The sequence below is a fragment of the Garra rufa genome, chromosome 16 (genome assembly GCF_049309525.1).
Source record: "Garra rufa chromosome 16, GarRuf1.0, whole genome shotgun sequence".
Lineage (NCBI taxonomy): Eukaryota > Metazoa > Chordata > Actinopteri > Cypriniformes > Cyprinidae > Garra > Garra rufa.
In genome coordinates, this window is record NC_133376.1 from 19,771,445 (window position 1) to 19,827,605 (window position 56,161).

The window sequence follows — 56,161 nt, forward strand, 5'->3', positions numbered from 1 at the left end:
TAACACAAACACAAACACAATTGTTTATTTATTTATTTAGACAAATGCCACCCGTACCCCCCAGCGCAAATGTGAAGACTCATGTATGATATTTGGTGACGGAAATCACACACTGAGTAGTCAGCGAGAGTGGCCAGTGCCTCTGAGAACAGGTGCCATCTGTGCTGGTCCCCCGGGTATCAGCATATCAAAATATCAAAGAGTTCACTCTCACCAACCATCCCTCTTTCGCTCTCTCTCCTCCTACTCTCTGACACACGCTGCCTGACTCACTGTTGGAAACTCACGCTGCATGGCATTTTTTTTAAGAAAGCACTAACACCTCAATTAATATTTATGAGCCACAAGAGCTTCTAAATATAGATTGACAGTCCTGAATATACTGAATCTGAAAAGCTGAAATAGTGGTACAGAGCTATTAAAAGGCCTTGCCATGTACAACAGTCCAGCTGCAATATGCAATTCTGTGCAATGTTTCAGTGAAATAGTTAAATGGATTTTTCTGCTTGCAGCTCAATTGACTGTATATTAGTCTTCGCTAATTCACAGACATTCTTCAAATTATGAGCATAGCTGTTAGATTGATTAGGCCTAATTTCTAGGTTTTATGTTCTGGCTCAAAACGATATTTCATACTCAGAATGGCAACATCTTGGCAAGTAGGCTGTTTCTGCTTCACTAGCATAATGTTGTCACGTCTACACTCTTGACAAATACACAACAGGTTGTTTGTCAAAAGACAAGGGTAAATCTTAAAGTTCACTGTTTTGCCTTATACGCTTTACTGCAAAAGTGGAAAAATTATATCAAGTGATTATATATAAAGAGAGCCTGTGGTGTACATATATTGTATTGTGACAGAATCTGGGTGGCTGCATGAAATAATTACTAAGTTTATAACAGCAAGGAATAAAACTAAAATAGCATTAGTAATAACAATCTAAAAGCCATTTATACATTTCAGGACATTTTATGATATATCACTTTAGAATATACACTACCAGTCAAAAGTTGTTTTTTAAAATGTCTTTTAAGGAAGTCTGTATTGCTCACCATATTTATTTAATCTAAAGTACAGCAAAAACTGTTACAATTTGAAATACCCCCCCTGTCACGGAGCAGGCAGGAACACACGAACAACGACGAAATAAAAGTAAACGTATTTAATAAATCCTAATGGAATACAGGCAGACACAGGAACACCAGGAGGTAACATTATAGACCGACAAGAACCAAAGCAAAGACACAAACTTATAAACACACAATGATTGGGATACACAGGTGTGGGAAATGAGGCAGGAACCAAAATACACAGAGCAGTCCAAGCTTTTGAATTGTGTATAATGTTACAGAAGCGTTTAATATCAGATGATCTTTGGATCTTTCTATTCATCAAAGAATCCTGAAAAAAAGTACTCAACTGTTTTAAATATTAATAATAATAATATGTTTCTTGAACATCAAATCAGCATATTAGAATGATTTCTGAAGGATCATGTGACACTGAAGCCTGGTGTAATGATGCTAAACATTAAGCTTTGATCACAGGAATAAATTACATTTTTTAAAATATATTAAAAAAAAGAAAACATTTTTTTAAATAGTAAAATATTCCACAATATTACTGCTTTTGCTGTACTTTAAATCAAATAAATGCAGGCTTGGTGAGCAGAAGAGGCTTCTTTAAAAAACATTAAAAATCTTACTGTTCAAAAACTTTTGACTGTAGTGTATATTTTTGGTATAATTGTTCTTTTTGAACTACAGGCCTATAGCTGTATATATATATATATATATATATATATATATATATATATATATATATATATATTGTAGGAAGGGGTCATAATATTTGAAACCTTGACGTCAAAAGTCTGAAAAGTCCTTATTTAAAATATCACATTAAACAGAGATAACTGAGAGTACTGTACATTATGAGACCGTAACATTAAAATTATCCACCTGAGAGTGCATCATTGTCCATATGTCTCAGTTCCTACCTTCAGCTGCCGTCACCTCCGCTGGACCCTTCACATGCACCAAACACCAGGTTCGTTCACCTGGACCGCGTCCTTCTCGCAAGTAATCAAACAACAGTAACAGTCAGATTTAAAGTCATGTTTTTCAGCTGAATCTTATCTGTCATCTCATTAGCCAAACACATACCGGGCATGATGCGTCCTCCTCCTGTATTTTTGTCTATTACTGATCCTCCTCGCTGATCATTATGATTGAGGTGAAGCAGGACTCGGCTGTTTAAGTCCTGCTGATGGCGCACATGAGACCAGAAGCTGAAATGTCTTATTTTAATTTTAAAGTAGGCTGTCGTCTTAACCCTCAAAGACCGATACAGCCGCCGGCGGCTAAAAATAACTATTGTTTTAAATGTTTAATAACTTTTGAACCGCTAATCCAATTTGAATGCTTTAAAAAGTCTCGTAATGTACAGAGTCTACTCTTTTCAGTGATATCGCATTTGTCTCATTTGGATATTCAGTGGCTCCGTAGTGAGCGTGATTACGTCATCGCATTTCCTCAGCACTGATTCGTCAGATGAAATCAATACGTTTCGGTCCTGAGCCAAACAGGAACGATTGTTGATGCTTAGTCCCACCCCTGTGCCCAGATTGGTTCAAACTGTCATCTATTCAACCAATAAACATAGGTTTTGGTCTTTTGAACCACCGATTAGTATGTTTCTTTGGAAAACTGAACATACGCAAAGTGAAAGCAAAATGCGTCTTGCTTGCATGAAATCAAACGCAAAATAACACATTTGCATGACAGCATTCTTTGAAAATGTACAGAAATACTCACGACAGAGCCCTTTGACATAACACAAACCAAAACCACGGATGAAACAGCAGTACCTATCAGATAAAGCACTGGAATTAAGATTTTGTCATCACTAGGCGATCCCCTGGTAAAATACATTCAAACACAGACTTCAGCCATCTGATCCATCTATTTAGTTGTTATATTATATTAACTAATTCTTATATAATTATTAAAGATTATTTGCACTATCTTTTCGGTTGCACTCTATATATTTCGCCCTCAATTTGTGTGAAGTTTGTAAATAATTTGTACTGATTGTTTATTTTTTTTGTTGCACAAGACAAATTGTGCAATTTTTCTGTTGCTACTTTCTACACTGTTTGTGTTAGATTACAAATATATTTATCTATTATTTTTGCTGTGTTTTGCTATTATATAACACTGTTTCTGCTATGACTTTACTCCTGAAACGTTTTTGAACAGATCTATATTGTCAATAAACTAAATATGTCTGTTTTTCACTGAAAAGCGCCTATAATAATATTGTAATAATTGGCTATAACTTGCTTGGGGAATGTTATATATAGAAAAAAAATTATTTGGAAGTGTAAAACACCTAAATACAAATTTTTAAAGAAAAAAATCCATACTTCAGAAGTTTTTGTTTGAGTACACAGTAAAAAAAACACCCAATTGTTGCTAGCGTTTTTCCTAAAACTCTGGAAATTGACTAATATTTAGAGAAAACAAAGGAAAATTTTAATTTTAAACTAGCTAGACATAAATTTCAAGTTCTTATGTTTATAATGATATATGACATTTGATGCTGACTGCTAAAATAGGTCTGAAAAAACAAAGAAATATACAGGTGCCTCAGGTGCCCCAAAAATGTTCTAGGTCTTTAAGGGTTAATAAATGCGATATTGTTTGTGAGAACATCCCAAGTAGCAAAGTATCGCTTTGAGTCGTTTTGAGACATGAAGAACATTTTTAAAATACATTTATACACAAGATGTAGGCTACTTTCCTTATTATAATGTCAAGAACTTGCAATCATGAAACCACTGTATAAATGTTTTTAACATGGCAACTTTTCCATTAAGGGCCAATATTTGCCCACTGGAATTTATTATTTTTTATAATCACCTTATTATTATTATATTGTCTGTAATGTCAAATACATTTACCCAATTACTTTAATCAATATTTTAAACTATTGTCAGTAACAATAGACTGTTTAAAATTGTATTTAAATTATTTATGTAAAAAAAAAACAGGAGTTTATAGGGCTGCAGTGTTATGACAAAAATCAGCATTGTAGATTACTGCTCTTTAGCCTATATAGTAATAATGATTAATAACATCGACATAAAAAACAATATAAAACTTTTTTGTTACAAACATGTCGGTATATGACGAGTTACGCAAAAACTCCCGTTAAAATCACTGAAGCTACGAAATTAATCTTTTATTTACATCGTACCTGCACTGTGTTGTTTATAATGAGGGAATTCGCGAGTACTTGCACTCATCAACAACTCCGGCGTCTTCAGCGCTGACTAATCTAAGCGCCTCTGATTGGCCAATGCATTTAACAGAAACACGATTGATTGGTTATAAGGCTCAACGCTGCAAAACAGTGCGTAAAAGCAATCTGATGCAGTGTGAGCGAATCTAAATGTAATTCAGGGAATTTACCTTTTTCATTCATTTTCACATTTCATTTTAATCGGGACAAACACATTGTTTAATTGTGCAGGAGCATTATTATTATTATTTTTTTTACAATTTTGTCTTGAATTTATATGGTATTTTTGTTCATTTTGATGGCATTTTTGCCACAAGCCCTTGTTATTTCCAACCCTGAGTGTGCATTGTGTGTACAATATTTACTATGCATATGTCATTTTCTTAACACACTGACAACAAATCCAGTAAACTTGTTTATTTTTTTATGTTACATAGATTTTATTGTCATGTAAAAACATGACAATTTTGTCAGCTCTTTTATTTGCAAATATATACATAAAAAACCTTAAAATAACTTTAGATTTCGGTAAAATATGAGACAAAATAGTGAATATAATATTTAGTAAAAATACTTTATAGTTGTGTCCTCAGTTATGTTTCAACCCAGTTACCATTCCCACCTTAAAATTAAATAAAACCATAAAAACAAACAAACAAACAAACAAACAAAAAAAAATCATAAGAGCAGTGTTGGGAGTAATGCATTACAAGTAACAGGAGTTACATAATTAGATTACTTTTTTCAAGTAACTAATAAAGTAACGTATTTGGCTAGTTTTTAATTTACAAGAAAACATCTGAGTCACTTTTTCAAATAAGTAACACCAGTTACTTTTTTCCCCTATTTATTTACTGACAAGCCAACTGTTCAGAGAAATCGGAAGTACAGAGGCATTGAGTGCGCGGTGTAAACATGATGTTACTGTAGTTCTAGACTAAATATAAACATGCAGGTAATTCATCTCACTCGCAAAAAAAAAACAAAAAAAAAAACAGATTCAGTATTTATCAAAATGAGTTAAAAAAAGAAAATCAGAAAATGATGCAAACCTGCAATAGTTAAATATGTTAAATAACACAAACATCATTTATGTATTTAATCCCATTTTATATACCAATATCTTTGCTGCTGACCTTTGATGATCCAATTCAACCATACTAATAAGCAAAAATGAATTTAGGTAATCTAACATTTGTGCTTCATTTTTTTTTTATTGCTGAAGAATGTTGAACTTTGGTACAAGGGCTTTTACATTTGCTAAAAATAGAACTTCTTATCTTAAAAACAAACAAGCAAGCCCTGCCCAGATTTAAAAAGTAAGTAACGCATTACTTTTCATAAAAACTAAGTAACGTAATTCGTTACTTTTTTGGCAGTAACGCAATACTGTAATGTATTACTTTTAAAAGTAACTTTCCCCAACACTGCATAAGAGCGTCTCCTCTTTGTATCATTTTGGTCAGTAGAGGGCGATCTTAAACAGACAACCCTGATACCATGAATTTGTACCCTGGCTATTTGTAAACATATACGCATTACATTTCTTTCTTTTATATAAAAAAACACTTTACAGTTCCATAAAATATAGCAACTAAAAATAACCTGCCGAACTGTCATCTTTGGCACAGCTTTATGCCCAACATAACTAGCCTACTATTAGCCTATACATATCTTTAAAAAAAAAAAATTGGTCATAATGCAAGTTATTAATACTTAACGTCATTAAATTTTTAAAATCTTAAATAAAAAACACCCAACAGAAAAATATAATATTCACGACTAGGATCCGGATTTGTTAGTAAAACAGGTGTGTTATGCCGCGTTCCAGGCAACCCGTAACCCGTGTTTTTCCGACCAGTGAAAGTGTACTAGAACAGCAGTCAAATCCGTGACTTCCCACTCGTGAACTCGTACTAGATCGATGTACTCCCAGTTACGAGTTCTGACGTAACATAGCCCGCGAAACAACAAAGTCAGCTCTAATGCGTGCGGTGTTTATGCAAGTGGCACACGGTGGGAAAATAGAGCTTAGGACAATATAACGGTGCAATCAAATTAATAATAATATAAAAATAATAGTAATTCATAAATGTGCCCAGGCAGTTTGGCGTGACTTGCCTGGAACGCTACAAAGTCGTGAGTCGTGGTTTGAAGTGGTGATTTACCAGTTAAAAAACCTGCCTGGAACGCAGCATTAGTCCCACTCAGCTATCCCACGATGCACGTGCAACCCACGGCGATGCTCTCCACCACTGTTCTGTAACGGGGAACGCATTTCTTCTGCTTCGTCGGTTTCTTGGTTGGTCGGTGGCACAGGAGTCTGCGGACGGGGATCTTGGCGTAGATGAGGGCGCTGGTCATGGTTCGATCCTCCTGCATGGTGAAAGGATTGATGCAGCCCACACACGAACACACGGCCTCCGGGATATCCACGGGTTTACGGGTCTCATCGTGGTTTATTCTGGCCAAAGACATAAATGACATCTGGTGTCATCGAATGTAGTTTTAAGGTAAAAGATAGATCCGTGTACACATCGCTGTTCAAAAGTTTGGGTTCGGTAAGGTTCTTTTTCTTATATGTTCACCAAGGTTCCATTTATTTAAAGTAAAAACTGTGAAATACTGTTGCAGTTTAATTTTTTTTTCTTGTGATAGGAAATCTAAGGGCAGTTTTTGAAAGAATTTGATACTTTTATATAACAAGGAGGCATAAAATGATAATTTATTATGTTGCAAACGATAAATTAATGCTGTTCTTTTAACTGTCTGTTCATTAAGGAATTCTGAAACACTCTTGACACAAATGTTAAATCATATAATAACAATCATAATCTTTGCATTTCAGAGATGATAACCTAACAGTGACCTTCATTTCATATTACACCCACCTGTAGGACCAGGGAGAGAGGCTGCGACTGTTGGACATCCAAAGTTTGCGATCCACCACACATGTGTTTATGGATAAGTTGGGATTGTTTCGGACCTGAGACACCATGTCCTCGATACTCTTGTCAAAGTCAATTTCAACAGCACCGGGCATCACTCCTGATTCTGGACCTGTCATCATCGGATCCGGGGAGATTTTGACAGACGAGGCATTCCGGCGAGCATGAGACTCCAGTTTCCGTCTCCGAGGCTTTCCTTCTCTACGGGACAACTTTGTGTCAGTAGACATGAACAGGTTCCCCACCATCAGGACCATGAACACCTGCAATATAAAGTACCAAAGATTTAACTCTCGTAATGCTTTACCAAGTAAACAAATATTTCACATTTCTGAGACTCACCTTATTCCATAAATTTTTCCACATGTTTTCAGTCAGAGTGCAATAAGTTGTCACATTTGTCTCCTCGCTGTGTTATGTATTGAATGGAAGGAGCTCAGGATTACTCATACTGTAAGTGTCACGCCTCACACTGACACAGTAGCCTACAGGGACACACCTGAACCAAACAGTTCAAGGTGGGGCCACTTTAAGATATATAGCTATATACAAAAATAATCCTATTCTGTGTTATCCTCTTAAACACATTAGATAGACCGACAGAGAGACAGATAGAAAAAGAGAGTTAAATAGATAGCTTGACAGATAAACAAATAGACAGTTAAATAGATATATAGAGAGAGTTAAATAGATATATAGATAAATTGATACAGACACAGACAGACAGACAGACAGACAGACAGATAGATAGATAGATAGATAGATAGATAGACATTTAAATAGACAGACAGATAGATAGATAGACATTTAAATAGACAGATGGATAGACATAGATAGATAGATAGATAGACAGACAGACATTTAAATAGACAGATAGATAGACAGACATTTAAATAGATAGATGGATATATAGATAGATAGACATTTAAATAGACATACATTTAAATAGATAGATAGATAGATAGATAGATACTTAGATAGATAGATAGATAGATAGATAGATAGATAGATAGATAGATAGACGTTTAAATAGACAGATAGATAGACAGACAGATAGATACTTAAATAGACAGATCGATAGATAGATACATAGACGTTTAAATAGACAGATAGACAGACATACAGATAGATAGATAGATAGATAGATAGATAGATAGATAGATAGATAGACATTTAAATAGACAAATAGATAGACAGACAGACAGATAGATAGATAGATAGATAGATAGATACTTAAATAGACAGACAGACAGACAGATAGATAGATAGACATTTAAATAGACAAATAGATAGACAGACAGACAGACAGACAGATAGATAGATAGATAGATAGATAGATACTTAAATAGACAGACAGACAGATAGATAGATAGACATTTAAATAGACAGATAGATAGACAGACAGACAGATAGATAGATAGATAGATATATATATAGATAGATAGATAGATAGATAGATAGATAGATAGATAGATAGATACTTAAATAGACAGACAGATAGATAGATAGATAGATAGATAGATAGATAGATAGATAGATAGACAGACAGATATATAGATAGATAGATAGATAGATAGACAGATAGATAGATAGATAGATAGACAGACATTTAAATAGACATATAGATAGACAGACAGATAAATAGACAAATAGATACTTAAATAGACAGATCGATAGATAGATACATAGACGTTTAAATAGACAGATAGACAGACAGATAGATAGATAGATAGACATTTAAATAGACAGATAGATAGACAGACAGACAGATAGATAGATAGATAGATAGATAGATAGATAGATAGATAGATAGATAGATAGATAGATACATAGATAGATACATAGATAGATAGATACTTCAATAGACAGACAGATAGATAGACAGACAGACATTTAAATAGATAGATAGATAGATAGATAGATAGATAGATAGATAGATACATAGATAGATACATAGATAGATAGATACTTCAATAGACAGACAGATAGATAGACAGACAGACATTTAAATAGATAGATAGATAGATAGATAGATACTTAAATAGATAGATAGACATTTAAATAGATAGATAGATAGACACTTAAATAGACATACAGATAGATAGATAGACAGACATTTAAATAGATAGATAGATAGATAGATAGATACTTAAATAGACAGATAGATAGAGACTTAAATAGACAGATAGATAGATAGATAGATAGATAGATAGATAGATAGATAGATAGATAGACAGACAGACATTTAAATAGATAGATAGATAGATAGATAGATAGATAGATAGATAGATAGATAGATAGATAGATAGATAGATAGATAGATAGATAGATAGATATATAGGCCGATACCGATACAAATATTTGTTGGTTTTAAAATCCGATATATCTGCCGATATTTTTCATTTATTTATTTTGTAAAATTTAAATTTAAATTTTTAATTAAATATTTTAATTAAAAAATAATGTGAGTGTATTGTTAAATAGTAGAATAAAGTTCAACTAAACTCACTGTTTTGTCTCCGTTACCTTTTTTGTAGATCGTATGTTTTAGCATGCGCCTTATAATACAGTAATAGACCGCGTAATTGAGACTGCCCCTTATAATCCGGTGCGCCTTATGGTGCATAAAATACGGTATGTCTCGTGACCAACTCACCATGAACACACTCGCAGATAACTGGTTCTCTCTGCCCGACTCTAGCTGGATCAGCAGGTTGCAGGATGTGTGGTGCGTTATACACGAGTGTTGCCAACAGGGACGGTGTAGAGTGCCCTCTGGTGGACAAACTATACAACGCCAACGCTCATGACATGGTTGAAGGGTGTTTCGTCCATTTTTATTTTATTTTTGAAATATTCATTTATCGGCCGTTATAAATGCCAATACCAATAGTTTGGAAAATGCCTAATATCGGCCGATAATATCGGCCTGCCGATAAATCGGTCGGGCTCTAATAGATAGATAGATACTTAAATAGACAGATAGATAGACACTTAAATAGACAGACAGATAGATAGATAGACAGACAGACATTTAAATAGATAGATAGATAGATAGATACTTAAATAGACAGATAGACACTTAAATAGACAGATAGATAGATAGACAGACATTTAGATAGATAGATAGATAGATAGACACTTAAATAGACAGACAGACAGACAGATAGATAGATAGATATATAGATAGATAGATAGATAGATAGATAGATACTTAAATAGACAGATAGATAGATAGACAGACATTTAAATAGATAGATAGATAGATAGATACTTAAATAGACAGATAGATAGATAGACAGACATTTAAATAGATAGATAGATAGATAGACACTTAAATAGACAGATAGATAGATAGACAGACATTTAAATAGATAGATAGATAGATAGATAGATAGATAGATAGATAGATAGATACTTAAATAGACAGATAGACACTTAAATATACAGTTAGATATATAGATAGACACTTAGACAGATAGACAGACATAGATAGATATATGAAGATAGATAGATAGACACTTAAATATACAGTTAGATAGATAGATAGATAGATAGATAGATAGATAGATAGATAGATAGATAGATAAATAGATAGATAGATAGATAGATAGATAGATAGATAGATAGATAGATAGATAGATAGATAGATAGATAGATAGATAGATTGGTTGAATTTATACATTTATACTAAATTTATATTCATAGATTTTAGATTAAAAGATTTTTAAATCACAAGAAAAAAATATTCAGTCCAATATGTCCAATATTTTGACTAGATAGATAGATAATGGTCGTAAGTTAATCATTAGTTTAAAGAGAGTGTAACATTACAAATTTTCAGGTGCATGAGAGGTTTTCAATAGAATTTTGACCAATTTCACAGAACACTAACCTTTGTACCTTTGTTGTTTTTCATTTGTGTCTATTCAATCGCATACACTCAAAAGACCCTTTTTATTCTCAAGTCCCAAAGCCCAGAGAGAACAAATGACTAGACAGAGCTTTATGCGCCTTAGACCCATTCTGTGAACCAAACTACAGGCTAAAGAACACTGTCTACAGCTACAGATTTGGTCAATCCATGTTTTCCCTGATCTGGCCCATTCAATGCTATATTCATTTTCACAATGGACGTTATTGAGTAGTGCAAAAGAACACCTGCTCGTATGACATGTCGGGGCAGTGTAGTAGACCTGCAGTTTCAAAGAGAACACTTGTGGCAAACCGTGTTTTGCTATTTTTGAGGGTTGGTTGGATAACAGCCAAGAAAACAGGCACACATAATATTGTGTTGAATAAAAACTGTTTTCAAATTCATTGACAATTATATCATTCTAATCAAATGGTTAGTGACTCAGATTTGCCTTCTTTCTTCTTCTGTGTAACCATTTGACAAAGGAAGTCCCTAGGATTTTTCTTTTAGTTAAAGCACCTGTGAAACTTCACAAGAAATTATCTTTTGGACTGAATAAAAGCCAGAAAGACTTACTTTGTTAAATAGATAACCCACCCAAAAATGAAAATTCAGTTATTGTTTACTCACCCTCACGTCAATCCAAATTTATGACTTTCTTTTTTTCTCTAAAATGTGAAAGAAGATATTTTGAAGAATGCTGGTAATTAAACAGTTTCCGTTCCCACTGACTTTCATTGTGTGGACAAAAAATACAATGGAAGTCAATGGGAACCGAAACTGTTTGGCAACCAACATTCTTCAATGTATCTTCTTTTGTGTTTCAAAGAAAAAGGAAATGCATACAAGTTTGAAAAGACATGTGGGTTAGTATATTATGGCAGCAGGCAAATAGTAATGTTTATCTGCAATATTATTGCTGATGGCAATTCATGACACGTTTTATGCTTTTGCTTGAGTTTTGGAAAAAAGTTTCTAGCTGGTAGACCGTCTTGAACCAAGGGTAATCAAGTTGGTTTGAAACTTGCATATATTGCTGCTAAAAATGATCAATTATTGTCATGTTTTGGGCTGTACTAATTGGTCAGACCATTTGGAAAACATTTGGAGTTTTACTATAGACTGCTGAAAGTTATAACAAATCAAGGAGAAGAGTGCAAAAAACTGAGGAACAAAAGACGTTTATGGTTTGCCAAACTGAACCAGGATTTCCAAGGCAAGAATCTTCACAACGTTTGTGTTTGTTCTTATCATTTCCGGTCAGGTAGCTGAAATATTAGGCCAATATCTTAACCATTACTGGTCGTACGTATCTTTACCACATTAACTTTAGTTTGTCACATTATGTATTATTGCACAATAATTAAAGACAATTCTAGCAACGGACTGGTTATTCTATCAATTTTAAATGTATCCATCCGTTTTTATTGTATTTTATTATTATTTTTCCATTTTAATGATGAGTTTATTTTGAGTTTATGAGTTTATTCACTACTTGGAGTAAAAGATCAACGTGTCCACTTAATATTTAAAAAGCCTCTTTCCTTCTAATGTAGCTTACTTCATTCATTTGTCGTTTGTACTCAGTGACCCTACCATAAAACTGACATCTACTTTGAAATCCCATTCTAACCACCATCTCGCGAGATTTGCGCTTCAACTAATTCTGGCGGAAGTAGTTCTAGAGTCTCTTTTCCGGCGGCCATAGCGACAAGTCGGCAGGGTAAGCAAAGTTTGCTAAAGCGTTTCTTAAACATCCTTTGCCATCCGCGTGGATTTTATGTCTTCAAAGTTTAAAACACACATTACCACTACAAAACATCACTATTTTCAATATAGATGTGTTATTTTACACGTGCGGTGCGACATTTCGGTTGATTTAGCCGCCAAAGTTGACTCTGTGGCAGCTACAAGAGCTATGCTCTCTCCCGTGTGGATATGCTACAGTTTTACCCAAAACACAAGCCCATGCTTTCCGTTTATGTGTGTTATATGTTTATTTTAATCGTGTTGTGTCTAAACGCTCTTGAAGCACAACATAAATATAAAAACTTAAGGTGTGCGTGCTAATATTGTCATGTCAAGTTGTAATGACTACAGCAATACCACGAGCTGTTGAACGTGCTTTTCAAATTCACCGTATTATCAAGACAAATACAAAGCTTTGAACGTATTATATATATATATATATATATATATATATATACACATACATACGTAATATTGGTTTTGGTAATATCACTGGTTCATTCTACAGTTCCAGTTTTCGTTTTCTTATCCGTGTTGAATGTTTTTGCAACCCAACCAAATGCTAAACTGAATTGTTTGTTCTCTTTCATTAGCAGCCATCATGAAGCTCAATAAATTCGTGACCTCCTCGCGCCGCAAGAACCGCAAGAGGCACTTCAATGCCCCTTCACACATCCGCAGGAAGATCATGTCCTCCCCTCTGTCCAAAGAGCTCCGCCAGAAGTACAATGTGAGATCCATGCCCATCCGTAAGGACGATGAGGTCCAGGTAAGGACGTTCCCAGTTTCTCCCATCTGATCAATATACATTCTGATGTATAGAGGGTTTTCACTTATGTCACAATTTGGTCAGTTACCCAGATGTAAACAACAGCATAGATTGCATGGTTAATGTACTACTGAATATGTTATTCTGTTAATTTATGCCGTTTAAACCACAAAAAATGTGTGTAAGCTGCTAAATCACATAAAGACAGGAAAGGGCTAAATATTTTGACAAACTAAAGTTAATTGGTGGTAAAGTTGCGTATGAGCAGTATTAAGACACTAGCCTAATATTTCAGCTACCTGACCGGAAATGAGAACAAACACAAATAATGTGAAGATTCTTGCCCTGGAAATCCTGGTTCAGTTTGGCCAGCCGCAAACGTATTTTGTCCTCAGACAGTTATTTGCACTCTTCTCCTTGATTTATAACTTTTGGCAGTCTATAGTACTCCAAATGTTTCTTCCGGTCCGACTGATTACTACAGCCCAAAACATGACAATAATTGACCATTTTCAGCAGCAATAATCAGCAGAATATGCGAGTTTCATTCGATTCAGTGGCATTGTTTGCGCTCTGTGCCGCCAATATGGCTGATGACGCTTAAGCCGAGTTCAGACTGCACGATTTTCAAAGCAATCGCGTCACAGATGTTTTCACACTGCATGACTATCTGGGGTAGCATTCCGTCACTGCTGTGTTCACACTGCACGATGGATCGGCGACAGGGGGTTTCACACTGCATGACTTTACAATAGGAAGAATCGCCGACAACTTTGTCCCGGTCCGCAAACTACGTCTCAAAACCAAACACACGCGAGTAGTGACATGGAAACAACGCGAGGTCAGGCGTGCAAGTTCTCACGTGAGACTGGGATTATTATTTAAAAAATGGTAGCCCGCAAGAAGCTTGTCATACAATTGCATGTGCACTCATTTGCAGCGAATAGAAAAGAAGCGAAACTATGCTTGTTGATACTGTGGTCTATACCTTCGTAACTCCTCCCCCACCTTCCCGCTGGCCTGGATGTTGCTGTCTCATTGGCTGTAGGTAATCGCCGATGTGATTTTCAGTCAGATCACCTTTCACACGGCATGATTTTGAATCGCCGACAGGTCCAGATATTTAGCATGCCAAATATCTCGCGGGTGTCGGCGACACGTCGACGATTCTCTCAGATCGCGTCTTTGATAGTTCACACTGTGTGATTGTCACTCACGTGAACGAGCACCGATTTGCCTGTGATTTCGGGCATTTGTCGGCGATTTCTCAAAACCTGTCGGCGAGTCAAAATCGGGGCTAAAATCATGCAGTCTGAACTCGGCTTTAGTATAATATGTCATTTAGTATAATACTGGTCACCTTACTTGGTGTAACATTCTTTCTTCTCATCACCAGGTTGTCCGGGGACACTACAAAGGCCAGCAGATCGGCAAAGTTGTCCAGGTCTACAGGAAGAAGTACGTCATTTACATAGAGCGTGTGCAGCGTGAGAAGGCCAACGGCACCACAGTCCATGTTGGCATCCACCCCAGCAAGGTATGTCTTATATCTAGATGTTTGTTTGCATGGATAACATGAGATATGAGTGTCATTGGGGTAAAAAAAAAAAGTGGTTGTCCTTTATCTAGTGAGCGGGATGGCTGTTCTACTCTTGTAGTTTAGTAAGTTTTAGTATATAATGCAGTTTAATCGTTTTCATTCAGCAAGACTTTACACAAGCTAGTGAGTAAGCATCTAACAAAGTCTGATTTGACCTAAAGTGCTATGTGAAATCCAAATTCTGTCATTACTTACTCACCCTCATGTTGTTCCAAACCTGTAAGACCTTTGTTCATCTTCAGAACACAAATTAAGAGATTCTAGAGCTTGCTGGCCCTCCATAGACAGTAAGGGTCCTACCACGGTCAAGACACAGAAAGGTAGTAAGGACATAGTTAAAATGGTCCATGTGACATCAGTGGTTAATCCGTAATTTTACGAAGCTATGAGAATACTTTTTGTGAACAAAGGCACAGCGCATACATTGGTAGCACTAAAGCTTCAGGTAATTCCAAATTTAAGATGGACCATGAAGTCTGGAGCTAGTTTTATTGCGTCAAGACTCTGTCAGCTGCTGAATTGTCATGCCACTCTTGGATACACTACACATTTCTGACATTTGTCCCACATTAATGCTAGCCATCTTATTCTTAACACTCTTCTTTAATTTCCACATTACTGACAGATGTGTTTTAACAAGTGCTCTGTTTGACTTTTTAAATGTCCAAAACTGCATTTAGAGTTATCATGGATTACTTTTGAGACAGTAGTGTCTGATTATTTATCATGAGTTGATATCACCAATCTGGACATGCATAAGCTTACAGGATTGTGTTTTAGTTACTTGTAGAGATAAAGCTTTAACCAGCTTTCTGTTGTTACAGCATTAGTAGTATATGTGACCCTGGAACACAAAACCAGTCATAAGGGTCAGTTTTTGGAAACTGAGATTTATATATCATCTGAAAGCTTTCCATTGATGTATGGTTTGAAATCAAGTTACTGAGAAAATCGCCTTTAAGTTGTCCAAATGAAGTTCTTAGCAATGCGTATTACTAACCAAATTCAGTTTTGATATGTTTACGGCTGGAAATTTACAAAATATCTTCATGGAACATGACCTTTACTTAATATCCCAATGATGGACATAAAAAAAATCTATAATTTTGACCAATACAATGTATTTTTGGCTACTGCTACAAATATATCCATACTACATTAGACTAAGGTTTTGTGGTCCAGGGTCACACATGTAAATGAATGGTGTACTTTTTCCTTGCTGCATCCAGATATCCATGTGTATTTGTCAGCAAAAGTCTGTCAGATGATGCGTTTATGTCAGGACGTTTTACATATTGAATAGCCACAGTCAAAAGTGATTTAAAGCAAAATAAATGTTTTTTTTCTAGGCATGTAGCACTGATTAAAATATATAAAAAAAAAAAAATCGGCTTTCTGCTGCATCGCTCAATCCAAAAATTACAATCCTCTCTTAAATAGCAAATTGTCTAACTGCATTATCAAAATGCTAATGCAACAAACAATTAAATGCTTGCTTTTAGACATTGTGAATTTTGCTGCCATTTTTATCAATTGCTTAAACTTTGCATGTTGTGCCGATTTATGTGGATGGTAAGTTAATGAAATGAATCATTTTGTTTTTCAGGTGGTGATCACCAGGCTAAAGCTCGACAAGGATCGCAAGAAGATCCTTGAGCGCAAGGCCAAGTCCCGACAGGACGGAAAGGAGAAGGGCAAATACAAGGAGGAAACTATTGAGAAAATGCAGGAGTGAAATGATTCTTTTGCTAACAATAAAAGACTGTAAAAATCTGACATTTCTGTGGTTTTGTCTTTTATATAAAAAGTGGTACTTTGGTTTGAAATGGCAGTGATGTTACCAAGTTGAACTTGAAATGAAAATTTAGATTTAAGCTCTGCTTTATTTCTGTGTTTTCATTTATGTAACATCTAAAAATCACAGTTTGAGCAATAACTGGTTTCTAAGCAGAAAATGAGTCCTTGGGAATTTTTTTGCTTTGCAGTCACACAAGAGACAACTACTTCCTAAATGGCCACTTGTTTAACTGATGGGTGTTGTCAACTGTCTTTGTGTCATAGAAAGCAAAAGCAGTGTCCCACATAAATCTATGGAAATGTTAACATTGTGATTTGCAAGCATGGAATAGTTGTGCATATATTTGTAGTGGACATTTGTAATCTAGAGAGTGGGAATTCAGGGTGTTTCACGAAGTGCTATTTTAGTTTATTTTTATTAATATTTTGAATTGGTTTATATTTTAAAGTTTAGTCTATTAGGTGCATTTTAAAATGCACTACCAGTCAAGTTTTTTTTAAAGAAGAAATGATAGAAATCAATACTTATATTTAGCAAGGATGCTTTAAATTGATCAAATATGATGAGACATTTATGTTTCAAAAGAGTTATTTCAGATAAATTCTGTTCTTCTGAACACTCTGGTAATCAAAGAAACCTGAACAAATTCTACTTGGCTTTTTTTCAAGTGGGAAATCAGAATATTATAATGATTTCTGAAGGATCATGTGACTGGAGTAATGATACTAAATATTCAGCTTTGGAATCACAGGGATAAATTACATTTTAAAATATATTCAAACAAAACAGTTATTTTAAATAGTAAAAATATTTCAAATTTGTGTTTTGCTGTGCTTTGGATGAAATAAATGTAGGCTTCTTTAAATAAATAAATGTAGAGACTTCTTAAAAAAACATTTAAAATCTTACTGTTTAAAAACTTTTGACTGGTAGTGTATTTATGCTTTATACTTTAGTACAAGTCTTTTTTTAAATTATTGTTCATTTTATTTTAGTAAACTTTTGTTTTATTTTAAGTAACGATGATAAACACTAATAACCCTGTTAAGCATTGCTGCACTAATTAGTTTTAACAATGCAAGAAGAGGCGGCTGACATTTTAAATAATTCATGCAGATAAAAGGTTTCATGTGACTCCAGAGTAGATTAAATATATCCAGAGCACAAGCCCTATAAAATGTACTTGGTGTACCAAACCAAAAGCAATACCAAAAGAAGGTAGTATATTTAGTTAGATCTGAGTGCAGAGGAAGAGGTGAGGCATCAGTCATATGTCTGTTCAGTTCAGGGCCCGAGGAGTCACATGACCGTCACCGTCCACACAGCAGTGTGAGGCGCGATCGCTGTGGAGTCTACGAAGTTTATTTTATAGAAAATAAGTTATTAAACCTCGACCTACAACGAAATATCATGGCAGCCACATCGTTTGTGATAGCAATGTCAGTTATGACTTTGTTTTGGGGTCTTATTGGTGGAGTTATTCCCTGGTTTATTCCTAAAGGACCGAATCGAGGGTGAGCAACATTAGCATTTCCTTAAACGAAAGTTTACTCTACTAAACCATGTGTACGAACTTTAAATTAACGATGTATTTCAAATGTTGTAAAGCCAAAGACTTTATTAACGAAAAAAGTGTTCTTAAACAATACAGTTTATCGTTTTTGTCGGTTCAGGAAGACGCCAACAAGTCAGCGTCACAATAAAATAAAGTTTGGAAGTCGACTTGTGTGACAATAGGAAATGCATTACAATTAAACTGAATGTATTTAGTACACATTTAAAGCATACATGTCCATTTTTAATTGTAAAACGAATAACTTATATGAGTGAGTGTGTGGATCATGTGACTCTGCCAAGTGGACAAACACATTATAGACATTAAGCTTATGTTACATGTTTATTTATCGTTATAATACGCGTTGTTTATTTATAACAAGTATTAAATGTCTTTATTTTTGCCCTTTAGGGTCACTGTGACGATGCTGGTACTAACTGCAGTCTGTTGCTACCTTTTGTAAGTACATTGTCTTTAAATTATCTTTGTGTTAGACATGTCTAAAAAGACTTAATAGTAATATCTGCTGTTTAATATAGTAAAATAGAGGGGATGCTCTATTCTGTATGAGTTGAAAGTCAAATACAGCCTTTGGGCAACTCCAGTATTGATTATAAAAAGAAATGCTGCACATCCAGGCCATTTCATGTGCAGTTTACTTCAGTTGCAGATAATAAGCTTACAGATAATATTTTGCAAAAGTGTAATGTCTTAAATAAGCTTATAATCGGTCTGAACTGTCCTACTTTGATCTGAATTATTTATTATTCTGAAGAAATATGATAGTGTTTGTTCTCTAACAGCCACTAAGAGGCAGTGCGGACCATATTTTCCGCTGTTACATCCGTTCCTGAATTCAGTCTCTTGGCAATTTTTTTTTTCTTTTGACTGTCATATTGCTCACTTTGTACTTTTGGTTATGTTTCAGCTGGCTGATTGCTATTCTATCACAGCTTAATCCATTGTTTGGGCCAGTACTGAGCAATGATACCATCTGGTACCTCAACCAACACTGGCCGTAGGGTCCAATTGTTTCTTTACAAAGCAGGTTAGCAGATCATCCTTTTTCACATAATGCACCATTTGTAAATTTCATGGGCCTGGCTTCCAGTCTCATCCACGTCCAGCTATTTTTAGCTGTACAAAACAGGTCATTTTGCTGCTTTATATTGCAAACTGGTGTGCCATATTTTGTTTTATCTTAAAGGAGTAGTTCACTTTCAGAACAAAAATGTACAGATAATGTACTCACCCCCTTGTCATCCAAGATGTTCATGTCTTAATTTCTTGAGTCATAAGGAAATTGTTTTTTGAGTAAAACATTTCAGGATTTCTCTCCGTATAATGGACATCTATGGTGCCCCTGAGTTTGAACTTCCAAATTGCAGTTTAAATGCAGCTACAAACTGCTCTAAATGATCCCAGCCGAGGAAGAAAGGGCTTATCTAGCGAAACGATGGGTTATTTTCTAAAAACATTTACAACTTATATACTTTTTAATCTCAAACGCTTGTCTTCCCGATCTAGACAAGATGAGCATTTGAGGTTAAAAAGTATATAAATTGTAATTTGTTTTGCTAGATAAGACCCTTCTTCCTCGGCTGAGATCATTTAGAGCAGTTTAAAGCTGCATTTTGGAAGTTCAAACTCGGGGGCACAATAGAAGTCCATTATATAGAGAGAAATCCTTAAATGTTTTCCTCAAAAAACACCATTTCTTTATGACTGAAAAAGGAAAGACATGAACATCTTGGATGAAAAGGGGGTGAGTACATTATCTGTAAATTTTTGCTCTGAAAGTGAACTACTCCTTTAATTATGAACACATTGTTTTATAGCACAAACAGTTCTTTCATTTTTTAAATGATTTAAATATCTTCCTGTTCACTTCTTTGCAGATGCCGGAAACTTGTACATTGCCAAAACCGTCGGGAAACTATTTAATTGAAGCTTTACATGCTGTGCTCTTACTCAAAGAATGACTACCATGACAGTTTGTGCTGTTTTTTCTTTTTTTTTTAAATTAATTTGATTTCAAATGTTCAAGGAAATAGTATGCAATTAAATCTTGTGTTTTTGACTTTATGTGTGTATATGTACATCACCTTTGTCTGTGTATAGTTTGAGTTGAATGACCTGATTACTAATGGACAAATTAACCCGTCCCATTCATATTTGTATGATTTTTGAATGTCAAATAAAATTACGAATGAGAAAGATTTGTAATTTATTGAAGATTTGGACTGTGTCCAGCTTTTGACAGTTTAAAAAAAGCATTTTGCACGTTTCTTAAAATCACACAAAGTTACAGGCCATCTGAGATGGTTTTTAAAGGATTAGTTCACTTTCAGAATATAAATTTACAGAATGTACTCAACCCTCTTGTCATCCAAGATGTTCATGTCTTTCTTCAGTTGTAAAGAAATTATGATTTTTGAGGAACATTTCAAGATTTCTCTCCATATAAGGGATATGTATGGTGACCCATGTTTGATCTTTCAAAATGCAGTTTAAATGCAGCTTCAGAGCGCTCTAAACTATACCAGCCGAGGAAGAAGGGTCTTATCAAGCGAAACGATGTTATTTTCGAAAATAATTGACAATTTATATACTTTTTAACCACAAAGACTACGCATGTGCATCGCAGAGATGAGACAAGATGACCATTTAAGGTTAAAAGTATATAAATTGTCAATTTGTTTCAAAAATAACTGATCATTTCGCTAGATAAGACCCTTCTTCCTCGGCTGGGATCGTTTAGAGCCCTTTGAAGCTGCATTTTGGAAGTTCAAACTAGGGGCACCATACATATCCATTATATGGAGAGAAATCCTGAAATGTTTTCCTTTTCAGGAAAACATTTCTTTACGACTGAAGGAAGAAAGACATGAACATTTTGGATGACAAGGGGGTGAGTACATTATCAGTACATTCTTGTTCTGAAAGTGAACTACTCCTTTAACTTATTGCGTTTGTCATAGTGTATCTTTGGGGATTCTGGGTCGCGACATTGTGCATTCGCATTCCTCTCGTTGAGAAAGCCCGTCGGAGGGGACGTCACTGTGGTTTTGCTCTTTGGCTTGGCACACAGGACAGCAGGCTGTCAGGCCACGCTCTCTGCAGGTGGTGCACGACAAAACCAGCTGGCAGCAGAAGTCTGTGGAGCACAGCTGATATTGATCCCACGGGCAACAACAGTATCTGCACTCTGGAGAAAGGAGAAGTAAATGTGAAGTTTGTCACTCCATACAATCATTATGAAGAACTAGCATGAGTACTCACCTGAAATGATGTCCTTGTTGAATGCGATGGCATAACGTTCATCAAACACAAAGAGTTTACCACGGTAGAAGCCGTCGGGGAACTGCTCTAAGTATTTGTGAATGCCTCCTTTCAGCTGGTACACCTCCTTGCATATATTCTGAAGATTGATATTTATGTTTGAGAATGGCATTACAAGGATATGTTTCTTTTTTAATCTAGACTTACTTTTGATTTAAGATAAGCTGAGCCTCGCTCACAGCGGATGCCTCCTGTACAGTACATCAGAACCTTTTTGTCCCGGAAGAGATCTAAGTTTTTATCCACATAGTCAGGGAAGTAGCTGAATTTTCGGATGTCAGGGGCTAAGCACTGATTGAACTGACCCTGAAAACAAACTTAATTGTTATTAGCTGTAATGTACATACACTTCTGCCATTGTTGATTTTTGAAATACTTACAATTTTGCTCTCATAGAAGTTTCTGCAGTCTAACAGTATTGTATCTTGTTCTGACCGATTCTCCACAAACGCCTTCACTTCTTTGTGAAACTCCTCTGGTTCTAAGTGTATTCCTTTGTGAAGTACAACATTTGAGTGAATATGATAGATTGCAATACATACAGTAAAACTGTAATATTGTGAAATATTACAATTTAAAATAACTGTTTTCTATTTGAATATATTTTAAAACGTAATTTGTTACTGTGATGAAAAGCTGAGTTTTTAGCATCTTTGCTTCAGTCTTCCTTCAGAAATCATTCTAATATACTTATTTGATGCCAAATAAACATTTCTTCTTATAATCAGTGTTAAAAACAGTTGTGCTGCTTAATATTTATGTGAAAAACATTTTTTAATATTTTTTTTATGAATAGTAAGTTCAAAAAATGAACAGTACTTGAAACTGATGTCAAAAATAGACATTATAAATGTATTTCCTTTCACTTTTGACCAATTCCATGCATCTTTGCTGAATTAAAGTATTTATTTCTTTAAAAAACATCTAACCCCCAACTTTTAAAAAGGTAAATATAACAGAATTACATTTAGAAAGCCACATTAAATAAATAATTGTACCATGTATCAAACCAGTTGTTTCTCTTACCAGCCAATCTGTAGGAAATGAGATCTGGATCTACACCCATAGGGACAATTTCTTTGTAAACACCAACCTTCAGATCAGAAAAACACTCGGCACCTCCTTCACTTTTCTGAGGAAAAAGTCAATAAAGAGCATAGGTGATTTTAAACACCATTTATGGGGGATTCAGATGGTATCTTTCAACTGAGACCCCCTAAAAAATCTATGTCTTTACCTGAAAGGCCAAAAACTTTGAAGTTGGTTCAATTAAGTATTATTCTTTCTCTTTCCTGACAAACATACACTACCAGTCAAAAGTTTTTGAACAGTAAGAGTTTTAATGCTTTTTTTAAAGAATTCTCTTCTGCTCACCAAGCCTGTTTATTTGATCCAAAATACAGCAAAAGCAGTAATATTGTGAATTACTTTTACTATTTAAAGTAACTGCTTACTATTTGAATATATTTTAAAATATAATTTATTCCTGTGATCAAAGCTACATTTTCAGCATCATTACTCCAGTCTTCAGTGTCACATGATCCTTCAGAAACCATTCTAACAGGCTGATTTGCTGTTTAACCCTCTGGGCCTCTTCGGTCATTTTTGACCGAAAAATTTTATGTTTTGAATTTTTAAAAATCGTAGCTTCATCAGAATGAGATGACACTTGGTGACTTTTGTTGCATTAGCTATGTGAGTACAAAAAAAAATCAGTGACATGATTCGGATATGTTAAAGGGTCAAAAAAAAAATAGTCACACTTGGCTCCTTCGCGGTCAAAAATGACCGACATAGGAAATGAATGGGAAATACGAAAAAATGTGATAATTCAGATAATCTTTTGGTAATACAAGCTACAAATGAGCAACTGTGCTGAAAAGTGTTCAGCAAGCAAGGACTGACACTCTAAAATAACAAAAGTACAGAACTGACACACACACGCACACGCGCACATACACACACAGACACACACAGAGACACACAGAAATAAGCAGAAAAATGCAAAACCTGATATTTATCCAATCAAAAAAATATCTAAACCTTGCCAAAATTTATCTGTAGAATGTCTGAATATATTTCTAAATGCAAAGCCTAATAAAATGAAGAAACAATAAAAAGAAAAAAAACAATAGGAATCCCAAAGCCCCTGTATATATGTATATAGGGAGATACAGGAGTTTACATGGCATTATACAAGTTTTTATTTTTTATGCCACTAGATGGTGCAATTTTCACTTTAAAAAAATGGATTTTAAATGCTTTTACTCTATTTTAATGTGAAATGTTGTATTTATTGAAAAATAATAAATACATAATTAATTAAAAAATATAATATAAAATATAAATCTACTGGGAAAAATTGCTCATTAAAACTGTATATATATTGCATAGATTCATAAAAAATGCTCAAAATTCTAAATAATAATTACAAAATATTATTGAACAAAAATATATTTAATTGATTTTCCTGAAGAAAAAAAAAAGTTAATTTTTAAGGCTTCGGTCACTTTTGACCGTGAGGGAGCCAAGTGTGACCCCTTAATGAGGAGGCCCAGAGGGTTAAGAAACATTTATTATTATTATCAATATTTAAAACAGTTGAGTACATTTTTCCAGGATTCTCTGATGAATAGAAAGATCCAAAGATCAGCATTTATCTGAAATAAAAAGCTTTTGTAACATACGCTATACCATTCAAAAGCTTCAAATTATAGAAATGATAGAAATATTAACTTTTATTTAGCAAGGATGCTTTAAATTGATCAAAACTAATGATAAAGATATTTATAATGTTAGATTGAAGATTTCATTTCAGGTAAATGCTGTCTATTCAAATAGAAAATAGTTATATTAAATAGTAAAAATGTGGATTAAATGAATGCAGGCTTGCTGAGCAGAAGAGAGAAAAACATTAAAAATCTTACTGTTCAAAAACTTTTGACTGGTAGTGTATGCCATTTTAATTGTCAGTCAGCCTCATACTAAGACATATTCCTCTAAAACCATATTATCTATAAGCACCACTAAGATGAGATTGTTTGTATTAATTTTGTGCATCTTATCAGAGTTATTCTGAAGTGTGGCATGGAAACTTTACCTTAAAATCCTTCACTTGCAATATTTTGAAGGTTGGATGTGACAGCATTGCCTTGATGTAAAGACTGGTGGCTGTTTTGGTGCCTCCAACTGTACCATTGATACCTTCAGCAGCTACTCGTACCTAGGGAAGAACCTCAATCCAGTAAAACTGCAATAAAGGTCATGAACAAGTTGTATTAGTGATTTGTGGTTGCTTTTATTTACCTTGCCTGTTAGTTTAAGTTTTAAACAAAGCTCCCTCTGCCACTGACAAATCATCTGAGGATCATTTAACTGACAGTAGCAGTAATATAGCAGAACTTCACCTGGACCCCTAAAACAGATGAAATCCATCATCAGTCTTCATATAAACAGAGCATATGATATCAGAAACACACAATGCACCTACTTGATAAGGTCAATCTCTGTGACATGGCTTGTATCAGGGATCCAAGATAATACATCTGTTGATTCTTTATTAATGAACTCTTCCTCGCTGTGATCTAGGTGAAGCATCACATCCAGCGTCTCAATGGTCAGATGGTGAATCTCACTGGCATGAATGTTGGCAACATGTTTGTGGATTAATGATGACTCTTTGAATGACTGTCCACAGCAGTGCCAAAGAGCTGGTGAGGTGTTTTCACAGTTTGGAGGAACTTTCTTAGATGTCACAAACGTTGCAAACGTCTAAACACACAATGGGAAAAGTATTGCTGTTAAACACTACAATCATCATATCAACAACAAGCGTGACTTAAAGTGATCTCTGTGCTTACCCTTCTCTTGACATGAGAGTACAATTTCCTTGTTGCTGAAAAGTCAGGCTTGTCTGCTTTATGTACCTCTGGACCAAGACTCTCAACATCCAAATCAACAAGCACACTTGCCATTATAATTTTGATGTTGATCTCCAAAAATAGTTTATGAGAGTACTATGAGAGACAACAACTACCTATCACAGTTCACAGTCCAGTACGTTACTTTAAAAACAAAACGCCATTCTAAAACATGTTAACGTCTTTTCGTGTAAATTATGTCGTTAATTCTTGAACGGTTTATTAAACACTACTGACAGGTTGATATAATTGAACACGTAAAAAAAATAAACGTGCATTCAAGGCTGTGGAGATCGAATGAGTCGCATCTACCGGTGTCCGATTCGCGAACGAATCATTCTTATGAGTCGGATCTTTTCATTGAATCTGATTCAAAATGATTTCTCAGGTAAATTACAGCTGCAAAAAACAATAAACACAATTAATAAAACAGCAAGTTTAAACCGTGTTTTACTCTGCAAGAACAATTAATATGACACACTTCCGTTCACTTGCCAACATTAAACGTACAAATACACTACCAGTCAAAAGTTTTTGAACAGTAAGATTTTTAATGTTTTTAAAAGAAATTCTCTTCTGCTTACCAAGCCTGGATTTATTTGATCCAAAATACAGCAAAAGCAGTAAAATTGTGAAATATTGAAATAATTACTTTCTATTTGAATATATTTTTTTTATTCCTGTGATTTCAAAGCTAAATGTTCAGCATCATTACTCCAGTCTTCAGTGTCACACGATCCTTCAGAAATCATTCTAATATGCCGATTTGCTGTTCAAGAAATTATTATTATCAATATTTAAAACAGTTGAGTAATTTTTTTTCAGGATTTATTGATGAATAGAAAGATCCAATTAAAGATCAGCATTTATCTGAAATAAAAAGCTTTTGTAACATACTCAATACCATTCAAAAGCTTGGAGTCAGGGGAATACTTTTATTTAGCAAGGATGCTTTAAATTGACAAAAGTTATTACAATAGATTTCTATGTGAGATAAATGCTGTTCTTCTGAACTTTCTATTAATCAAAGAAACCTTTGATTACTCAGCTGTTTTCAACATAACAATAATAATAATAATAATAATAATAATAATAATAATAATAATAATAATAAATGTTTTTTAAGCAGCAAATCAGAATATTAGAATGTTTTCTGAAAGATCATGTGATTGGAGTAATGATGCTAAAATTCAGGAATTTGAAATCACAGGAATAAATTTCATTTTAAAATAATAAAATAGTAAAAAAAAAAATTTTTTTACTGCTTTTGCTGTTTTGGATCAAATAAATGTAAGCTTGGTGTGCAGAAGAGATTTCTTAAAAAAAACATTAAAAATCTTACTGTTAAAAAACTTTTGACTAATAGTGTAAGTAAACTACTTGTAAAACAGTACAAAAAATAACTACGTTACAACAATCAAATTAAAAAAGGACTACCGATTTTTTTTTTACAGCATCATTAGCTTACATGGTGGCGTAAAGGATTCACTGAATTGTTTATCTCGAATTGTTTGAAAACGAACTTGTCGAAAGAACCGATTCTCCCTGGTGAATCGGACCTCTCACCACGAGTCGCAAGAATACACGTGTTTCCGTTGACGCAGCTGTTACCCCGGATGTGTTCTCCTTAAATCAACCGCTTTTATTTTTCTAGTGTGGCTAGCGGCTGTAACCATTCAAAGCTGTAAGCTTTGCTTAACGCAGTTCAGCGGATATAAAAGAGTTCCAAAAAGTGTATGCTTAGCGTTTTTTCTATAGTATTTCAACAGTCTGAATATTTAGTTTGAGAAATGTCGAGGCGAAGGCACAGCGATGAGAGTGATGGTGAGTGGGTTAGCATGTTAGCATGCACGTTGACAGATGTGTTTATGTAATTTTTATATTGTATGTTTGTTTACCTATATGAAATGAATGAAAGGCTTTCTAACAATATGCCAGTCGAACGGTGTATTGTTTAGCATATGTTAGTCTGTTTGTTTGCATTAAGTGCATTTGCATTTAAGCCCAAAGTAAACAATTAAACGTTGCTTTGGCGAGGCTGTTAGAGCGATGGGTTCCAAATTATTATACATGTTAACATTCCTTTTTAGATTTTTTTTTTTGAACAAGAGCTTATACTTTACACTATTTAATACTACTTCATTGTACTTGTTTAAACTATTATATTGCTTTTTTGGCATTACATATTTGTATTTTGCTCTACAACCTCATTGCAATAAGGCATCCTTAAAATTGCACTTCAGAAACTAGCTAATTGTATTGGATATATGTTAGAAGTGACACATTTTATGCTTGATTTTAGTTAGTTGGTGCTTTATCTACATACAGCCTTGTTTGAGGATAATATGCATGCTCAATTTTCAAAAGTTAGCTAAAAGTTCACCTTTAAGACTCGTATTCTGGATTTTTTTTTTATTCCAGCCGGCTCCCAGCCTCACAAACGGAGGAGGACGTCTGAACCCATTGAGATCGAAGACCGCCTGGAGTCGCTGATATGTCGAGTAGGAGAGAAGGTATAGTCTTGCATGTCTTGCTGATCTAGCAATATTTTTTTTTTTATTTTTTTTTTTGGGGTAGACGTAATAACTGATTAATGCATATTCTTCCAGAGTACGTCCTCTTTAGAGAGCAATTTGGAAGGTCTTGCTGGTGTCTTGGAGGCTGATCTTCCTAATTATAAAAGCAAAATCTTGCGCATCTTATGTGCTGTGTAAGTGACCTGCACTTTAAATATCCAAATGTGCAATATTTCCTTTTGCCTCAAAAGTGAGTCTCACTTTTCAATTGGATGTTCTGTTTGTTTTGCACAGTGCAAGGCTTTTGCCGGAGAAGTTGACTGTGTACACAACGCTAGTGGGACTTCTCAATGCTCGCAACTACAACTTTGGAGGAGAGTTTGTGGAGGCCATGATCCGACAACTTAAGGAGACCCTAAAAGCAAACCTTTACTCTGAAGCCAATTACTTGGTATGTGCTGTTTATCACACACACACACATATATATATATATATATCTCTGTCTGTATCACAACTTTATTATAACTTTAGACTGTTTATTCACTACATTCCCTGTAGGTACGCTTTCTCAGTGACCTGGTGAACTGTCATGTCATCGCGGCTCCATCCATGGTTGCTATGTTTGAGAACTTTGTCAGTGTTACACAGGAAGAGGACATACCACAGGTGAACGCCATGTGACCTCAGCATGCCTAGCAGACCATGTTTGTAGATAATCGTGAGGCTGACAGATGTTTCCGTATAGGTGCGGTCTGACTGGTATGTGTACGCTGTGCTGTCCAGTCTGCCTTGGGTTGGCAAGGAGCTGTATGAGAAGAAGGATGTGGAAATGGATCGCTTGCTCAACCAAATTGAGGGATATTTAAAGTAGGTTACTCTTTTAGCTGTGTAGTTACTTTCATTTGCACAAAAAGATGGCATGAAAAGTCAGTTGCAGCACATTCTTTATAGTGCATTTGATTTCCCAATAATATTCATGGAGAAAAAAAAGAAAGTAGAACCATCAGGATGTGAAACATGTTTGGCTATGATATTAAAGGAGTAGCCTAGAATCTAGACGCGCCCCTAGCGGCAGCAAATTACATTTGCTTCCAAGGTCAGTCTAGTTACTCTCAATTCACTTAAAATTCCGAAAAATCCAAGATGTACCGGGCCAATCACGAGTCGGTGGGCGGGCTTAACATGATGACGACTGACCTGCGACCATAAGTTCCGTCAGACATGAATTCCTGGTTCTGTGAATTACGCGTGGAAAACTGAACAGTATTTATATAATTTTTTACTTTGGATACAGAGCCACGTCCATCTGTCCTGAGCAGGAGCTCGTTACATGTGAACGCGCTGTGGTGTAGAATACGCAAACACCGGAAGCGATCTGTGGCGTGTATACAACACTCATTGTTCAAACAGTGCACAGAGATTGTGGATATAGCGGCTATTCAAAATGGTAATTACTTGCGCTTATCCTGGTTGTTCAAACCCATTTAAAGCTAAAAGATTACGTTTGCTTGCGCAAACTCGTCCTGGGCTTTTTCACCGATTTCCCCTTCCGGTGTTTGCGTATACTACATCAGAGCAGGGTGTAATTTGGATTTGTCTGTGCATGTTTTTGTTTTCTTTTAAAGGTTTAGTGCCCATCTATGTCTATTATTTGGCTGACAGACTGCACAGTGCACTGATTTTCGTTAAAAATCTTCGTCGCTCTGACTACGTCACCTGACAGACAAGTCTCTGATTGGTTGTAGCGCTATCCTATTGCGTGGAGAGGAGTTTGAAAGACAACCGTTTATCCCACCCCTCCGGTTGAGCCCTGTCTATGGAGAGTGCCCAGACCCTACATTTATGTGGGTCTGGCTTGCCAGGCTATTAAAGGAGTAGTTCACTTCCAGAACAAAAATTTACAGATAATGTACTCGCCCCATTGTCATTCAAGTTGTTCATGTCTTTCTTTCTGCAGTCAGGGTTAGGGTTAGGGAAATTATGCTTTTTGAGGAAAACATTTGAGGAAATATCTCCATATAGTGGACTTCTATGGTGCCTGTGAGTTTGAACTTCCAAAATGCAGTTTCAGTGCAGTTTCAAAGGGCTCTAAACAATCCCAGCCAAGGAAGAAGGGTCTTATCTAGACAAAACAGTCATTTTCTAGAGCTAGACAAGATGAGCATTTGAGGTTAAAAAGTATATAAATTTTTATTTTTTTTAAAAATATAAAATTACCAATTGTTTGGCTAGATTAGACCCTTATTCCTCGGCTTTGATCATTTGGAGCCATTTGAAGCTGCATTGAAACTGCATTTTGGAGGTTTAAACTTGCAGGCACCATAGAAGTCCCCCATATGGAGATGATTCCTAAAATGTTTTCTCAAAAAATATAATTTCTTTATGACTGAACAAAGAAAGACAAATATTTTGGTTGACTTTGAGGTGAGTACATTATCTGTAAGTTTTTGTTCCGGAAGTGAACTACTTCTTTAACTTTTTTTTATTTATCCCTTTTATAGTGTGCACTGATTAAAAAAGGTGCTTGTTTTGATATTGTTGTCTTTAAAACTATAACTTGTAGCTGAATTATTTCATCATGTTGATATGATATTTGACAGCTCAAATGTAGTTTTGCAAGTAGATGACAGAATACAGAAGAGTCTGCTGTAAATTAAATGGTCTGGGTTTTGTTACAGACGGCGTCAGAAGACTCATGTTCCTATGCTGCAGGTGTGGACCGCAGAAAAGCCCCACCCACAGGAAGAGGTGAGGTTTAGATCATAGACTTAATCTACTTTACCTATAACAAAACAACTAACAAAATGTCAATTACAGCTCTCAAGTGGTTTTGCTCAACTGCTCTGTCCTTTCATTGTCATTAATTTCCTCTGTGTCTCTCTCTGTAGTATCTGGACTGTCTCTGGGCTCAGGTGCAGAAGCTGAAGAAGGACCGCTGGCAGGAGCGTCACATCGTGCGGCCTTATATTGCATTTGACAGCGTGCTGTGTGAAGCCTTGCAGCACAACCTGCCCCCTTTCACACCTCCAGCCCACTCTGATGATGCGGTTTACCCCATGCCTCATGTTGTCTTCCGCATGTTCGACTACACTGATGCCCCAGAGGTGCAGTAAAATCTCTAATCTCGTCCTAATTTTTAAACTGGATCTATAATTGGGAAAAATGCGTCATCCTTTTAATTTTCATTAAGTTCTTTATCATCAATGTCGAAAATAGTTGTGATGCTTGCTTTTGTGGAAACAATGCTACATAGTTTCCAAAATTCTTTGATGAAGAAAAGTTCAAAAACATTTATTTGAAATAGAAATCTTTTGTAACAGTAAAAAATGCCTTTCCGGTCACCTTTGAGCAATTTAAGCCATCCTTTCTATATAAAAGTTATTTCTTAAATCCCAATTGAATTTTTGAATGGTGATGTACATGAGTATTATTAATTGTATTCTAAATGTGTTTCATTTCATGTTCTTGTGGATGCTGTTTGTGTATGAAAGTGTGCTTACATCTGTCTCTTGTCAGGGGCCTGTGATGCCAGGAAGTCATTCAGTCGAGCGCTTTGTGATTGAGGAGAACCTGCACTGCATCATCAAGTCTCACTGGAGGGAGAGAAAAACCTGGTCAGTCCTTTTGCATATGTTGATAGCATTGCGTTGTGCGTTAAGTGTTTTTTGAAACTTCAACTATTTTAGTAAAATTTGTCTTTTTTTGTCCTTTCACAGTGCTGCCCAATTGCTCAGCTACCCTGGAAAAAACAAGATTCCCCTTAACTACCATATTGTGGAGGTAAGTAACGATGTGACACTGGTCATTTTTATTTGATAATTTGGCAAAATATTTTAGCTACTGTCACAGCAAATGGGTATTATTTGAGTGTAATGCTATGTCTGTGTCTCTGTAGGTGATATTTGGCGAATTATTCCAGCTGCCTAGTCCTCCTCACATTGATGTCATGTACACCGCATTACTCATTGAGCTCTGCAAACTGCAACCTGGCTCGTTACCACAAGTTGTATCCTTCATACTGACTGAAAGCCTTGTGAATTTGTTTTTAATAAATTTCTCCTACACATTGTGCCACAGCTGTCTTACATTTAAACTTGTGTCAACATAAATGTCCCCTACTGTTGTAGTTTTCTTTAACCTGCCTTTATTCAGCTTGCTCAAGCCACAGAAATGATGTATATGAGGCTGGACACGATGAACACAACCTGTATAGACCGGTGAGTCTTCAATTTGAAGTTCAATAGTTGGCTTACCTTTGTTAACTACATTGGTTTAAATAACATCTCGTCCTGACAAATTAAAGTTACCCAGCTGAATTTTCCAGCTCTAACATTTTGATGACAGACTTTGATTTTAATACTCATTAAAACTTTTCTTACTACAGTAAAAATAATTGACTTTTAAGAGGCTTGAGAATCTACAAAGCTTTTGTTTTTTTTAATGTGGTGCATGATTTTGTGTTTCAGGCTCATCAACTGGTTCTCCCATCATTTGAGTAACTTCCAATTTCGATGGAGCTGGGATGATTGGTAAGGATGAGCTGTTTCCTCTGAGAATCATTTGTATAGAATATGCATTGTCTGTGTATACAAAGTTGTTTATTAAGCAGTCAAACCAAAAATTCTTTAGACACAGATATAATTTTTTATATTTATTATACTAGTGTGTACAACAGAATTCATTTATGTAAGTAAGGATAGCAAAATAAAGTAAACTGTGACATGCCCAAAAATCCTTCAAAAAAATTTGGAACTAAATATGATACACTTTGACCTGACCATGTTTTGCTTAAGTGTTTTTTCTTTAATTGCTAATGCAACCTTTTTACACCACAGACTGAACACAATTAAGCATTGCTTGGTAATTGGTCAACAAAGTATTGCTAGTTGTGTAAATATTGTCATACTAACAGTTGTCTGAATTTATGGTTTATTGTAATCCATTACATACCTTTCTATCGAAGTTATCTGATAATATTAAGATGAATTTGTTCTGACAGAGTTCAACTCTGAGTTCTTGTCATATTTTATTACCATTTTCTAAACTATAGCGAATAAACTGATAATGTGAGAAATGTTGAAGGTGTCTGAATAAATTTTGGTTTGACTGTATTTAAATATTGAATTCTGATCTCTTTAGGGCTGACTGCTTGACTCAAGACATTGAAAAGCCCAAACCCAAGTTTGTTAAAGAGGTTTTGGAAAAGTGTATGAGGTAAATTTCACACAGCTTTTTATAATTTTTATAATCATACCAAGTTAATGCATGTTGTTCTGTTTATTAATACCGAGCCTTGATTATGAACCTGCAGGTTGTCGTATCATCAGCGGATAGTGGACATTGTTCCTTCGAGTTTCTCTGCCCTGATCCCGGCTGACCCTTTGTGCACCTATAAATTTGGAGAGGAGACTGACAGTACGTATAGGCTCAAGAACACATCTGTGATTCAGTGTGTACATTTGTGTTTATATGCATTAATGTATACAGGTCCTTTTAAAAAAATTAGCATATTGTGATAAAGTTCATTATTTTCTGTAATGTACTGATAAACATTAGACTTTCATGTATTTTAGATTCATTACACACAACTGAAGTAGTTCAAGCCTTTTATTGTTTTAATATTGATGATTTTGGCATACAGCTCATGAAAACCCAAAATTCCTATAAAAAAATTAGCATATTTCATCCGACCAATAAAAGAAAAGTGTTTTTAATACAAAAAAAGTCAACCTTCAAATAATTATGTTCAGTTATGCACTCAATACTTGGTCGGGAATCCTTTTGCAGAAATGGCTGCTTCAATGCGGCGTGGCATGGAGGCAATCAGCCTGTGGCACTGCTGAGGTGTTATGGAGGCCCAGGATGCTTCGATAGCGGCCTTAAGCTCATCCAGAGTGTTGGGTCTTGCGTCTCAACTTTCTCTTCACAATATCCCACAGATTCTCTATGGGGTTCAGGTCAGGAGAGTTGGCAGGCCAATTGAGCACAGTAATACCATGGTCAGCAAACCATTTACCAGTGGTTTTGGCACTGTGAGCTGGTGCCAGGTCGTGCTGAAAAATGAAATCTTCATCTCCATAAAGCTTTTCAGCAGATGGAAGCATGAAGTGCTCCAAAATCTCCTGATAGCTAGCTGCATTGACCCTGCCCTTGATAAAACACAGTGGACCAACACCAGCAGCTGACATGGCACCCCAGACCATCACTGACTGTGGGTACTTGACACTGGACTTCAGGCATTTTGGCATTTCCCTCTCCCCAGTCTTCCTCCAGACTCTGGCACCTTGATTTCCGAATGACATGCAAAATTTGCTTTCTCCCGAAAAAAGTACTTTGGACCACTGAGCAACAGTCCAGTGCTGCTTGTCTGTAGCCCAGGTCAGGTGCTTCTGCCGCTGTTTCTGGTTCAAAAGTGGCTTGACCTCTGGATGTTTCTACTCCAGACTCAGTCCACTGCTTCCGCAGGTCCCCCAAAGTCTGGAATCGGTCCTTCTCCACAATCTTCCTCAGGGTCCGGTCACCTCTTCTCATTGTGCAGCGTTTTCTGCCACAGTTTTTCCTTCCCACAGACTTCCCACTGAGGTGCCTTGATACAGCACTCTGGGAACAGCCTATTCGTTCAGAAATTTCTTTTGTGTCTTACCCTCTTGCTTGAGGGTGTCAATGGTGGCCTTCTGGACAGCAGTCAGGTCGGCAGTCTTACCCATGATTGCGGTTGAGAGTAATGAACCAGGCTGGGAGTTTTTAAAAGCCTCAGGAATCTTTTTCAGGGGGTTTAGAGTTAATTAGTTGATTCAGATGATTAGGTTAATAGCTCGTTTAGAGAACCTTTTCATGATATGCTAATTTGAGATAGGAATTTTGGGTTTTCATGAGCTGTATGCCAAAATCATCAATATTAAAACAAAAGGCTTGAACTACTTCAGTTGTGTGTAATGAATCTAAAAGATATGAAAGTCTAATGTTTATCAGTACATTACAGAAAATAATGAACTTTATCACAATATGCTAATTTTTTTAAAAGGACCTGTACATGTTTGTGATAGAACTGAAACTTTTGAAGTGTAAAAGATTTTAAATTTGCATAGTGACAACTGATCAGTTCCACAATTTTATTTATTATTTTACAATATTATATTTCAGTATGGTTTGGTTATGCTGCTGTGTAATGGCTTGTTTTTGTCTTTTGATTTGTTTCAGGTTCATTACCAGGATTTGCTGTGTCAATTACAGTTGGCAACGCTATCAAAAACCGGGCGTCTAATGAGGAGATTCTTATTGTTCTAAAAGATGTCCCTAATCCAAACCAGGATGATGATGATGGTGGGTCTGCCTTTTGGTCTTATTTGACACTCAATTTAAAAATTTCACTTGCCAATCATAGACTTACTACTTTAGTCTAGGGCTGGGCCCTCAACTCTGGACCTTGAGATTCACTATGCAGAGATTAGCTTTAACCTGGATTAAACACAACTACCTGCAACTTTGTAGTAACCCTGAAGACCTTGAGTATCTTATTCAGGTGTGTTTGTTTAGGGTTGGAGCTAAACTCTGCAGAAAAAGTATATTTTGAGGTCCTGGTCTATTAATTGATTTTAAATATATAATTGTTAGAAATATTTAATAAAGTAACCATATTTTTGTGTAAACTAATATTTTAAGTCTCCCGCTGCGTCCCAATCATACCTGTCAAGTATCCCGTTTTGGCCGGGAAAGTCCCGTAATTTACCCTTCTTTCCTGCCGTCCTCCCGTATTAGTATTTTCCCGTAAATCTCGCGTATTTTAACCTGCGTTATTAAAAAAAAAAAAACGTCCCCCCAAAAAAATCTTAGCTGTCACTAGCCTCGCGATAACTGCCACCTGCAGTAGCCTACTACATAGACATATATAAATACCTAGACGCCTCATTGGCCGCGTTGATCTGTTGCTGTGATACGTCAACGTCTAAATAGTATTCAAAAATAGAATTGGTATGTCCCAAATCGTAGTATGTTTAAAAAAAGTATTCCAAAGTTTCCTGGATGGTCTACTACTTAACTTCAGAATTCGAAGTGCGGATCAGTGTGCACTCTAACGGCTAATATTGGCCACAACACATTGCGCGGTGAACGAGGATTCGGTTAGAACTACAAACACGCATAAAACGTGATAAACTACAAACATGGCCGATATGCACAACCAACGGACAGGCAGAGAAAGGGGTTTGAGTGATAAATAATCAATGTGTAACCTAATAGAAAATATGTATTTAATGTTATCCACGGTATATTTCATGTTCAGCAACATTATGAACTTTTATAATGATAGGTTTTGTCATTAACTTTGCTACATACTCAAAAGTATGTACTTTTTCTTCACAAAAAGAGTACATACTTTTAGGGCATAGTATAAGTATGTGAAGTGGGACGCAGCATCTGTCTCTCAAGCAGCAAATCAACACATATTAGAATGATTTCTGAAGGATCATTTGACACTGAAGACTGAAGTAATGATGCAAAAAAATTCAGCTTTGCCATCACATGAATGAAGGAGTTGTATGTTTTTAAATGGTAGTATTTTGTAGTATGTAGTATTTTACAATATCACTGTTTTTGAGCAAATAAATGCAATCTGTATGAGCATGATGAGACTTATTTTTAAAAGCATTTTTATTTTATTTGCATTCTTTCATTGATTTGTATTAATTTTATTATTGTTGTTGATTTTATTTATTAACTTTAAATGGTTGGTAAAAGGATTAGTTCACTCCTGAATTTAAATTTCCTGACCGCCATGTTATCCAAGATGTTCATCTCTTGTTTCTTCATATGAGAAGAAATGAAGGTTTTTGAGGGAAACATTCCAAGTTTTTTCTCCATACAGTGGATTTCAATGGGGATCAAGGTGGATTTATAGTGGAGGTAGTTTTAGTGGAGCCTCAAAGGGCTTTACACAATCCCAGCTGAGGAATAAGGGTCTTATCTAGCAAAATAATAGACCATTTTCTAAAAAAAAAAAAAAAAAAAAAAAAAAGTATACTTTTTAACCACAAATGTTCATCTTGCAATAGCTCTATATTGTGCGTCTATGTCTTTGGAAAGATCATGTGTGTTGGTTCTCCCTCTGTGTACTGTGGCTTAAAAAGGTAGGGTAAACTTAAATTCTCCAACTTGGTTTTACCTTTCTTTGTACATTCACTTTTCAAAACTGGGTTGGTACTCCTGCCTATGTCAGGCATGACCTTTCCAACGTGAGTACATAATGCAAGAAGGCGGGTTTTTCTAGATAAGACACTTATTTCTCAGATGGGATCATGTAGCACTTTTTAAAGCTGCATTTAAACCGTATTTTGGACCTTCAACCCGTTGGTCCCCATTGAAGAAAAATCCTATATGAAGAAAAATTCTGAAATGTTTTCCTCAAAAACATTAATTTCTTTTCAAATGCAGAAAGAAAGACATGGGGTGAGCAAATTTATCAGAAAATTAATTCAGGAGTGAACTAATCCTTTAAAGACTCAGAGGTTAATGGAAAGTTAAAAAGAAGGTTATTAACTGGTTTTATTTAAGGGATAAATATTGTTTAACCTCACTGAACCAACCTATATACATTAACTTATACCAGCAAAGTAATTATATGTATTAAATAAGGTAGCTATTTAAGGTAATTATTGCAAGTTATCACTATTTACCATTTACTTTTACTCATAAAAGCCCAAAATTATATCACTATACTTTGAATTTGGCACTGTGTATTATGAGTATATTTGGCTCTTATTACTGATTGCTCGATGTTCCTCATTTGTATAGCTTTGGATAAAAGCATGTCCTAAGTGAGTGAATGTAAAGCTTGGCTTTCTGTATGTAACCGCAATTCTCCTCTCTATCCAGATGAGGGCGATGGCTTCAATCCTCTAAAGATTGAAGTGTTTCTGCAGACACTGCTCCATTTGGCTGCGAAGTCTTTCAGTCATTCCTTCAGTGCCCTAGCCAAGTGAGTATCTCCTGCCAAACCCCACACAGGCCTGCCAGCGGCTGGCTCCGTGTTCCCTCTCCTTCTGCTCACAAACGCTGCCTGTAATTGCTAAAAGCACAGATAATTGAGAACGTATCAAAGCTTGTAAACTGCTCAGGTGCCGTTCTTTCAGTAAACGTTAATGGATGCATTTCTTTTCTCTCTCAGGTTCCATGAGGTTCTGAAGACCCTTACAGAAAGTGATGAGGGGAAACTGCACATCCTTAGGGTTCTGTATGATTTCTGGAAGAACCATCCTGAGGTGGGATCATTCAGACGTCATTTTTATCTTAGTGCATGCCAGCCATTGCATTGTGAAAGCTCATGTTGTCTATTATCTACTCTTTCAGATGATTTCAGTGTTGGTGGACAAGTTCATTCGGACCCAGATCGTGGACTGTGCAGCTGTGGCCAACTGGGTATTTTCTCCTGAAATGGCTCATGATTTCACCAGGTAAACCTGCAGGATACGCTTACCTGTGTTGGTGAGGTCACTGCAGCTATAATTGATTTACATTCATCGGGTCTATGCAGATTTTACGTGTGGGAGATACTTCATTCGACCATCCGGAAGATGAACAAACACGTGCAGAAGATCCAGAAAGAGTTGGATGAGGCAAAAGAAAAGCTGGAGAAGCAACAGAACAAAAAGGTAGAAAAACAAATATTTTTGACTGCCAAGACATTTCTGCACATGCACTTTTGCTCAAACTACACAGCACTCTGATTTGTTTTTTCCACCCCCTGATCTTTGGGATTGACAGTCTCCACTGTTACTTTCATAAGGGCTTGCATTGCATCGTGTGTTTGTGCAATGCAGACAGTTAATATCTGCAATGTCAAGTCAACACTGGTTGCTGTAGTAATAATGTAGGTGTCGACCTTAAGCCAACAGACTTTCTCATCCAGGAACTAGTGAGGATAGACCAGACGTACAACTGGAAATTTGGCTAGTGGTCATGTCTGTCACAATGTCTAGCCATAGCGAATTCATGAGGTGCCTGAGACAACATGTGCTGTTGAGAAGGGATTACTGCATTTGTCTTTTAACATCCTACTTAGAGTCTCAAACACTACTTTCATATAAAAAAAAATAAACATAGTTCATGTATTTTAAACCACACAGTATGTTGTTTGGAATCTTTTTGTATATATTGCTGTTCATATTATTTAAAAAAAAAACTAAGTTAGTGTTGCGTTGTCAGTGTGAGCAAAGTTTTTTCCCCCCCATTATTTTAGGGGTTCATTGCATAGCGCTAAAATGCTATTGTAATTGTAGTTGTTAGAGTGGCCAAGGATCAGCAATCTCCATGTAAAACCAATCACACAGACCAAACCATGAGTCGTAGCAACTTGAAACTTTGTAGACAGTGGGAGTACTACCATCCCTCAATGTCACCAAGGCTTGCCCCAATTGGCCTGACGGGGGCGCTACAGTGATCAAAAGTATGAAATCACTCAAAACTCATTAACCGTTCGTCGCAGGCTTACGTTACGTTAGGTGTCTTGTGTGGTTGGAATCCTTGGCCCATGCTGAACAAAACACTTGCCTTGTCTGTTACCTGCCGCAATTGTCGGGTATTTAGCATTTTTTGCGAACTAGTCCTAGGTTTTTCACCTGATTGGAAACAAAACAGCGCAGGAAGATTATTTGGAGAGTGAATATGATTTAATTACGATAAAAAAAAACGTTCGACTCTCCGTCACAAAGAAATGCCAAACCGTTTGAAAGGCCTTAAAAATAACTTTTGAGCTGAATCTGAGGTCACATGGAAAAAGTTGTGGAGTTTGGCCACTTGGTGGCGCAATGAGGGGGGAACTAAAAACGGCCATGACTACGCAACCGTTTGTACTATCGACGTGAAAACATGCCATAAGCATCTGTAAGGACATTTGCGCATCTCAAAAAAACATGACCGCCATTGGCCCCGTCCACACGGAGGTGTGTTTAGCTGTATACGCAAAAAATTTTTTATTGTATAGGCGTTTCGTCCAGACGGATCTGCTATTTTGGGAGAGTGAAACCAGTTTTTTTTTTTTTTAAACTGGGTCCCAGAGTGGATAAATCTGAAAACTTTATTTTCTTTACGAAGATTGGATGGGGAAAACTTCGTGTGGATGTGGCCTTGAGCACCTATTAGACAAGGTTAACGGAGGCCGATCAGAACAAAATTCAGTGGGCCTGTTTGACTGGGCCCTAAAGGTCTGTGAGAAATTTGAAAGAAATCAACCACTGGGGGAATACATCACATTATATACACAATATCACAAGTCGTACACGAATGTATATTGCATGGTTTTCCACACATATGCACAATATTCATATCATACGATAAACCTCCTTGTTCCGAACAACTTTGCCTCTAAAACCACTGCTGTCCATCAAATTTATTGTTAAATGATTGAGAAGATGTAAAAAAAAAAATACTTTTGTTAACTAGTCCTAGGTTTTTTGGTCAATTTACAAAAAAACAAACAAACAAAAAAAAAACTGCAGTACAATTCTATGGGCTTTGTAGGGCAATAATTATCAAAAAATGTTGAAATGTACCCTTTGGGAAGCTATTATGGGGTCGTTTAGAAAAGGGCCCTGTCCAAATATACCTTAAAGCCTAAATGGAAATTCAAAACTTCACCAAAGCTTGTGAGCACATGTGAAAGGTGATTCTTAACAAGCATGCAAAGTTTTAGTGAGGTCGGACCATAAACACTAAAAAACAGCATATTTCTATGGCAAATTACCTGTATTTGCCAAAAATGCACACGTTTTGTTCATCTTTTATTCATCCTCTATACTTGCGCTCTTGATCTTAAAAACTGATTTTCAATAGTTGACGTGGTGTAAGAATGCGCGTCAAAGACTGACACAGAAGAGAAGAAATTGTTGAATAAATAAATTATTTTTGTTTTCTTTGCACACAAAGTATTCTTGTAGCTTAATAACATTGAACCACTGATGTCACATACTATTTTAACGATATCCTTACTACCTTTCTTTGCCTAAACAACTAATGCGATGCCCACTAATTACTGAGAGCGCTGGAGCTTTGTGATCTGACCATTTTTTTAATTTTCCTGTAGCAACGGGACAGCGGTGATGAGGAGGAAATGGAGAAGAACAGTGAGGATGAGGAGGGCCAGCTGGAAGAACAAATCGAGAGACTGCAGGAGAAAGTGGAGTCGGCCCAGAGCGAACAGAAGAACCTTTTCCTTGTTATATTCCAGGTGCGTCCATGACAATGCAGATCCATTTTATCCTCAATATAATAAAGCTTTTTCTTAATCCATTTTTTATAAAGGCTTCATGACTACATTAAAAAAAGGTGCAAAAGATGTGTCCCTGTTAATGTCACAACTCCTTTTACACCTTGTTCCTATTTGTCAGGAGAGGATAAACATTACATTCTTTTCATGTCTTTGTCTCTCCATGTGTCTTTTATGTTTCATTATGATATTTGAAGACACTGCCTGGAGCTAAGAGATGACAAAAGAACTGTTGTTATCTCTCTTTCTCTTTCAGCGCTTCATTATGTTACTGACAGAGCACCTGGTTCGCTGTGAAACAAGCGGCGTAGACATCAACACCAGCTGGTACAAGAACTGCATCGAGAGGCTACAGCAGATCTTCCTCATGGTAGTCCTGATCCACATGTAGACGGTCTTTTGCTGCCGGTCATTTACCATCCCTTATTAATTACCTTCAATCTTCATTGTCGTCCACAGCATCATGTGATCATCCAACAGTATATGGGCACCCTGGAGAACCTGCTGTTCACCGCTGAGCTCGACCATCATATCCTGGCTGTGTACCAGCAGTTCTGTGCTCTTCAGCTCTAAAATCCCACAATGCATCACTTCAGACTGTCACATTTGCCTGTTTATGTGGCATTGCAAGGTTTAGTGACATCCATCAGGATCATTGGAGATGGTTGTTTCGTAAGTAGTGATATTGTGAAATTTCAGACCCTTTTTGGGGCCCTTGATATGTTTTGTGTAGTGTTTTTGTTTTCGTTTCTTTTAACCCATTGTCATCAGCTCTGTGGTAAGTGTAGGTCTTTTAAAATGCCTGGTGTTTAGGAAACCATGATGAAGAGCTTTGTTTTACCCAAGCAACCATGGTATGAACTACTCATTTTTATGCGTTTTATGTCATTTTGATTGAAAAAAATTATTCAGTCAAGTTGGGTTACAAGTAATCCTGCATTATCAATGGCGTGCCTCTGTAAAGCAGATTGAGCTCTTTTGCCACTGTAATGCCATGTTTTGGATGATAAAATGTCTTCCTCTTTTTTTTTTTCTTTTTTTTTTTACAAAAATACAAAATCAAAAAAAAAAATGATGCTAATGTCTGTTTCTTGCATGCATCTCGCCATATTTTGGAAAAAAGAGTGTTTTTTCTCTTCTGCTCACCAAGCTTGCATTTATTTGATACAAAATACAAGAAAAGCAGTAATATTGTGAAATATTTTTACTAATTAAAATAGCTGCTTTCTATTTGAATATATTTTAAAAAGTTGCATTTTTAGCATCATTACTTCAGTCACATCATCCTTCAGAAATCATTCTAATATTCTGACTTGCTGCTCAATTTATAAAAAAGAGAACATTATTGGAAACAGATTTTCAGTAAAAAAAAAATTCTTTAAAGTTTAGAATAACAGCAATTTAAAGCATCCTTGCTAAATAAAAGTATTAATTTATATAAAAACATACTGACTCCAAGCTTTTGAATGGTATAGTGTCTGATGTTACAAACGTTTTTTTTTTTTTTCAAGTAAATGCTGATCTTTGGATCTTTCTATTCATCAAAGAAACCTAGGAAAGTACTCAACTGTTTTAAATATTTATTATAAAAATAATAATACAAATGTTTTTAGAACAGCAAATAATCTTATTGGAATGATTTCTGAAGGATCATGTGACACTGAAGACTGGAGGAACGATGCTGAAAATGTAGCTTTGACCACAGGAATAAATTACATTTTAAAATGTATTCAAATTGAAAGCAGTTATTTTAAAAAATAAAATATTTCACAATATTACTGCTTTTGCTGTATTTTAGATCAAATAAATGCAGGCTTGGTGAGCAGAAGAGACTTCTTCAAAAACGTTTGACTGGTTGTGTATACCCTTTGTGAACTATTAACACAAAATAAAATATATGAGACAGCCAGAAGATGAATGAAAAATGCCTTCCCAAAAACAATATTCTTGATTTGTATAATTAATTTTATTAATATACAAACAAATGTTTTGGTCAAGTTAGCAGGAATAGGTAAGAGATAATATACAGTATAGGTTTTGAATGCTTCCTGAGCACCCTTTTGGGGTTTGTGTAAGTGATCATCTCACTGTACACTGTCATGCTTATTACATGCCGGTTCTGCTAAATAAATAATTGGGCATGAAATATTAATTAGAACTGAAAATACTTAAGTAAGAGGTAAGAGACCATAGATGATTTGATCACACAACGACTGACCAGAATTCAGTATTCCATAAAGCTGTGCAATTTTTTGCATCAATACCACATTTTAAGTACTAGTATAGCTATATGGTATGGAAGCATTCTGCAATATGATAAAAAAAACAAAAGGTAGTACCGAGTAAAAAAGGTAGTAGATCTTGAAATTCTGAGAAGAAAATTAAGATGTAAACTTAGAATTGCATGACTTTTTTTTTTTTTTTTTTTTTTTTTTTGCCATGGTGGTTATTTCACCAATCCTTTATTTCTACTCTTACTTAAGGTAGAAAGTTAGTCCTAAGGACATTTTATTGCACTCAAATATCTTTAATTTCATCAAATAACTTAGTTTACAACTACACTACCAGTCAAAAGTTTCTGACCATAAGATTTGTTTTTTTAAAAGAATTCTCTTCTGCTCACCAAGCCTGCAGTTGTTTGATCCAAAATACAGCAAAAGCAGTAATATTGTATTTTAAAATGTAATTTATTCCCGTGATCAAAGCTAAATTTTCAGCATCATTACTCCAGTCTTCAGTGTCACATGATCCTTCAGAAATCATTCTACTTTGCTGATTTGCTGTTTAATGTACTCCTCCCCCCCAAATGATGAATAGAAAGATCCAAAGATCAGCATTAATCAGCAGAGCTTGTATTTATCACTCTACCATTCAAAAGCTTGGTCAGTATAATTATTTTTTATTTCTTTGGAAAAGAAATGATAGAAATTAATACTTTTATTTGGCAAGGATGCTTTAAATTGATTAAAGACATGATAAAGACATTTATAATGTAACAGAAGATTTCTATTTCAGTTAAATGCTGTTCTTGTGAACTTTCTATTCATCAAAGAAACCTGAAAAAATTCTACTTTTTTTTTTTTTTTTTTTTTTTTTTTTTTTTTTTTAAAGCAGCAAATCTGAATATTAGAATTATTTTCTAGAAGATCGTGTGCTAAAAATTCAACAGAAATAGATTTAACAATATATTCAAATAGAAAACCGTTATTTTAAATAGTAAAATATGTCAGAATTTTACTGTTTTTGCTGTATTGTGGATCAAATAAATGCAGGCTTGGTAAGCAGAAGATACATCTTTAAAAAAAAAAAACTAAATCTTACCGTTTAAAAAAACTTTTTGGACTGATAGTGTATACATCCAACAATTTATATACCTCAAAATAACTTCATTATAAAACCATTATTAATGCATTCAGTATAAGGTAGAAAATCCCCGTACCTTGTATTGCAATAAAAACATTTAGAATTTAAAATTAAAATTACATAAAACATTTGGTCTTGGTTACCTTTAGCAGAATCAAATGTTTTTGAACTTAATGAGTTTGGCTTTATGTAACAGTAGTTGCAGCTGAGGTGGTACCACTTCTGAGTTTAAAACAAACTTGCATTTAAGGCACGCATCTTCAACGTTAATGAGGTAGAAGACTTTTTAAAGTGTGCGTAAACACTCTCATCAGTGGTTTCTCTCTTGCTGTCAGATCAGTCCGTCCCTTTATGCATCAGTGCTGTTTGCCCAGGTGTCTCCTCCTGTTGACTGGTCTGTCGCCGTATTTGGTGAGCCTGTGGCTTCCGCACGGAGTCTCCGGTAATCCGTGTGGAAAAAGGCAACAAAGCAGCAGGTGCCCAGAGCACACAGGCCTGCCATCACCAGCACTGGCACTATGTGTGTGTGCATTAAGGGAAAAAGAGTAAGTGAGAAAGAAACAAATGAACGCCTGGAGCTCAGCCCAACTCTATCATTAACTCATCAAGACATCAAGCGACCAGGAAAAGCCAGAAGGCTGGATTAATTTGGACGTGTTCCCATTTTAAACATTTTCCCTACCCACACCGGATTCAGTTTATCTGAAAAGAGGAAGTGAAATTGTGCACTAACCAGCCGCACTAGACTTGCAAAGCACGGTGGGAGTCGTGACACGGTGAAGAAAGGAAAATAATCGCCACTAGAATAAGGCTGTGCTTTTTACTGCATATTGCACAGTGAACACTGTGCACTGCATATTGTCTTTCAGGAAATAATATTTTACACTCACCTGTCCAGCTCAAATCGGCATCTGTTCCAGAAGCACATACAGATAATGGAGATTCTGCCACTGGTGTGGCCAGAGCTTGTAGCAGGAGCAGATAAAGGGCAGCCTGAATTTGTCTGATTAAACATCACATCAAACACATCAGTTATATCTATAAAAAGTTAGTAAGCTTAAAGAGCTAGTTAACCCAAAAATGAAAAATTGTCAAAAAATGTACACACCCTCAGACTACCTAAGATGTTTACACCTTGCAGAAACTGCAAAATGTTAATTATATTACCAAAATAAGAGAAAACATGCATTTTGTATGATTTATTTTTTATTTTGTGCTTACTTGAATAAGATATTTCACATAAAAGACATTTACATTCAGTCCACGAGAGAAAATGTTAGATGAATTTATAAAAATTACCCTGTTCAAAAGTTTCCATTTACTTGATTTTAATACTGTGTTGTTACCTGAATGATCCACAGCTGTTTTTTTTTTTTGTTTAGTGATATTTGTTTATGAGTCCCTTGTTTGTCTTGAACGGTTAAACTGCCCGCTGTTCTTCAGAAAAATCCTTCAGGTACCACAAATTCTTTGGTTTTTCAGAATTGTGTGTATTTGAACCCTTTCCAACAATGACTGTATGATTTTGAGATCCATCTTTTCACACTGAGGACAACTGAGGGACTCAACTATTACAGAAGGTTCAAACAGGAAGGAAACATGATGCATTAAGAGCTGGGGGTGTAAACTTTTGAACAGAATGAAAATGTGTAAATTTTTCTTATTTTGCCTAAATATCATATTTTTTTTCATTTTGTACTGCCCTTCAGAAGCTACAGAAGATACTTACATGTTTCCCAGAAAACAAAATAAGTTAAATTTACCCTGATCTGGAGCATCCATGAGTGACCATTTGATCCTTCTGTAATAGCTGCGTCCAAGTCCCTCAGTTGTACTCAGTGTGAAAAGATGAATCTCAAAATTATACAGTCATTGTTGGAAAGGGTTAAAATATAATACTTTTTCTGAAGAACAGCAGACAGTTGAACTGTTTAGGATAAACAAGGGACTCATGAACAACTGTCACTAAACAAAAGAACAGCTGTGGATCATTCAGGTAACAACACAGTATTAAGAATCAAGTGTATGTAAACTTTTGAATGGGGTTATTTTTATAAATTCAACTATTGTTTTCTCTTGTGGACTAGATGAAAATCTTTTATGTAAAATATTGTATACATGCATTTTGTATGATCCCTTTTATTTTGGTCAAATAATTAACATTTTGGAGATTCTGTAATCTTTTGCCCTCAACTGTAAATGCCTTTGTTTCTTCATCAGACCATATTTGGAGAAATGTAGCATTACATCACTTGATTACCAATGAATCCTCTGCAGTGAATGGGTGCTGTCAGAATAAGAGTCCAAACAGCTAAAAAACCATCACAAGTAATCCACATCAGTTAATGTCTTGTGTAGAGAAAAGCTGTGTGTTTGTAAGAAATAAATCCATCAATCCAAAAATGGCATAATGATGGTTTCTTACAAACACAGCTGCAGTGGATACATTGGTGAGCAAGTGATTTAATGCCGAATTTCTCAAAATCTGTTCCGAAACAGAAACAAACTGATCTTGGATGGCAATTTTTCATTTCTGGGTGAACTACTCCTTTAAGAGAAAAGTTTTAGCTAGTTCTACAAATAGAATTTGTTAAAATCTCAAAAACATTACCCAGACACGAAGATCAATCCAGAGGATGTTGCTTCACCCACAGGGTACGAGCATTCAACTCCGAGCTCCATTGCGATGGGATATACAGAGTACCCAAACAACCCAAACCACGCACATACTGCACCAATGATGAACTTCTGATCACTTAACTGGGAAACCTGATAAACAGCAGGACAAGCACATCTAAGGTCAAGCACATAGTAAACCAAAATCACCCAAAAATGAAAATTCTGTCATGAATTACTCACCTTCATGTTGTTCCAAACCCGTTAAGACCTTAGTTCAGAACACAAATTAATAAGGCCCAGAAAGGTAGTAAGAACATTGTTAAAACAGTCCATGTAACAACCGTAATGTTATCAAGCTACAAGAATACATTTTGTGCACAAAAAAAAAAAAAAAAGTCACATGTACTTTTTTAACAATGTCCTTACTACCTTTCTGCGCCTTGAATGTGGTAGTTGTGTTGCTCTCTATGCAGGGACAGAAAGCTCTTGGATTTCATCAAAAATACACTATATTGCCAAAAGTATTGAGACACCCCCTTCTAATAAACAGGTTTGACTACTTTAGTCATTTCCATGAGTGCAAATCTTAATGTTTATGCATATAATGATATTCCAGGGAATTGTGTGCTTCTAATTTTACAGCAACAGTTTGGCAGGACCTTTTTCTATTCTAACATGACAATGCCTCGGTGTACAAGGTTCAAAAAGAAATGATTGATTCAGTCAGTGTGGAAGAACTTGACCGGTCTGCAGAAAGCCTCTGGTGTGACTTGCAGTGTAAATGCAGACCTTGAGCCAATACAAATTTTAAATGCATGAATTATGTTTCCATATTTGTTGCCACAGTTTTAGAAATGCCTTTTTCTGTTCTAAATAAGTATGCATGTACAAGTCATTGGTGTTTGGTGATTTTCTGGTGAGTTTTTGGCTCAAGGTCTGCATTTAAAGTCACAGAGGTGTTCAGCTGAGATTAGGACTTGGCTTTCTGCAGACCAGTCAAGTTCTTCCACACTGACTAAATCAATAATTTATTTTTGAACCTTGCCTTATACACAGAGGTATTGTCATGCTAGAATAGAAAAGGGTCCTGTCCAAACTGTTGCTATGAAAGTAAAAGCACACAATTCTCTCGAATATCATTATATGCTTAAAATGTAAGATTTGTAGTCATGGAAATTACTATGGTAGTCAAACCTGTTCGTTAGAAGGGGGTGTTCCAAAACTTTCGGCAATATAGTGTATCTTAATTTGTGTTGATGAACGAAGGTCTAACAGGTTTGGAACGACATGAGGGTGAGTAATTAATGACAGAATATAAATTTTTGTGTGAACTATCCCTTTAACAACACTGAAATCATTTACTCTACTTACCACAGCAAAAACCGAGCAGCCAATGGCAGTCAGACACATGTTTATTTTAGTCACTTCTGTAAACTTCTTGGTCTTGTCCACGTACATGCCGAGGAGGAAAGCACCCACAACACCAAATACAATAGCAACTGCACCGCACACTCCTGCAAAGTCCTACCACAAAAAAAACATATAGAAACAAAGTTATTATTTTGACAAAGCTAACACTACTAGTACTGTACAGTTAGTCGAGATTCAACTTTATTTCTAGTTATTTCATTTATTATGGCACATGTTTTATGGTTTGAGGTAAATGTGGGTATAATTCTCTTTGGGTTCTTACATTTGAGTAGCCCTTGACACAAAGTATCTGCTCCAGCAAGGTGGAAAAGCATGTGAATACCCCTATTCCTGAACCAAAACACACCAGCAGGATGATATATGCTTTGTTTGTCAGTAGCTGTAAATGAAAGAGTGGCAGAACACCGTGAATCTCAGACAGCAGTACAAAATGACATAAAAGCCACCTTTAATCAGAGGCTATATTTCATAAATTCTGGAAAAACACATTCATCATGCATTAAAGTAAGTTTCGTTAGAGTTGTCATGTCTGTTTATTTAAAATTGTGTGTAGTACCAGTTTCACCCCCTTTAGAAAAGGTTCAGAGCTGGAGGTCACCATGCTGGCAGAGGGGGGTTTGGGGGGAGCGCGTTCACGGATCCCCACTGTTGCTAGGAAACAGGCTACGATGGCAGGTATAGCATATATCAAGAGCTACAAGTCAGACAGAGAGACAAAAGGACTGTTAGGGATGTGCATCATACAAGAAATAAAATTCTTCTGTGCTCAAGTTGTGTCTTACCAGCATGAAAAGAGTATTGGTGTATTTAAGTATCATTGGAGAGAAGATATTCGCTAAGAGCAGCCCAACAGTATTTGCTGGAAAAAAAGGAGAATAATATTAGCCTACCATTGTACAGTAGGCATTGAAATACCATAAGATATGAGCTGTAAAAAGGTTACCCATGGAAGCCATCATATTAGCCGTGGCCCTCTGGTGGTCAGGGAACCAGAGAGCTGCCAGCTTGGTGGGGGCAAAGATGACCAAAGGCTGGGCCAAGGCGCAAAGTGTCTGGCCCCCCATGACTATAGGGAACATGGCCCGCTCTGGGATGCTGTTCAACATGCCAATGACACGCAGGATAGCGCCCAACATGTTGAGCCATGAGCCCATGATTAGCTGTTTCAAAAGATAAGAAGAAAGTATATTGACTCTGTGGGCCATGAACATTTTCTTCATAGTGGCTTTTTAAATAGGCCACATCCCAAATTATGAATTGTGTTTGATAATTTTCTGTGGTGAACTGACATTTCACACAATTGGTGAAGATAAATGTGACCCTGAACACATTAGCATTAGCCAACAGTATGGGTCAAAATGATCGATTTTTCTTTTATTCCAAAAATCAATAGGTTATTAAGTAAAGATAGTGTTTTATTAAGATATTTTGTAAATTTCCTACCTTAAATGTGTCAAAACTTATTTTTTGATTAGTAATATGCATTGCTAAGAACGTTTGGACAAATTTAAAGGCGATTTTATTTACTCAATATTTAGATTTTTTTGCACCCTCAGATTTCAGATTTTCAAATAGTTGTATCTCGGTCATATCCTATCCTAACAAACCATACAACAAGCTTATTTATTTAGCTTTCAGATGATTTATAGTGTTCATTATGACTGGTTTTGTGGTCCAGGGTCACAAATGCGTTAAACAAAGATTATAGGCTAAAATTGATAACTCCTAAAGCAAGCATTTTGCTTTTTAAACAACACATTTTGTTTTATATAAATAAAGCTTTTAATTATTTGACAAAATACCTTAATTGCAAATGACAAGTATGTTAACTTAATTGTTTGCGTTTGCGGCTAGGTTTAATGTACACATTTGTGATATATTTATATGATGTAATATAGCCTAATGCTATATATTTTATTATTTTATTTCCTATTATTTTTCTACGTGGTTATGTGTGTTTCGTCATCTATTATTGTTCGTTTACGTTACTGAAGAATCAACTGAACTGAAGTGAGGTGCCCACTAGGTGGCAGTCTACAACAAGTGAATCTAATTAGCGTAAAGACAAAATGTTCTGCACTTCAAGAACCAAGTGAAGTCTGTGAGCTTGCAGCTGGGTAGCCTACAGATGATTAGGCACAAACATATCGTGATTTAAGGAAAATATGTGACCCTGGACCACAAAACCAGCTATAAGGGTACATTTTTTTGAATTTCAGATTTACACATAATCTAAAAACTGAATAAATAAGCTTACTTGATGTATGGTTTGATATTTGTCTGAGATACAACTATTTGCATAAAAAAAAAATCAATAATTTTGACCCATGCAATGTATTTTTGGATATTGCTACAAATATACCTGTGCTACTTAAGACTGGTTTTTGTGGTCCAGGGTCACATATATAAGATCAGTTACTTAAGTGAATATTGCTTTATTATTATCACTGACCTTTATATAAACCTTTAATCTTTTTTTTTTTTTTTTAATATGGCAATTGTAGGTCTAGCCATAATTTCTGCCTAAATACCACATTTACTTAAATTATATTTACAATAAAACTATGATATTAGTCAGCACCGACAAATATTTAAGAAAGAACATCAATAATGCCCTGCTGAAACAAAAAAAAACAATCACAGGATTGTATTGGTTTTAATGGAAACTGCAATGGTCCCTGTGGGTCTCTACTGGTGGCTAGGTGAAAATACTAAATCTTAATGGAATATGTCCCAAAACACACTACAGGAAATCATTTTTAATGGTTTTAATAGTTGATGGTTTGTAATGGTATTTGTAGTGAAAACCACTGGAATTTCTGTGATGGTTTCTTTTTTTTCTTTTTTTTTTTTGTAACAGCTGGTAAACAATATTTAACTAGATTTGAGAGTAACATGTTTCTGTATACCGAGAAGCGCAGTCCCAGTGTGTCCAGCACCCATGTTGTGACCAAACTGAAGAAGATGGCAACCACTACATAGACTAGTGACAGCCAGTTGACCAGATTTAGAGAGACTCCCAGATACTGGGCTGTCTGGTCGGCCACAGGAGCAAAAGTCAGCCATGCCTGTGGAGAAATGAAGCATATTGAAAATGAAGGTTTAGCTTGAATGTGTGCATTATTCTGATATCTAGTCAAAATGCAACATGTACACTACCAGTCAAAAGTTTTTGAACAGTAAGTTTGTGAATGTTTTTTTTAAGAAGTCTCTTCTGCTCACCAAGCCTGCATATATTTGTTCCAAGTATAGCAAAAACAGTACAATTTTAAAATATTTGTAATAAATTTAAAATAACTGTTTTCAATTTGAATATATTGTAAAATGTAATTTATTCCTGTGATTTCAAAGCTGAATTTTTAGCATCATTACTCCAGTCATATCCTGATCCTTCAGAAATCATTCTAATATTCTGATTTGCTGCTCAGAAAAAATTATTATATTATTGAAAACAGCTGAGTAGAATTTTTTCAGGTTTCTTTGATGAAATGAACATTCAGAAAACAGCAAAAAAAAAAAAAAAACTGTAAAATTGTGAATTATTTTTTACTATTTAATATAACTGTTTTCAATTTTAAAATGTAATTTATTCCTTTGACCAAAGCTAAATTTTCAGCATCATTACTCCAGTCTTCAGTGTCACATGATCCTTCAGAAATCATTCTAATATGCTTTTTTGCTGTTCAAGAAACATTTATTATTATTATTATCAATATTTAAAACCGCTGAGTAATTTTTTAGGATTTTTTGACGAATAGAAAGATCCAAGGGTGAGCATTTATCTGAAATAGAAATCTTTTGTAACATTATAAATGTTTTTTGTAACAGTATAAACAATTACACTGACTCCAAGCTTTTGAATGGTATAGTGTATTTACAAAAGATTTTTATTTCAGATAAATGCTCATCTTTGGATCTTTCTATTCGTCAAAGAATCCTAAAAAAATTAACGGTTTTAAATATTTAAATATGATATTAATAATAATAATAATAAATGTTTCTTGAACAGCAAATCGGCATATTAGAATGATTTCTGAAGGATCGTGTGACACTGAAGACTGGAGTAATGATGCTGAAAATTTTGCTTTGATCACAGGAATAAATTACATTTTAAAATTGAAAACAGTTATATTAAATAGTAAAAATAATTCACAATTTTACAGTTTTTTTGCTGTACTTTGGATCAAATAAATGCATGCTTGGTGAGCAGAAAAGACTTCTTTAAAAAACATTAAAAATCGTACTGTTCAAAAAACGTTTATAAAATAAATTAAGTGCATGATGTTGCTCATTCACAGTCAGAGTCTCAGTTCAACATTTAACTGCTGAAGCTGCAAAAAAACAGAAACCACAGGTCAGAAGGGCCCCTCACATGAGCTAAATATGACAAACACAGAGTCACGTGCAAGTTTATGAGTAGCAGTATTATAAATTGTACTTGACTTTAAATTATGGGTTCAATTATACAAGTCCAGCCACATTCTTAATGAAATTTTAAAGAGTAAATATACAATCTGATTTTCCTCCAGAATGTAATTGAGTAAAAACACAAGTATTTTGTTTTAATGGTGCTAGAGTAAACACTTAGTGATGAAGAAACAACTACTTGAGTATCCTTGAGTATATCCCTGCTGAGAACGATTCACAATGCAGTGGCCATTTGCAGTGTTTTTGATTGTGTTTTATTTGTTTGCTATCAAGAATTTCACGTGTATGCAGCAGTGTGACAGATGGCAGTCAGCTGATCCCAAAACACAATACAGTTGTTTTATGCACCACTGCACAACTTACTGGGACGCTGTTTCACATTAATTCAAATGCATAGACGCTGTGTTCACAGTCAGTGTGCAAATCCCTTGTGTAACGCAAGATGCTTTCCTAAAATGAACTGTCAGTGCTGAAATTTAAAAATTATTTTTCTAGAAATTTTTAACACATGCATGTGACTACAATCCAGAATCACATCTACAGGTTTAGGCCGTTATCAGATTACCTCAAGATTGTAATCTTTAAATAAACCCAGAATTACACCATCTGCTAAGCTTTAACACAGTGTGCCAAGACACGATGTAGATTTCTCGTATTTCAGATGAACAGCTTTGGACGTCTTGGCCTTGTAACACATATACAATGGTGTCCGTGCAAATGACATGTCCCACGGGAGCCACGGGTGCGTAATTAAGATTGACAAGCCCCTTTCTGGCACACGCCCTCTTCAGAGATAATAGCCTCGGGGGGACGTATCCATGTCCTACTACAGCTGGGCTGTTAGGAAGACCCTGTTATGACCCTGATCACTATGGAAAGTGTGAACACTGGATAAATTGGGAGACTTGAGCAGCAACAGACATACTAAATTAGGTTTTTTTTCGTAATCCATATATATGAGCTTATCACTGGCCTACAAAAAGCTTGTTTATTTTTGTAAAATGGCAAAATGCTGTAATTTACATCATAGCTGTGAACCACGATTTGCTACTTCCAGTGCAAGCCAGTGGTTACGAGTTTTAATGGAAACACTTCATTGGACAAAAATGTGGATATGCAAGATAAATCTGTTTTTAGTCGTTTTACAGGAAGAAGATTTGTCAACTTGTATGAACATATGTCTTAAGTAGCACTGGTACATTTGTAGCAATAGCCAAAAATACTATTATAAATTATTATAAAATATAATTTTTTGGTTAAAATTATTGATTTTTCTTTTATGCCAAAAATCATTAGGATATTAAGTAAAAATCTGTTTCATGAAGATATTTTATAAATTGCCTACCGTAAATTTATCAAAACTTAATTTGTTATTAGTAATATGCATTGCTAAGAACTTCATCTGGACAACTTTAAATGCGATTTTCTCAATATTTTTTATTATTTTGCACCCTCAGACTTAAATGCGATTTTCTCAATATTTTGATTATTTTCCACCCTCAGACTCCAGATTTTCAAATAGTTGTATCTCGGCCAAATATTGTCCTATCTTATCAAACTATACATCAATGGAAAGCTTAGCTATTTAGCTTGATTCATTGGATTATTCAGAAGATGTATAAATCTCAATTTTTAAAAAAATTGACACTTATGACTGGTTTGTGGTCCAGGGTCACATATTAGTTGAAAGCTAACAGACATAGCCTACACTTAAGTCGATAATTCTTACATTTTATTTGCATTGGATGTTTAAAGTAAACATAACTCAGGCTGGAAGGCTAGGAATTCATGACGTCATTAAAAGCGAACGTTGTTCTAGAGGCGGAGTAATTCAGAAAGTACTTCGGTTCTATTCAGCAATATTCCCCTGGCATATTTGTACTTCACAAAAAATCAAAACATTAATAATAAAATGAGCATTTTAAGGACATGAAAGATTAAGAAGACAAACTGTTTAACATTCCCATAGGTTATGGTTTCTTAAAATGAATGAGTATAACATCCTACCATTGCGTTAGAACCGTTTAGCAGGCAGAGTACAAACAATATGAACCATCTCCTTTTGTAAACTTTGAACTCCACAGCTGTGATTCTTCTTTCGTTCAGGTAAGACCGAACATCTTTACTCGAGTTCGCGATGAGCGCTTCGGTCTCCGCGCTTCCATCATCCATGATGACAAATTCGGACCACAAGCAAATCACACGATCACATTGAATGAGTTTTAAAAACTCTTAAAAACTCGAACCGTCGTGAGCGGTGTAGCCATTTGGGTCCAATAACAATTCTGTCAGTTATCTACACAAATAACTTAACCAGTTTCCAGGCAAACGTTTCCAAACAGTAAACAACTACAACTCAAGAGCATTGCTATTTGCTTTGTTTAGAAATACCATTGTTTTGGTTTTGGTTTGACATATAAGCCGGTGAATGAGAGTTGTTAGGCGGCTTCAACCTTGCAACACTCATCCAATCCACAATCACATCACCACTCCCTTCAACCCGAGACTCGCTGTCATAGCGCCGGTCGGTTTCCTGTAGCTCCATCCATATTCTGTCTAAAGTTGGGTGAGCATCAGGTAAAGTACTTTAATGGTTTTCTTAAAACAATCCAGTTTCATAAAATGTCAACGCTGCATTCAAAT

General features: G+C 35.5%; 6 protein-coding genes across 7 annotated transcripts; 3 read left to right on the forward strand and 3 right to left on the reverse strand.

The window, feature by feature from the left end:
* Nucleotides 1-5,442: 5,442 nt before the first annotated feature.
* LOC141289042 (interleukin-17B-like) lies at nt 5,443-7,620 on the reverse strand. Its single transcript, XM_073821229.1, has 3 exons — nt 7,597-7,620; nt 7,198-7,517; nt 5,443-6,770 (listed from the first exon to the last, which is right to left on the reverse strand). The coding sequence occupies exons 1-3, from the start codon at nt 7,618-7,620 to the stop codon at nt 6,518-6,520; spliced, it is 597 nt and encodes a 198-aa protein (XP_073677330.1). The 3' UTR covers nt 5,443-6,517.
* A 5,216-nt stretch (nt 7,621-12,836) lies between these two features.
* rpl26 (ribosomal protein L26) lies at nt 12,837-17,064 on the forward strand. Of its 2 annotated transcripts, none has more exons than XM_073820695.1 (4): nt 12,837-12,893; nt 13,513-13,688; nt 15,085-15,225; nt 16,895-17,064. In XM_073820695.1, exons 2-4 carry the CDS (start codon nt 13,521-13,523, stop codon nt 17,021-17,023), a joined length of 438 nt encoding a protein of 145 aa, XP_073676796.1. In that variant the 5' UTR covers nt 12,837-12,893; nt 13,513-13,520; the 3' UTR covers nt 17,024-17,064. The 2 variants fall into 2 exon arrangements, with proteins under 2 accessions (XP_073676796.1, XP_073676797.1); XM_073820696.1 differs by having other exon boundaries at nt 12,852-12,893; nt 13,516-13,688.
* Nucleotides 17,065-18,369: 1,305 nt separating this feature from the next.
* Nucleotides 18,370-20,858, forward strand: atp6v0e1 (ATPase H+ transporting V0 subunit e1). The gene is made up of 4 exons (XM_073820389.1): nt 18,370-18,600; nt 19,053-19,100; nt 19,570-19,689; nt 20,540-20,858. Exons 1-3 carry the CDS (start codon nt 18,497-18,499, stop codon nt 19,661-19,663), a joined length of 246 nt encoding a protein of 81 aa, XP_073676490.1. The 5' UTR covers nt 18,370-18,496; the 3' UTR covers nt 19,664-19,689; nt 20,540-20,858.
* Nucleotides 20,859-20,978: 120 nt separating this feature from the next.
* Nucleotides 20,979-26,212, reverse strand: LOC141288271 (thiosulfate sulfurtransferase/rhodanese-like domain-containing protein 2). The gene is made up of 9 exons (XM_073820388.1): nt 25,844-26,212; nt 25,474-25,754; nt 25,290-25,398; nt 25,084-25,206; nt 23,010-23,115; nt 22,364-22,476; nt 22,131-22,289; nt 21,924-22,062; nt 20,979-21,849 (listed from the first exon to the last, which is right to left on the reverse strand). Exons 1-9 carry the CDS (start codon nt 25,955-25,957, stop codon nt 21,617-21,619), a joined length of 1,377 nt encoding a protein of 458 aa, XP_073676489.1. The 5' UTR covers nt 25,958-26,212; the 3' UTR covers nt 20,979-21,616.
* Nucleotides 26,213-27,532: 1,320 nt separating this feature from the next.
* On the forward strand, nt 27,533-42,736 carry LOC141288509 (nuclear cap-binding protein subunit 1). The gene is made up of 23 exons (XM_073820665.1): nt 27,533-27,727; nt 28,325-28,416; nt 28,513-28,613; nt 28,714-28,870; nt 28,978-29,085; nt 29,165-29,286; nt 31,098-31,167; nt 31,308-31,523; nt 31,936-32,033; nt 32,136-32,199; nt 32,315-32,425; nt 32,572-32,636; nt 32,886-32,948; nt 33,559-33,633; nt 33,731-33,834; nt 35,620-35,742; nt 38,290-38,392; nt 38,582-38,675; nt 38,764-38,867; nt 38,948-39,065; nt 41,495-41,638; nt 41,934-42,047; nt 42,137-42,736. Exons 1-23 carry the CDS (start codon nt 27,694-27,696, stop codon nt 42,248-42,250), a joined length of 2,394 nt encoding a protein of 797 aa, XP_073676766.1. The 5' UTR covers nt 27,533-27,693; the 3' UTR covers nt 42,251-42,736.
* A 938-nt stretch (nt 42,737-43,674) lies between these two features.
* slc49a3 (solute carrier family 49 member 3) lies at nt 43,675-55,955 on the reverse strand. The gene is made up of 10 exons (XM_073820626.1): nt 55,526-55,955; nt 52,000-52,158; nt 50,034-50,250; nt 49,873-49,949; nt 49,647-49,784; nt 49,353-49,469; nt 49,031-49,183; nt 47,652-47,809; nt 45,931-46,043; nt 43,675-45,556 (listed from the first exon to the last, which is right to left on the reverse strand). Exons 1-10 carry the CDS (start codon nt 55,688-55,690, stop codon nt 45,390-45,392), a joined length of 1,464 nt encoding a protein of 487 aa, XP_073676727.1. The 5' UTR covers nt 55,691-55,955; the 3' UTR covers nt 43,675-45,389.
* Nucleotides 55,956-56,161: the final 206 nt, after the last annotated feature.

Coding starts and splice junctions, on each gene's coding strand:
- LOC141289042 (XM_073821229.1), bottom strand. CDS start 7,620: ATGTGGAAAAATTTATGGAATAAG. Junction 7,518..7,596: donor GGAAAAATTTATGGAATAAG/GTGAGTCTCAGA, acceptor TTTATATTGCAG/GTGTTCATGGTCCTGATGGT. Junction 6,771..7,197: donor CTCTCTCCCTGGTCCTACAG/GTGGGTGTAATA, acceptor GTCTTTGGCCAG/AATAAACCACGATGAGACCC.
- atp6v0e1 (XM_073820389.1), top strand. CDS start 18,497: ATGGCAGCCACATCGTTTGTGATAGCAATGTCAGTTATGACTTTGTTT. Junction 18,601..19,052: donor CCTAAAGGACCGAATCGAGG/GTGAGCAACATT, acceptor TTTGCCCTTTAG/GGTCACTGTGACGATGCTGG. Junction 19,101..19,569: donor GCAGTCTGTTGCTACCTTTT/GTAAGTACATTG, acceptor GTTATGTTTCAG/CTGGCTGATTGCTATTCTAT.
- slc49a3 (XM_073820626.1), bottom strand. CDS start 55,690: ATGGATGATGGAAGCGCGGAGACCGAAGCGCTCATCGCGAACTCGAGT. Junction 49,184..49,352: donor GTGTCAAGGGCTACTCAAAT/GTAAGAACCCAA, acceptor TTTTTGTGGTAG/GACTTTGCAGGAGTGTGCGG. Junction 45,557..45,930: donor TGCCGATTTGAGCTGGACAG/GTGAGTGTAAAA, acceptor ACACACACATAG/TGCCAGTGCTGGTGATGGCA.
- rpl26 (XM_073820695.1), top strand. CDS start 13,521: ATGAAGCTCAATAAATTCGTGACCTCCTCGCGCCGCAAGAACCGCAAG. Junction 13,689..15,084: donor GTAAGGACGATGAGGTCCAG/GTAAGGACGTTC, acceptor TCTCATCACCAG/GTTGTCCGGGGACACTACAA. Junction 15,226..16,894: donor TTGGCATCCACCCCAGCAAG/GTATGTCTTATA, acceptor TTTGTTTTTCAG/GTGGTGATCACCAGGCTAAA.
- LOC141288271 (XM_073820388.1), bottom strand. CDS start 25,957: ATGGCAAGTGTGCTTGTTGATTTGGATGTTGAGAGTCTTGGTCCAGAG. Junction 22,063..22,130: donor CAGCTTATCTTAAATCAAAA/GTAAGTCTAGAT, acceptor ATCAATCTTCAG/AATATATGCAAGGAGGTGTA. Junction 21,850..21,923: donor CAACAAGGACATCATTTCAG/GTGAGTACTCAT, acceptor TCCTTTCTCCAG/AGTGCAGATACTGTTGTTGC.
- LOC141288509 (XM_073820665.1), top strand. CDS start 27,694: ATGTCGAGGCGAAGGCACAGCGATGAGAGTGATG. Junction 32,034..32,135: donor TGGAGGGAGAGAAAAACCTG/GTCAGTCCTTTT, acceptor GTCCTTTCACAG/TGCTGCCCAATTGCTCAGCT. Junction 33,634..33,730: donor GTTTTGGAAAAGTGTATGAG/GTAAATTTCACA, acceptor ATGAACCTGCAG/GTTGTCGTATCATCAGCGGA.